The sequence below is a fragment of the Bufo bufo genome, chromosome 2 (assembly GCF_905171765.1).
Source record: "Bufo bufo chromosome 2, aBufBuf1.1, whole genome shotgun sequence".
NCBI lineage: Eukaryota > Metazoa > Chordata > Amphibia > Anura > Bufonidae > Bufo > Bufo bufo.
The window spans coordinates 413,605,156-413,677,244 of NC_053390.1; the positions used below are offsets into that span (position 1 = coordinate 413,605,156).

The 72,089-nt window shown below is 44.6% G+C and overlaps 1 protein-coding gene across 1 annotated transcript; it reads right to left on the reverse strand.

The window, feature by feature from the left end:
- Positions 1 to 8,692: 8,692 nt before the first annotated feature.
- TRMO (tRNA methyltransferase O) lies at positions 8,693 to 40,887 on the reverse strand. Its single transcript, XM_040420348.1, has 5 exons — positions 40,692 to 40,887; positions 32,882 to 33,056; positions 20,477 to 20,634; positions 15,875 to 16,453; positions 8,693 to 9,151 (listed from the first exon to the last, which is right to left on the reverse strand). Exons 1-5 carry the CDS (start codon positions 40,708 to 40,710, stop codon positions 8,934 to 8,936), a joined length of 1,149 nt encoding a protein of 382 aa, XP_040276282.1. The 5' UTR covers positions 40,711 to 40,887; the 3' UTR covers positions 8,693 to 8,933.
- Positions 40,888 to 72,089: the final 31,202 nt, after the last annotated feature.

The window sequence follows — 72,089 nt, forward strand, 5'->3', positions numbered from 1 at the left end:
GTCAGGTTGAATCTGTGCAGATCTGGGCAGAGATGAGTGTCCCACGACACCAGGGTCTGCTCTGGCGGGAGTCTCCAATATTGTCCCCGACTCATCTGAATGAGCTGGGTAAACCAGGATCTCCTGCGCCAAAATGGTATGATGGCTATTACCGAGGCCTGATCCTGACGGATTTTCATCAATACCCTCGGTATCATGGAAAAAGGAGGGAAGATGTAAGCCAGCCTGAACCTTCACGGTATCGTCAGAGCGTCTATCGCCAGGGGGTTGTCCTCCCTGTATAGGGAACAGAACCTCTGCACCTTGGCGTTGAACCTGGTTGCCATGAGATCCACCTCTGGCATGCCCCGTCTGTGGACTAGCTGCCTGAAGATCTTCGGATGCAGTGACCACTCCATGGTCGGTAAGCCACGACTTAGGCGATCCGCAATGATGTTGAGGGAGCCTCGGATGTGAGTGGCAGATAGATGGGATAGGTTCAGCTCTGCCCACCGCAGAATTACCCCGATCTCTGAAAGAAGGGGTAAGGATCTTGTGCCTCCCTGCTTGTTTATATAAAGCACTGCAGTCATGTTGTCTGACTGGACCTTCACTGACTGCCCCGGATCTGAGGGGCGAAGTGGAGGAGGGCTAGCCGGATAGCCCGCATCTCGCAGAGATTCGAAGAAAGATGCCGCTCCTGAGGAGACCAAGATCCCCGAACTGGGGATCCGTCTAAATGGGCGCCCCAGCCTACAAGGGACGCGTCTGTTGTCAATATGAGCCAATCCGGTTGGATCATAGACTTTCCCGCTGGCAGATGGAACCACCATCTGAGGGAATTCCGGGTTTGATTGGATAGGGAGCACAGGGAATCTAGACCCGCAGGGCTGCCGTTCCATTTGTCTAAGACCTCCGATTGAAGAGGACGGAGGTGCCATAAAGCCCAAGGGACTGCATCCGCAGCCGCTGACATGAGCCCCAGCATCTTCATGAGAGTCCGGATGGAGACTCGCCGTGGGACAGAAAGGAACCTCGCCAGGTCCTGAATCCGCGCTCCTCTTTCTGGCGTCAACTGGAGGGACATCTCCAGAGAGTCAACCACGAATCCTAAATAATGGATTGAAGTCTATGGGCTCACATTCGACTTCTGCCAGTTGATGATGCAGCCTAGGCAGAGCAGAAAGGAAATTGCGACATGAAGATGATGAGTAAGTATTGGGACTGAAGAGGCTAGAAGAAACCAATCGTCCAAGTAGGGAACAATGGTCAGTCCCTGAAGTCTCAGAGCTGCCACCACCGACACTACCACCTTGGTGAAGATAAGAGGGGCAGATGAGATTCCGAAAGGGAGGGCGGCAAATTGAAAATGCCTGCGCACTCCTGAAATCTGGACCGCGATCCTGAGAAATTTCTGAGAGGAGGGGTGGATCGGGATGTGGAGGTAAGCATCCTTGAGGTCCAGAGTAGCCATCACATCTCCAGGGCTGAGGATGTGGCTGACTGACCTTATGGTTTCCATCCGGAACCTGGTTCTCCTTACGAATCGATTGAGAAATCTCAAATCTATGATCATCCGGAGATCTCCTGTTTTCTTGGGCACCAGGAATACTGGAGAATAGATCCCTAGACCCCTTCTCCCCTGCCGGTACTCCCTCCAGGGCTCCCTTGGAAATGTAGTCCTGAATATAGGACTCTAAGATCCTCTGTTTGGCCGGCAGAAAACTTCAAGTGGCGATGAATCTTTCTGGGGGGAGAGAAACGAGATCTATTAGATAACCAGCAGAAACTATGCTTTGAACCCAGGAATCTGAAATTTCCTGGGCCCATACATGTTTGAAGTGGGAAAGACGACCCCCCACGGGAAGTTGGGGGAGGGGTACGGGAAAATCCAGAGGTGTAACGACAGGGGCAGCAGGGTTTAATCAAGAGCCTCTGAGAGGCCCATAGTCAGGAGGGTTTTGCCTCCTTGGTGGGTTTGCGGGAGCGTCTCGAAAATCTTCGAGACTGCCCCCCCCCAATCTCTACGCCTGGCCTGCTGTCCGGATCTGCCTCCGCGATCTTGCCTGCCACGAGCCCGAAAGGGCTGTTGGGGGAGACTCTTCCCCTTCTTATCGGAGAGTCCCTCCATGATGTTATCTAATTCCGAGCCGAACAAGCGGTCCGGCTCGAAGGGGAGACCACACAAATTGTACTTAGAAGCGTTATCCGCATTCCAGGGTTTCAGCCATAGAGGTCTTCTGGCAGCCGACACTAGTGCCATTGTTTTGGCTGCCAACTTCAGTTGTAACTGGGACGTGTCACATAGGAAGTCCATGGCCAAATTAACTGATTTAAATGCGGCCAGGATATCGTCCCGGGAGACACTCTGGTCGACATCTGTTTGAATCTGGTTCAACCTGGCACGCAAAAAGTGACCTCGGTGGCCGCAATAGACGTCGAGGCCGAGTAGCTCCTTCTCAGGGTGCACTCTGCCCTCCTATCGAGAGGGTCCTGCAGACTAGACCCATCGTCCGCAGGGACCAGAGTGCGCCTGGACAACTTGGCTATAGCCATGTCCACCTTGGGAATGGAACCCCATGATTCCACCAAGGGTTTGGCCATCGGGAACATCAGTTTAAACTTTCTGGTGAGGACTGGACCTTTTTCCGGTTTCTTCCATTCTGTGCGCATCACAGAAAGAAGGGTCTCATCCGCCTTAAAGACTCGCTGCGTCCGACCAGCGGGATCGGAGGACTCCCCTGTGTCAACATCATGGTCCCCCGACCTGATGGACTTCAATAACTTCTGCGTCTTTTCGGGTGGGAAAAAGCACGAAGTTGATTCTTCCTCATCCGAGGAAGATGACCCCACTGAGAGGGGCGTGGGTCTGTCAGTAGGGGCGGCAACTTCCATCGGAGTCTGGGAGGGAACCGGTAGCCTCTCATTCAGTAACCGCACTACCCCCTTGATGGAGTCGTCTACATACGTCTTCGCCCACTGGTACATGTCTTGCATAGTGGGTTCCGTGGTGGTACCGGAACGGCAACTTTCACACCTGGAGTAGGGGCAACTGTCGTCTAAAGGCGTGTTGCAGTCATAACAGGCCATGGTTTCCTCTTGGCCGACGTCTTCCGCTGCTGATCTGACTCTCTAGGAGAAGCCATCACTGTAACAAAAGAAAAGATTAAAACATCCCTAAAGCCCGAGGACAGGGAGTTTATAAAACAAAAATTAACCTAACGGTATGCCCACCAACATTTGGAAAAACTAGTGTCTGAAGAAATCAGTCAGAAAAGACAGAGAAACTCTCAGTCAAGCACAAAGGGACTCTGGAGCTAGCTTGTTAAAGCAGCGCAACCAGAGACAGAATGATGGGATCAGGGAGCTTAAAAAGGAAAAGCTCCGCCTAGGGGAGGGATTTCCTATTGCAATCCATCCCCCTGAAGAGTCACTCCCACAGTTTATGTGAATCCAGACTTAATCTAATATAAACCTTATATTTGTAATAATAAAAGGAATACCTCCCCCGCCCTGTGAAAAATGATCTGGCCGGCAGCAGGTTTTTTAGAAAGCGCCGCCGGCCGGAACAGAGAAACCGGAAGTGACGTCGCTGCCGGCCGCGCGTCACTTCTGGTCATGGCGGCGCCCATGCCCCGCCGGCATCGGAGCGCCGGGAAGAGCGCGGCACAGGAGGGGTGCACACCACCAAGCAATGGTACCGCACTACCCCCAGGTAAACCGCAGGGCCAAAAGGTCCAATGGGGGGAAAAATAAAAAGCGCAACAATAAGCGCAGCCGACTCTAGAAAAAAAGAAGACAAATGGGGGATTCAGAAAAAAAACCCTATTAAAAATACGGCCTCCTGTTCCCAAAAGAAAGGGGAGAGAAATTCGCCAGTCCACCTGTCCAAAGGACAGAAAAAAACACGGTGGGCTAGGGGGTGATCCCCTCCCTTTAGGGGAGCTGGAGTTTGTTCATTGGTTCTTTGGGCTCATTAAAATTCCGCCGGTCCTACCAGTCCACGGGGGGCAGTTAACCCCATCTGTGCTGCTGGTAGGACGTAAGGGAATAGACCATTCTTCCATATTTTCTATTCTGACCTCTGGTGGAGTTGCTGTTGGAACAGTTGAAACTGGTGCTGTCGGATCTCCGATTCTGTTTGTTGTCTCCCGTTGGGGATTGTTTGTGGTGTTAGTGTTGTTTGTCCTTTCCCTGTTGTTACCCTAGGTGTCAGGGGTGAGGACTAGTGCTCCCATCGCCCTACTCACTACCTAGGGCTTATTTTAGGGTAAGCCAGGGACGAGGCACGTGATCGTCGTACAGGTGAGCAGCCCGTCTAGTGACGTCAGGGCAGCCAGGTGCCAGTGCTAGGTGAGTTAGGGGGTCACCACTCCTCCCTCTCCATAGTGAACGGGTACCCTCCTTTCCTCCTCTCTGCGGAGCACGTCTGTTACCTGCCATATCAGACGTGGTAGTCTGTGTACATGAGCGTTGTTTTTTACGCATAATCTTTGTGTTCAGGAAAAATCACAGCATGTTCTATATGGTGCATTTTTCACACAGCTCTGGTCCCATAGAAATGAATGGGACTTGCGTGAAAAACGTAAGACATCCGAATGCAATGTGTTTTTCACTGATGGTTGCTAAGAGATGTTGAGTGTTATTCTTCAGTTTTTGCATGAAAAACGTATCAAAAACTGATTACATGTGTGGGGGGAAAAATGCAAGAACTGATTTTCAGAAAACACTGAAGCAAACTGAAGGAAAACTCATGGAAAAAAAAAAACATTACTTTTTCACCGACAGCACCTGCATACTCATTTAAAAGAGGCCTAAGTATTAAAATGCCATGCAGCACCACAACAGGAGAAGTAAAACATTACATTGTCCTCTTTGAAATCAATAGTCCTTCTGCACAATGCAATGTCCAGCCAGGTCCGCCAGAGAGAAATACACGGTTTGTAGCTGCTCTCCATTAAACCAGACAACCTGTTATTCAATGTCAAATATATACAGTACATTCAACAATTTTTTTTCTATTTGTTGCCTTGCGTTTTTCCTTTCTCTAACTAACATTGACGTGCTGCAGTGATGTGATGAAAAGCCAAGTCAGGAGCTGCAATCTTTCCCTTGCACAGCAAGATTATAATTGGAAAAGCAGTGCGACTTCAATCAACTACTCTTATATCACCATCTAGTGGCCATTCTTATACATTACAAATAAATCACACAAGTCTGAAATGTATGTATACCATATACAGTACATTACTGAAGCTTTCTCATAATAGCTACAGCGCCTATAAAATTAACTTTTTACTGTATTATTGTGTTGCTACACAATCACAGTAGATGTAGGTTTGTCTTTTTAAATTTTTCCCACTAAGGCCTCTTTCAGAGGAGCAGTATGGAACTCTTCTGCGTGATTTCCTCTATATAGACTGATAGTACCTATGGAAAATCACCCAAGTGAATATGCCAGTTGTTGATGCGAGTTCTACCAGTTCTAAACTTGGACAGTGCCCAATAATATTACCCATTAAAAAAAGGGCCTAAAACACAAAAAAGACTCTTAACCCTTCTTATCCCACAGTTTTTTTGTTTGTTTGTTTTTCACTCCCTGCCTTTACTGGGCCACTAACTTTTTTTAATTTTCTGTTCACATATCCGTATGAGGGCTTGTTATTTGCTGGACAAGTTGCACTTTCTAATTCCCCCATTTAATACTGTATACAATGTAGTGGGTAGCTGGAAAAAAATTCCAAATGAGATGAAATTGGATAAAAAATGCAATTTCGCCGGCTGTTTTATGGGGTTTGTTTTTACAGGAAAACTGACGTGCTACTTCTTTCTCCAGGTCAGTACGATTACGATAATACCACACTTGTATAGTTTTTCTTACTTTTGAAGTGTATGGGGATTTTACTATATAGGAACTAATGTGCGGCAACCTTGTATTATTCAGGAATAAAGAGGCTGCTGCACACACACTCCAGCTCCCTCCATCTTCGTCAGGGGGAGCCTGAAAATACCCGTGTCATTGATCACATACATTAGTCCCTGGGTGTACGGCTTTGGACGGGAAGGTGTTTGTTTTTATGACATTGGAGGCAAATCGTTAGGAGAATGTGGGGGAAATTTATGAAAACTTGTGTAAGTTTGTATTAGTTGTCCATAGCAACCAGATAAGATTCAAAGGAGCTCTGAAAAATGCCTGTTTTCCATTACAACAGTTTTAATAAATATCCCCCTGTATGTCATCCATATGTGATCTGTGGAAGTCTTAAAGGGGTTTTCTGATATTTTTTTTTTACTGATGACCTATCCTCTGATCTGACACCTGGGACCCCCACCGATTAGCTGTTTGAGAAGGCAGATGTGCTCCTGTTAGCATTGTGGCCTTCTCTCTGCTTTTCCTAGGCCGAGTGACATGTGTCACGTGGCCTAGGAACAGCTCAGCCTCATTCAAGTTAAAGGGAGTCTTTTTACGCAGATTCACCCTATTAACCTAATAACAGTGTTATGTCCACGGCATTCCCCCTATTAAAATGGTGCTTACCGTTTGATCCTTGCTAGCATTGTTGTGGAGAAAAACACTTTTAATCAGCATGCAAATGAGTCTGTGAAGGTGCCCAGGGGCGGCGTTACAACGGCTGGTGCCCAGGCCCCTGGGTCATTTTCATACGAAGGCACTCTCCCTCCGCCGCATCTGCCTGCCCTTAGGCTGAGTTCACACGGGCGAGATTTCCGCGCGGGTGCAATGCGGGAGGTAAAAGAATTGCACCCGCACTGAATCCGGATCTATTCATTTCTATGGGGCTGTGCACATAAGCTGTGATTTTCACGCATCACTTGTGCGTTGCGTGAAAAATCGCAGAATGCTCTATATTGTGCGTTTATCACGCAACTCAGGCCCCATAGAAGTGAATGGGGCGGCGTGAAAATCGCAAGCAAGTGCGGATGTGGTGCAATTTTCACGTACGGTTGCTAGGAGACGATCAGGATGGAGACCCGATCATTATTTTTTTCCCTTATAACATGGTTATAAGGGAAAATAATAGCATTCTTAATACAGAATGCATAGTACAATAGCGCTGGAGGGGTTAAAATTTTTTTTTTTAACTCACCTTAGTCCACTTGCTCGCGCAGCCGGCATCTCTTCTGTCTTCTTCTTCTTTGCTGTGTACAGGAAAAGGACCTGTGGTGACGTCACTCCGGTCATCACATGATCTTTTACCATGGTGATGGATCATGTGATGGACCATGTGATGACCAGAGTGACGTCACCACAGGTCCTTTTCCTGTACACAGCAAAGAAGACAGAAAAGATGCCGGCTGCGCGAGCAAGTGGATTAAGGCGAGTTAAATATTTTATTTTTTATTTTTAACCCCTCCAGCGCTATTGTACTATGCATTCTGTATTTAAGAATGCTATTATTTTCCCTTATAACCATGTTATAAGGGAAAATAATACAATCTACACAAACCGATCCCAAACCCAAACTTCTGTGAAGAAGTTCGGGTTTGTGTACCAAACATGCCGATTTTTCTCACGCGCGTGCAAAACACATTACAATATTTTGCACTCGCGCGGAAAAATCGTGCATGTTCCCGCAACACACCGGCACCTTTTCCTGCAACGCCCAGTGTGAACCCAGCCTTAGTCTCTGTTCTAACCTCCCTCCTCCCGTCCATAATCCCGTGCATGCGCCGATGAACGCGATATCGGCGCGTGTGCGCATTGAATGAGCACTGTCGGGCCGGGGCATCGCAGTTTAGCTTGCGCATGCGCGGGATTACGGCCTGGAGGAGGGAGGTTAGAACAGAGGCTAAGGGCAGGCAGACGCGGCGGAGGGGGGAGTGCCTTCGTATGAAAATTACCCAGGGGCCTGGGCACCGGCCGTTGTAACGCCTGGGCACCTTGACAGACTCATTTGCATGCAGATTAAAAGTGTTTTTCTCCACAACGATGCTAGCAAGGAACAAACTGTAAGCACTATTTTAATAGGGGGGATGCCGTGGACATAACACTGTTATTAGGTTAATCGGGTAAATCTGCGTGAAAGACTCCCTCTAATTGCGGCACAGCGCAATACCAAGCACAACCACTATACAATGTATGGCACTATGCTTGGTAAGCTGCGAGAAGCCAGCAGCACTCACAGGAGCGCCGATGCCTTCTCAAACAGTTGATCGGCAGGGGACCCTGGTGTCTAATCCCCACCGATCAGATACTGATGACCTATCCAGAGGGTAGGACTTCTTATAAACCAGGTTCTTGATTTTCATGATACAAGCAAGTAAAATCTTGGACGCATTTCGAGCTATACTTTCCCTTTGTCAAAAAAAAATACCTTTCGGACAAAGGGCAAGTGCAGCCCAAAACACGTCAAAAGTTTTACTCTGGAGGCTTCATCCTAGCCAGAATATTGCAATTAAAGAGACATACCACAGGAGGATATTCAGCATCTGTATTTCCATTACCATGCCCGAGCGTCAGCCTGTATCGCGGTGAGAAGAGATGCCACAACATGTGCAGAATCCAAAATAAAGGGTACACCACTAGCAGTTCATATTCTGTCATATTCTGTTAGTTTTCCATTTTATGCTAGTGTATTTAAAAACAGATGTGAAAATTTACAATCATATAAAATGTTTTTATTTAAGACCTAATATAAATTTGTGCAAAGCATTTTTTTTTTTATTAAAATATAATTTAAACCATTGCTACTCATCAATTCCCCCCCCCCCCCCCCAGATTTTACATTAAAATTTATAAAATTCACGGAAGAAAAATATACAGTATATATACACACACACACAAAAATCCACAGGACAGGTGACAAATTGGGAAATCACAGGGGGACTGCTGAGACAAATTCTGGGCACAAAAACAGACCTCAATGATTTTGAAAACCATGATGAATGTGAAGGTAAAAACAGGTTTATGCTTTTTTTCTAAATAACCCTGTGAATCAGGTCTTAACCTGCTCTGAAACTGGTTGTATTTTAAGTACTTCTGCAAATCCATCTCCAAACCAGCAGGTGATGTGAATGGTATCAAGACTAAAGTAAAAAAGACGATCCAGACACTGGTTTCTTCTGTAGACTGATCGAGGGTCAGCAGAGAGAATTTTAGTTATTGCATACTTTGCTTCCTCAACAGACTGAAAGAAGCGAAATGACGGTTCTCCTAAGGTGAAAAAAAAATAAAAAAAAATAAAAGAGGATTAATACAATGATTTTGCTTAGATCGATGCACTTTACATTCATTTTAGAATTGCTCAAAAACAAAATGGCACCTGCTAAATGGGTAACTACTGGATGGGTAAATCCCTCAGAGTATTAAGCCTTAGGCCTCATGCACACAACCGTTTTTTTTAAGGTCCGCAAAAACGGGGTCCGTAGGTCCGTGATCCGTGTCCGTTTTTTCTTTCGTGGGTCTTCCTTGATTTTTGGAGGATTCACGGACATGAAGAAAAAGTCGTTTTGGTGTCCGCCTGGCCGTGCGGAGCCAAACGGATCCGTCCTGACTTACAATGCAAGTCAAGGGGACGGATCCGTTTGACATTGACACAATATGGTGCAATTGCAAACGGATCCGTCCCCCATTGACTTTCAATGTAAAGTCAGGAGTTAATATACCATAGGATCTGAGTTTTCTCCAATCCGATGATATATTTTAACTTGAAGTGTCCCCATCACCATGGGAACGCCTCTATGTTAGAATATACCATCGGATTTGAGTTAGATCGTCAAAAAACTCAGATCCGACAGTATATTCTAACACAGAGGTGTTCCCATAGTGATGGGGACACTTCAAGTTAGAATATACTAACAACTGTGTACATGACTGCCCCCTGCTGCCTGGCAGCACCCGATCTCTTACAGGGGGCTGTGATCAGCACAATTAACCACTCAGGCGCCGCACCTGAGGGGTTAATTGTGCGTATCATAGCCCCCTGTAAGAGATCAGGTGCTGCCAGGCAGGAGGGGGCAGACCCCCCTCCCCTGTATTTAACTCATTGGTGGCCAGTGCGGCCTACCCTCCCCCCCCCACCTAATTAAAATCACCTTCCCCCATCATTGGTGGCCAGTGCGGCCTCCCCTCTCCCCCCCCCTCCCTAATTAAAATCACCCCCCCATCATTGGTGGCCAGTTCGGCCTCCCCTCTCCCCCCCCCCTAATTAAAATCACCTTCCCCCATCATTGGTGGCAGCGGAGAGTTCCGATCGGAGTCCCAGTTTAATCGCTGGGGCTCCGATCGGTAACCATGGCAACCAGGACGCTACTGCAGTCCTGGTTGCCATGGTTACTTAGCAATTTTAGAAGCATTATACTTACCTTTGCTGTCTGTGACCGGTCGGGCGCTCCTCCTACTGGTAAGTGAAAGGTCTGTGCGGCGCATTGCCTATAGCACAGACCTGTCACTTACCAGTAGGAGGAGCGCCCGGCCGGTCACAGACATCGCAGGTAAGTATAATGCTTCTAAAAATTGCTAAGTAGTTACCGATCGGAGCCCCAGCGATTAAACTGGTACTTTGATCGGAACTCTCCGCTGCCACCAATGATGAGGGAAGGTGATTTTAATTGGGGGGGGGGGGGGGGGAGAGGGGACGCCGCACTGGCCACCAATGATGGGGGGGGGGATTTTAATTAGGGGGGGGGGGGAGAGGGGAGGCCGCACTGGCCACCAATGATGGGGGAAGGTGATTTTAATTAGGTGGGGGGGAGGGTAGGCCACCAATGAATATAATACTGGGGAGGAAGGGAGGGGGGCCGCACTGGCCACCAATGAGTTAAATACAGGGGAGGGAGGGGGGCCGCACTGGCCACCAATAAGTTAAATACAGGGGAGGGAGGGAGGGGGGCCGCACTGGCCACCAATGAGTTAAATACAGGGGAGGGGGGGTCTGCCCCCTCCTGCCTGGAAGCACCTGATCTCTTACAGGGGGCTATGATACGCACAATTAACCTCTCAGGTGCGGCACCTGAGGGGTTAATTGTGCGGATCACAGCCCCCTGTGAGGCTGCGTTTACACGGGCGAGTATTCCGCGCGGGTGCAATGCGGTAGGTGAACGTATTGCACCCGCACTGAATCCTGACCCATTCATTTCTATGGGGCTGTTCAGATGAGCGGTGATTTTCACGCGTCACTTGTGCGTTGCGTGAAAATCGCAGCATGCTCTATATTCTGCGTTTTTCACGCAACGCAGGCCCCATAGAAGTGAATGGGGTTGCGTGAAAATCGCAAGCATCCGCAAGCAAGTGCGGATGCTGTGCGATTTTCACGCATGGTTGCTAGGTGACAGTCTATTCACTGTATTATTTTCCCTTATAACATGGTTATAAGGGAAAATAATAGCATTCTGAAAACGGAATGCATAGTAAGTGATCAGTTGAGGGTTAAAAAAAATAAAAAAAATTAACTCACCTTCTCCGTTTGTTCGCGTAAGTCCCGGTCTCTTCTTTACTTCTCAAAAGATGAACTATGGGCTAAAGGACCTTTGGTGACGTAAGATCACATGCTCCAATCACATGGTCCATCACCGCGGTGATGGACCATGTGATTGGAGCATGTGATCTGACGTCACCAAAGGTCCTTTAGCCCATAGTTCATCTTTTGAGAAGTAAAGAAGAGACCGGGACTTACGCGAACAAACGGAGAAGGCGAGTTAATTTTTTTTATTTTTTTTAACCCTCAACTGATGACCTACTAAGCATTCTGTTTTCAGAATGCTATTATTTTCCCTTATAACCATGTTATAAGGGAAAATAATAATATCTACACAACACCGAACCCAAACCTGAACTTCTGTGAAGAAGTTCGGGTCTGGGTACCACAGTCGGTTTTTTATCACGCGCGTGCAAAACACATTGCACACGCACGATAAAAACTGAACATCGGAACGCAATCGCAGTCAAAACTGACTGCAATTGCATTCCTACTCGCGCGGGTTTGCCGCAACACACCGGGACGCATCCGGAACTAATCCGGACACGCTCGTGTGAACGCAGCCTAAGAGATCGGGTGCTGCCAGGCAGCAGGGGGCAGTCATGTACAAAGCTCTTAGTATATTCTAACTTGAAGCGTCCCCATCACCATGGGAACGCCTCTGTGTTAGAATATACTGTCGGATTTGAGTTTTCACAAAGTGAAAACTCAGCTCTGAAAAAGCTTATATGCAGACGGATCTGCGATCCGTCTGTGTTAAAGTAGCCAACGGCCACGGATCACGGACGCGGATACCAATCTTGTGTGCATCCGTGTTTTTTCACGGACCCATTGACTTGAATGGGTTCGTGAATTGTTGTCCGTAAAAAAAATAGGACAGGTCCTATTTTTTTGACGGACAGGAAACACGGATCACGGCCGCGGATGAACAACGGTGCATTTTCCGAGTTTTCAACGAACCCATTGAAAGTCAATGGGTCCGCAGAAAATCACGGAAAACGGAACAACGGCCACGGATGCACACAACGGTCGTGTGCATGAGGCCTTATTCACATGTCAGTGTTTTGGTCAGTGATTTCCATCAGTGATTGTGAGCCAAAACCAGGATTGGAGCCTCCACAGACATAAGGTATGAGGGAAAGATCTGCTACTGTTCTGTGTTTAGAGCCACACCTGGTTTTAGCTCACAATCACTGATGGAAATCACTGACCAAAACGCTCATGTGTGAATGAGGCATAATGCTGTAGCCCAGGGATCAGCAACCTTCGGCACTCCAGCTGCTGTGCAACTACAACTCCCAGCATGCTCTTTCCACCTGTGTGGGAGTTTAGAGAGCAGCCAAGCAAGTGTGCATGCTGGGAGATATAGTTTCACCCCAGCTGGAGTCCGGAGGATGCTGACCCTGCTGTAGCCCCTTCATTCTAGCAACTGAAAGGGATTATAGGGCACATACTGCTATTAATGACACGTTAGAAAATGATTAAAGAGGACTCTTCCCTTAAAATGGAGCTCTGACCCATACAGACAACTTGAGTTTAGTGTTATAAAGTTAAAATAAAAAAAAGATATGTAAACAATAGGGTATGTCCAGACAAGACGTAATGCTCAACAAGATATCCATTGCAAACTATGCATTACAAAGAGTAAAATCGATTCTGTGAAAATTTGCAACTTAAAATCAGCAAGCTGCCGACATAAAATCCCCATCACGGCTCAATTTCTGCATTGATTTTTTTTCAGCAGCATGTGGATGCGATTTCCATTTTGCTGCTACTGTAAACACCATGGATTTTCTACATTCCTGTCCCATGTGTCGCTTGAAGGGGTTGTCCAGCTTCGAGGACTCCTGCACTGTGTTGCACATCTGGAAAAACTCACTCACCTGCTCCTTGATACTCTATTCCAGCTCCGTTCAGTGATCTTCCAGTCCCTGTCTTGTAAACTTCCGGATGGATGGATCGGGTTACATGCACCACTGCAGCCAATGACTAGCCTAAGCGGTGTCATGTGTTCAAGCAACATGCTATTTCGGGAAACATCACTGCCGAGGCAAGTAATTGGCTGCAGCAGTGCAATGACCCTATCCATCCAAAAGTTTACAGCACAGGGATTGGAAAACCTCTAAAGGAACATAGGGATCTATTGAGCCAGAATGGCGCAGCAGGTGCATGTGAGCAGGATTTTTTTCCAATAGGTACAACTTGGTGCAGTAATCAGTTAACAAAGTCCCTGCGGCTGGACAACCACTAAGTGGGGCTAAGTTCACAGGCAGAGTCACAACATGTAAACCAGGGATCAGTAACCTTCAGCACTCCAACTGCTTTGAAACTACAACTCCCACCAGGATCCATTCACTTCTACAGGAGTTAGGGTATTTTCACATTAGAGTTAGCAGGGTCCAGCAGGCTGTTTCGGCAGGGAAACAGCCTGCCGGATCCGTACTAACCCTAGCCCATGTGTGCCGCCGAAAGTCCGCTACTAACCCATTCACTATAATGGGGACGGGACGGAGGTCCAGCCGCAGCACAGCAAACATGCCAAGAGGCGGCCGGACATGTTTGCCGTGCTGCGGCTGCATCTCCAGCCCAGCCCCATTATAGTGAATGGGGCCAGAGCAGACTTCCGGCGGCACGCATGGGCTAACGTTAGTACAGATCCGGCAGGCTGTTCCCCTGCCGAAACAGCCTGCTGGACCCTGCTAAAGCTAGTGTGAAAGTAGCCTTACAAGAAAAACCAAACAAGTGTGCATGCTGAGAGTTGTAGTTTCACAGCAGCTAACCCTTGATCTAAACTGAAAATCCTTGGCAGCAGAATCTTGCTGCAGATTCTGCAGCCTTGGATTTTTCTGACATGAATTTCCCAGAATGTAAAGGTACCCTTAAAGTGGACCTCCAATTATGCATAGAAAAGATTGTTTCCTAATACACTTATCAAAACTGTTCCACCTCTTACCTGTAGTAATACATCAAGGCTTGCTCTTTGCAGCAGCTAGTCTGGTCCCTGTAACCAGGCGACTACGCTCTGCTTCACATGGTATTGGGTAGTACACGATGCATTACTACAAAGAGGCCGAACAAGTTTCTGGAGTATATCAAGAAAGAGCATCTTTGGGTAAGACCTACACACTGATTTTTACACATAACTAGGTGTTCTCAACGGCAAATATTTTTTTCTCTTTAACTGTATTTAGAACAATTAGAAAAACACTCACTGACAAAAATACTGCACCAAGAGTTGTTGGAATTGAATGAAACTACATATGTGAATGCAATGATGATATAGAAGTGATTACAATATTAAGGCAAAAGGTTAAGCTTATTGAGGAAAACTGTCAAACTGTACTGCAGATGAGATAAGATTGGGCATGGAGGAATAGAGGTTCCGTATGGTATCTGGTGACACATTTGCTCACAGATGTTGTTGGGCCTGTAGATCCTGCACACTTATAAGATGCCGCAACTGGAATCCCAGCTGGTCAAATAAATGCTCTATTGGCTAAATGTGGCAATCGGACAGGTCAAAGAAGTGTGCAGACTGTGTGAGCAAGCATTTACTGATGAAAACTGCCACTTGAAAGCCCTTCCATGACATTTCTACCATGACGCATTATTTTTTGTCATTGAGTGTATATTAACACCTATTAAGTGTTTTTTATCATGGAAAAATTGTAGCAGTAGGCTTTACAAGTTTGCCCAAATACCCAAAGGTCTTTACTTCGTGATCCTGTCAGCAGAGACGCAGTCAGCAATGGGATGGAAGCGGTGAGGCTTGAGCATCAGTTCTTTCATTTTTCAACCCACTCTGATCCTAATGCCAACATTTTTACCCTCTGAAAAATGCAGATGTCGCCCACTGAGAAAACACCAGCCGGCAGTGTCCGTGAACCAAGTAAGCTCAGATCATGGGCATTTAAAGAAAACCTGTCACGTTGAACACTGTGAGCTGAAGGCACCATGTTCTAGAGCAGGAGGAGCTGCTGAGCAGATTGATATGTAGTTTTGTGGGAGAAGATTCAGTCAAACTTGTAATTTATTCATTTAAATATCTGCTCTTTCAGGACTTTGAAGTCAAGCAGACAGTCCTATCAGTGATTGACAACTAAGTCCCGAAAGAGCAGATATTTAAATGAATAAATTACAAGTTTGACTGAATCTTCTCCCACAAAACTAAATATCAATCTGCTCAGCTCCTCCTGCTCTATAACATACTGCCTACAGAATTTAAATGTGACAGGTTTGCTTTAACCCCTCAGATACCATGGTCAATTGCAACCATGGCATCTAAGGGGTCATTTACGTGGAGTGGGCTGCTCCTGGTAAACAAACAGCCATCCCATGACTAGATTGGGAGAGCAGTCACTACGGCAGGAAAATTTTATTAAAAAATGAAAATAGTTGATGATGGGAAGGGGTTAATATTATGGCAGTATAACAGTGAACTAAAATCTTTGCATCCGTACCCTGTTCACATGATGATTTGAACTGTTGCAATTCTTTTTCTGAGTGAGGTGTAAATCTAACTGTTAATCTGGGCACGGGTGACTCTGTTACCCATTTTGCAACAAAACTGTCACAGGTGCCAGGTTTGTCTTGGCTTTCACTGAAGCTTCCATTTCTTTGACCAGGTAAGTCTGGACTTTGTTTCAGGTTCTTGATGTTCTCCTCTACAAGCAGTTTGGAAGAAAACTCCGGCAAGGAGCAAGTGTCTTCAACAAAAGACTGTTCATTATCAGTTTCCAACACTACTTTCACATTGTCTAAAATTTGGCCAGATAGGTCACATTTTTCTACAGATTGGTCATCTATGTCCAAGAAAGTGTTATTGTCATCTTGCTCAGATCTTTTTTTGTGTTTAGAATTTTTTCTCTGGAACACAGGACTGGACACATCTCCACCTTCCGCCTGTGAAGTTACTTCTTCAAGACACTCCTTTAGAGAACCTTTAGGTCGTGGCGAATCATACTCAGCAATGTAAGGCTTGATGTCAATAACTGGTGTTCCCTGTATCATGTCAATTCCAGACAAATATACAGTGTCACCTGAGGAAAAGAACATACATTACAAATATCCTGATGCAGTATAAGTTCACCAAGGCTTGAGAGGTTCACCATGTACAATCCCCAGACATGGGATCATGTTTTGCAATAGAAATATATTTTGAGTAAAAATACATATCCTCCATTTTCATACAAATTAAATAGATAGTACAGCTTATTTCCTAAACACTCTTGCTTAAAGGGAGTCTGTCACCTCCATATGGCCATAGACAGTGCTTACATTGTCCTATCGCACACCTATACATGAATGTAATGGTACCTTTGTCTTTACACTTGCAGAAGCTGGAAAAACGAACTTTGATATGCAAATGAGCACTCGCAAGTGAACGCCGCCCTTAGGCACTTGCGAGTGCTCATTTGCATATCAATCAAAGTTCGTTTTTCCAGCTTCTGCAAGTGTAAAGACAAAGACAAAGGTATCATTACATTCATGTATAGGTGTGCTATAGGACAATGTAAGCACTGTCCTATGGCCATATGGAGGTGACAGACTCCCTTTAAAGAGGTTGTCTCATTAGAGGCAACCCCTTTCAAAAGGCCACTCCTGGGGCCATCAGTTGATTGCCCCAGATTCCACTCTCAGCAGCCCTGATTTTGCAGTGGAAAGCCCTTTACTCTGCATGTATGACAAGAATCTGCAATGGATAGGAGGGCAAACTGCAGATTTGTATATCCAGACATTTACAATCCATATAGTTAGAATTTGTTATAGATTTTTTATGCCATTTTGAATGAGTTTGTTAATGAAATTGAACACAATAAAGATTTCCTATATGCGATGGATGCAGCTACATGTGAATATTCTCTATCAATTAAAAAAAAAAATTATATATATATATATATATATATATATATATATATATTTATTCACCTAAAGAATTATTAGGAACACCATACTAATACGGTGTTGGACCCCCTTTTGCCTTCAGAACTGCCTTAATTCTACGTGGCATTGATTCAACAAGGTGCTGATAGCATTCTTTAGAAATGTTGGCCCATATTGATAGGATAGCATCTTGCAGTTGATGGAGATTTGAGGGATGCACATCCAGGGCACGAAGCTCCCGTTCCACCACATCCCAAAGATGCTCTATTGGGTTGGGATCTGGTGACTGTGGGGGCCATTTTGGTACAGTGAACTCATTGTCATGTTCAATAAACCAATTTGAAATGATTCGAGTTGTGTGACATGGTGCATTATCCTGCTGGACGTAGCCATCAGAGGATGGATACATGTTTTCATTCTGTTTACACCAAATTCGGACTCTACCATTTGAATGTCTCAACAGAAATCGAGACTCATCAGACCAGGCAACATTTTTCCAGTCCAATTTTGGTGAGCTCGTGCAAATTGTAGCCTCTTTTTCCTATTTGTAGTGGAGATGAGTGGTACCCGGTGGGGTCTTCTGCTGTTGTAGCCCATCCGCCTCAAGGTTGTGCGTGTTGTGGCTTCACAAATGCTTTGCTGCATACCTCGGTTGTAACGAGTGGTTATTTCAGTCAACGTTGCTCTTCTATCAGCTTGAATCAGTCGGCCCATTCTCCTCTGACCTCTAGCATCCACAAGGCATTTTTGCCCACAGGACTGCCGCATACTGGATGTTTTTCCCTTTTCACACCATTCTTTGTAAACCCTAGAAATGGTTGTGCGTGAAAATCCCAGTAACTGAGCAGATTGTGAAATACTCAGACCGGCCCGTCTGGCACCAACAACCATGCCACGCTCAAAATTGCTTAAATCACCTTTCTTTCCCATTCTGACATTCAGTTTGGAGTTCAGGAGATTGTCTTGACCAGGAGCACACCCCTAAATGCATTGAAGCAACTGCCATGTGATTGAAATAGAACAGGTGTTCCTAATAATTCTTTAGGTGAGTGCAATATATATATTAGTATATGAATTCAGGCAGCACTCACTTTCAGGGCTTGTCCGGTGCACGCGTCTCGCCCCTTGACAACGGGTATGTATATTCAGGAAAAATTAACGCAGCACTCTTATTCACACATGTGATACAAAACAGGCAACATTTCAATCCTCTTCCGGGATCCTTCTCAAGCCAAGTGCACAGACCAACATCCTGCTGGTATCTATATACATATCCAGCTTTCCAATACATGTGTACAACATCGCTTAATCAAGTGATTACAATTAGTGACAGCTGATACAAAATCAAGTGTTCTTAAAAAAATCAGTCCATTCAAAATAAGTAAAGTGTCTTTTCATATTGTGAACATGGTATATATCCCCATACATTTCTTTATAGAAAGTGCTTTGTGTCAACAAAGTGCATCTCATCATAAAGATCTATATAATTCATCACATCTTATAAAACAGTGCAAGTGCATTTTAAGACCACAATAAAATCACTTGGCTATAATAGATTCATCTGTTCATCGGGGTAGAGAGGCGTACTGCAATAGCATGCAATTCCTCCAGCTTGCTGTCTTTCTGAAAAAAACGCATGGTGTGAACACCATCCATCTGCAGAATACATAAAAATATGTTGTTTTCTTTATATCCATCTATTATAGCCAAGTGATTTTATTGTGGTCTTAAAATGCACTTGCACTGTTTTTAAGATGTGATGAATTATATAGATCTTTATGATGAGATGCACTTTGTTGGCACGAAGCACTTTATATAAAGAAATGTATGGGGATATATACCATGTTCACAATATGAAAAGACACTTTACTTATTTTGAATGGACTGATTTTTTTAAGAACACTTGATTTTGTATCAGCTGTCACTAATTGTAATCACTTGATTAAGCGATGTTGTACACATGTATTGGAAAGCTGGATATGTATATAGATACCAGCAGGATGTTGGTCTGTGCACTTGGCTTGAGAAGGATCCCGGAAGGGGATTTAAACGTTGCCTGTTATGTATCACGTGTGAATAAAGTCACTGCGTTTTTTACAAGAAGAGAAGAGTGCTGCGTTGATTTTTCCTGAATATATATATATATATATATATATATATATATATATATATATACATACATATACATATACATATATACACACATATACATATATACACACACACAGTACAGACCAAAAGTTTGGACACACCTTCTCATTCAAAGAGTTTTCTTTATTTTCATGACTATGAAAATTGTAGATTCACACTGAAAGGCATCAAAACTATGAATTAACACATGTGGAATTATATACATAACAAACAAGTGTGAAACAACTGAAAATATGTCATATTCTAGGTTCTTAAAAGTAGCCACCTTTTGCTTTGATTACTGCTTTGCACACTCTTGGCATTCTCTTGATGAGCTTCAAGAGGTAGTCCCCTAAAATGGTTTTCACTTCACAGGTGTGCCCTGTCAGGTTTAATAAGTGGGATTTCTTGCCTTCTAAATGGGGTTGGGACCATCAGTTGCGTTGAGGAGAAGTCAGGTGGATACACAGCTGATAGTCCTACTGAATAGACTGTTAGAATTTGTATTATGGCAAGAAAAAAGCAGCTAAGTAAAGAAAAACAAGTGGCCATCATTACTTTAAGAAATTAAGGTCAGTCAGTCAGCCGAAAAATTGGGAAAACTTTGAAAGTAAGGGCTATTTGACCATGAAGGAGAGTGATGGGGTGCTGCGCCAGATGACCTGGCCTCCACAGTCACCGGACCTGAACCCAATCAAGATGGTTTGGGGTGAGCTGGACCGCAGAGTGAAGGCAAAAGGGCCAACAAGTGCTAAGCATCTCTGGGAACTCCTTCAAGACTGTTGGAAGACCATTTCAGGGGACTACCTCTTGAAGCTCATCAAGAGAATGCCAAGAGTGTGCAAAGCAGTAATCAAAGCAAAAAGGTGGCTACTTTGAAGAACCTAGAATATGACATATTTTTAGTTGTTTCACACTTGTTTGTTATGTATATAATTCCACATGTGTTAATTCATAGTTTTGATGCCTTCATAGTCATGAAAATAAAGAAAACACACACACACACACTGTCAAGTGAAAAAAGATTCTAACACATAACGTAACATTACCTTCTACTTTATCCAGTTTAGCCAATGTAAGGCCAATTGCATTGGGTCGATGAGGACTTCTTGTAGAGAAAACTCCAGTCTTTTCACCGTTAAGTCTTGGTGGCCGGACTTTCGCCTTCCAACTTAAATGTCCATTCTTATGAAAAATGAACAAAATCCTAAGATATGAAAAATTATGCTACATTATTATCAGAAAACAAAATTTCACTATAAAATGCTTCACAAAAGAGCAGGGTATTAAAGGGGTTTTCCAGGAGAAAAATACTGATGACCTATCCTCCGGCAAGGTCATCAATCCAAATCCCGACCCTTCACAGATCAGCTGTTTGAAGAGGCAGTAGCAATAAGCGTTGCTGCCACTTCCTAGGCCAGTAACATCATGTTCATCAGTCGCATGGCTTATGAGCAGCTCACACCCATTCAAGTGAATGCGCCTGGGGTGCAATATCAAGCACAGCCGCTATACAACAAACAGAACTGTGGTCATTAAGATGCGGCCTCTTCTCAAAGCTAAAATCAACAGAAGTGCTGGGAGTTGGACCTCCACCAATCTATTAACGATGACCTAACCTGAGGATAGGTTGTGAATACTGTACTCCTAAAAAACCCATTTAAAATTACGCTTTGGCTTGATTTTTAAATCAAATATAAGAGCTACTGTATTCATGAGAACGCCCCCTTTGTCCCATTAAGGCCCCCTTCAGACAAGCGGGTTTTCCTCGTGGGTGCAATGTGAAGGCATTGCGCCCGCACTGAATCTGGACCCATTCATTTCAATAGGCTGTGTACATGAGCGTTGTTTTTCCACGCATCACTTCTGCCTTGCAGCATGTTCTATATTCTGCGTTTTTCTGGCCCCATAGAAGTGAATGGGGCTGCGTGAAAATCGCATCGCATCTGCAAGCAAGTGCGGATGCGATGTGTTTTTCACAGATGGTTGCTAAGGGATGTTGTTTGTATACCTTCAGTTTTTTATCACGCGCATGCAAAACGCATTAAATCGCACTGCACCCGCGCGATAAAAACTGAACGCGATCGCATACAAGACTGAATGAACTTGCTTGCGAAATTGCGCATTTTTCACTGAACGCATCCGCAATGCATCCAGACCTAATCCGCTCACGCTCGTCTGAAGGGGCCTAACCGATGGCACTTTGTATACAGGCAGATACACAGGACCTGTGGACCATTGATGAGGAAGTGTGGGATGGTGAATGGAATGCCCTCCTAATGAATGGTATTCTTTGGCACAATACTTTTTCTTGCTGTGAATATAAAATACATAGGAGAGCATCTTATGGTGACAGGTCCACTTTAATGTTATAGGTGACTGATCAGCTTTAAAATAGGGCTACATACTACATGGTTGAGATTTTACATTAGTTATTTTCACCAAAGTGTTAAAGAAGATCTTTCATCTGGCAAAAAATTCTGAACTAAGTATCATGACATATACAGCGGCGCCCAGGCATCTCACTGCACTTACTATTATCCCTGGGCGCCGCTCCGTTCTCCCGCTATGCCCTCCGGTATCTTCGGGGACTTGGTTATAGTAGGCGGAGACTTTGGGGACTTGGTTATACTGGGTGGAGACTGCCCTTGTTCTCCAGGGTGTCTCCTTCTCCCAGGCTGTAGCACTGGCTAATCGCAGCGCTACAGCCTGGGAGAAGGAGACACCCAGCAGAACAAGGGCAGTCTCCACCCAGTATAACCAAGTCCCCGAAGATACCGGAGGACATAGCGGGAGAACGGAGTGGCGCCCAGGGATAATAGTAAGTGCAGTGAGATCCCTGGGCGCCGCTGTACATATTATGATACTTAGTTCAGAATTTTTGGCCAGATGAAAAGGTCCTCTTTGCTAAACACTGGCATTTTAGTATTACAACCCCCAATTTAAAAAAAAAGTTGGGACGCTGTGGAAAATGTAAATAAATTTTAAATAAAACCAGAATGCAATGATTTGCAAATCTCATAGACCCATATCTTATTCACAATAGATCATAGTACACATACCAGATAGTTAAAGGCTATGTGCATCTTTGGAGTCAATTTTTTAAAATGATTGCATGTTTTTTTTTTTGTTTGTTTTTTGCCAAAATATAGAAAGCATTTTTTCAACTGGCCTTTATTAAAATATTGAGCTGTTTTGTCAAGGAGGGTTCACTGTTTTTCTAGCTATGTGACTGGCACTTTTACTTTGTGCAGGTCATCTAATAGGCATTCTCTCTAAATTAATAAGAGGTAATAAACACTTATTTAAGGCCACGTCCTTATCAGTAAGATAAGAAATGAGCTATAATGAGTGTTTATAATGTCATAGAGCAGAGATAAGGAGGAGTCAGTCAGCTCCTGGTCTGACGGAAAAGACAGAAGAACCAAAGGGTGCTACTAGAGCATGTCAGCTCTCTACAGAAAAAAGGACGCCATATTTTTTAATAAAGACTAATTTAAAAATAATTTTCAGCTCAAAATGAGAAAATGCAATAATAAAAATAATTGCCCCCAAAGGTGTGCATAGCCTTTAACGGGGTTGTCCACTTTTTACCATTAATGAGGATTCATGATCTATCCTCAGGATAAGTCATTAGTATCAAATCGGCGGGGGTCAGCTGATCAGCTGTCTGAAGAGAAAGCAACACTGCCTTCTCTGCTCTGTTTACCGGCTCTCCGCAGCAATTGCAGTGGTGAACAGATGTAATTACAAGTGTTATGTCCCCAATCACTTCTATGGGACAGTTCTGTAGTATTCATTTGAACAGACAGAGCCGTCCCATAGAAGTGAATGGGGATGCCATATTTGTAATTACACTGCTCACCACTGCAATTGCTGCAGCGAGCAGGTAAACGGAGCAGAGAAGGCAGCGCTGCCTTCTCTTCAAACAGCTGATCAGGATAGGTCATCAATAGTAAAAAGTGGACAATTCCTTTAACCACTTCACATCCGCCCATAGGATATAAATGTATAAAAAATTAAGTGTTTAAAAAAAAAAAAAAAAAAAGGTTTCACATGTAAAAAAATAAAATTCCCCAATTAATAAGAAAGAAAAAAGTAAAAAATAGAACAAAATAAATAAAATAGACATATCTGGTATTGCCGCGTCCGTAACGTCCGGCTCTATAAATATATCACATGATCCACCCCATAAAAAATAAAAACTGTGTCAAAAGACATTTTTGTCACCTCACATCACAAAAAGTGCAACTCCAATGCCTCTTTCAGACGGGCGTTGCGGGAAAAGGTGCGGGTGCGTTGCGGGAACACGCGCGATTTTTCCGCGCGAGTGCAAAACATTGTAATGCGTTTTGCACTCGCGTGAGAAAAATCGTGCATGTTTGGTACCCAAACCCAAACTTCTTCACAGAAGTTCGGGCTTGGGATAGGGGTTGTGTAGATTGTATTATTTTCCCTTATAACCTGGTTATAAGGGAAAATAATAGCATTCTGAATACAGAACAGAATGCATAGTAAAATAGCGCTGGAGGGGTTAAAAAAATAAATAAAAATTAACTCACCTTAGTCCACTTGATCGCGCTGCCGGCTTCTTGTCTGTCTCCTTCTTTGCTGAACAGGACCTGTGGTGAGCATTCATTGCAGGAACAGGACCTGTGGTGACATCACTCCGGTCATCACAGGTCCTGTTCCTGCAATGAATGCTCACCACAGGTCATGTTCAGCAAAGGAGACAGACAAGAAGCCGGCAGCGCGATCAAGTGGACTAAGGTGAGTCAAATATTTATTTATTTATTTTAACCCCTCCAGCTCTATTTTACTATGCATTCTGTATTCAGAATGCTATTTTCCCTTATAACCAGCTTATAATGGAAAATAATAATGATCAGGTCTCCATCCCGATCGTCTCCTAGCAACCGTGCGTGAAAATCGCACCGCATCCGCACTTGCTTGCGCATGCTGCGATTTTCACGCAACGCACAAGTGATGCGTGAAAATCACCGCTCATGTGAACAGCCCCATAGAAATGAATGGGTCGGGATTCAGTGCGGGTGCAATGCTCGCCCGTGTGAAAGGGGCCCAAGTGATCCCAAATAGTACCAATCAAACCATCACCTCATCCTGCAACAAATGAGATCCCAACTAAGACAATCGGTCAAAAAATAAAAAAAAAGCTATGGCTCTCACACTGTGGATACACTAAAACATCATTTATTTGGTTTCAAAAATGCTATTTGTGTAAAACTTAAATAAGAAAAAGTATACATATTAGGTATTTCAACGTCCGTAACGATCTGATCTATAAAACTGTTATATGACCCAACCCCTCAGGTGAACGCTGTAAAAAATAAAAACTGTGCTAAAACAACCAATTTTTTGGTCACCTTGCCCCATAAAGTGTAATAATGAATGATCAAAAAATCATATGTACTTAAAGAGGACCTTTCACCGATCCTGACATTGTGAACTAAGTATACAGACATGGAGAGCGGCACCCGGGGATCTCACTGCACTTACTATTATCCCTGGGTGCCGCTCTCCATGTCTGTATACTTAGTTCACAATGTCAGGATCGGTGAAAGGTCCTCTTTAAAAATGGTACCAAAAAAACATCAACTCTTTCTGAAAACTCTTTCTGCGATCGGCAGAAAAATTAAAAAAAATATGGCATTCAGAAAATGGAGACAAACATTTTTTTTTTCAAAAATGCTTTATTATGTAGAACTGAAACAAAGAAAGCAGACATATTTGATATTATTGCCTCCGTAACAACCTGCTCTATAAAAAATAGCACATGATCTACCCGGTCAGATAAATGTTGTAAAAAAAAAAAAAAAAAAAACAGTGCCAAAACAGCCATTTTTTGGTTACCTCACAAAAAAACGTAATATAGAGCAATTAAAAATCATATGTACCCCAAAATAGTACCAATAAAACTGGAACCTTATCCCCTAGTTTCCAAAATGGGGGTCACTTTTTGGGAGTTTCTACTGTAAGGGTGCATCAAATGGGACATGGCATCTAAAAACCAGTTCAGCAAAATCTGCCTTCCAAAAACCATACGGCGCTCCTTTTCTTCTGCGCCCTGCCATGTGCCCTTACATCAGTTTACGACCACATGTGGGGTGTTTCTGTAAACCGCAGAATCAGGGTAATAAATATTGAGTTTTGTTTGGCTGTTAACCCTCGACGTGTTAAAGAAAAAAAAATGGATGAAAATGGAAAATCTGCCAAAAAAGTGAAATTTAGAAAGGTCATCTCCATTTTCCTTTAATTCTTGTGGAACACCTAAAGGGTTAACAAAGTTTGTAAAATCAGCTTTGAGTAACTTTAGGGGTGTAGTTTCTACAATGGGTCATTTATGGGGGGTTTCAACTATGTAAGCCCCACAAAGTGACTTCAGACCTAAACTGATCCTTAAAAAGTGGGTTTTGGAAAAGTTCTTAAAAATGTTAAGAATTAGAGCACTGGGGGGGGGGGGGGGGGGGGGCGTGGCTTCAGCATGGCGGAGTCAGTCAGTGGCCCCTCCTGAACATTCAAATCAGCAGATACCTGATACCGCCGGCACACCCATAAACCTCAACAACAGCGGCACCAGCGGCACCTCTGCGCTCCTCAGCCGCCCTTTACACCAGCGGTCGCATGCCAAGGAGCCACTCAGCAAGGAACAGAGACTCGCTTGCCTCTACCACCAGTCTCTGCCCCTCTACCAGGAGGAGACCACCTGAACACACATGGGGGCAGCGAGCTTGCTCCAGCTCACAAGGCACCTAGCACCAGTAGAGATCTACACGTCAGGGACGTCAGTGCGGTAGCTCAAACCGCTGAACAGGTACCGACCACCTTCATGGCGGTGGCTGAGACACCTTCACTTAGTCAAGGCATGCCAGCAATTTTTGTTACACCCTCACAGCCACCTGACAGAATACATGGGGGCTCTACCCCCCCAACTTTCCTGGATCGCACATTGGCAGAGCTTTGGGAGATGGTGAGGGCACTTCCCACCAGATCAGACCTAGAAACACAAGCGACACTCATAGAGGCTAAACAGGCACAGGCCCTACAGGCAGTCCGTATAATCCCTGAATGATAGGGTTACTTCATTGGAACAGCAATACTCGGCCTCAGCTTCTGCAATATCCTCTTTATCTACCACCATAGAGACTCATACTACTCAACTGAAGGATTTTTCTCTTCACCCTGACGATGTGGAAAACAGGGGACGCTGTAATAACCTTAAAATCCAAAATAATTCAGAAACAGTCACCGGTGACTTATTGTACGACAAAGATGGTAGTAACCATCTTTAACTAGGTGTTAGACAGAACACCGGGAACAGAGATCGAACTAGACAGAGTACATAAAACAGTGGGTCCAAGGTACCGGGACTCAGACAAACCCAGTGATGTAATCTGCCGGGTACACTTCTACAAGGTGAAGGAGGATATCCTACATGGGGCTTGGGAGAAATGAGAGATTCTCTATGAAGACACGCAAATCATCATTCTGCCGGACGTCTCCCGCCTGACACTCTATATGCGCAGGCTAGTTCTTCCATTGCTGGAAGCCATAAAGGAAGTGGGGGCATCATATCGCTGGGGCAACCTATTCCACATTATCCTATGCAAACAAGGAGGACTGTCTAGGACTACTCACTCCCCAGCAAACCTTCCTGAAGCCTTCCATTTCCTTAACATCCCACCAGTTCCAATACCAGACTGGACACCACCACCGCTACTTCAGGCCCTGAACCCGAGAGGCGAACAGACTTGGAGAAACCGACCACCTATTCCCCAATCGTTCCACTTTCCCCCACTAGGGCACTGTGTTTCTTAGCCCCTTGTGGCTGTAGTTACGGTCGGAGTGGGTGAACCACAGTTAAATAAAGTTATAACTAACCTTTATGCCTCTTAGGCTCCGGATGCGTTCAGTGAAACTCGCGCCATTTTGAAAGCAAGTTCAGTCAGTTTTGCGATTGCGTTCAGTTTTTTCTGCGCTGGTGCAATGCGTTTCGATGAGTTTTTCATGTGCGTGATAAAAAAAAAAAACCTGAAGGTTTACAAACAACATCTTTTAGCAACCATCAGTGAAAAAAGCTTGAGAATGCAATGCGATTTTCACGCAGCCCCATTCACTTCTATGGTGCCAGCGTTGCGTAAAAAACGCAGAATATAGTTCATGTCACGCATTGCACCAGTGCGGAAAACTCGCTCGTGTGAAAGGGGCCTTAGGTTTACTGTAGAGATTTTGTCTCACCCCTCTACCCTCCTTCCAGACACCCCCCCCACTCATACCTTCCCCCCCCCCCCTTTTTTTTTTTTTTTTCTCTTCCTATTATTATAACATGTCAGATATACTAATAGATTCTCTCAAGGTCCAGGGCTTGAACATTCCAGAGAAAAGATCCTCCCTTCTCAGACTACTGTGGAAGAAAAGAGCACATGTTGCATTTATACAGGAGACGCACTTTCAGTCGGACGGCATCCAGTCTCTTACCAATGCTAGGTTTCCTCATGTCTATCACTGCACCTCCCCAGAGCCCAAGATCAAAGGTGTGTCCGTTCTCATTTCCAACACCGTTTCCTGGAAACCGTTCGACCTCTGCATTGATGGAGCGGGCAGATACATCTCCTTGAAAGGTAGGCTGGCTGGTACGGTGACTACCTTAGCAACAATATATGCCCCTAATACAGGTCATGTCCGGTTTCTAGACAAAACACTGACGGGCCTTGGAGGGGTTCATGGAAGGCGTCCTGATACTAGGGGGAGATTTTAACCTCACCATGGATCCGACCATTGACTCCTCCAAAAGGTCAATCATACTTACCTCTTTCCACACAGTCCAGACTAAAAGGAAATTCTTCATGCCCACCAATTAGTAGATACATGGCGCCTTTTACATCCAACAGACAGAGACTATCCATTTTACTCTAATCCCCACAACTCATATTCTAGACTGGACTATTTCCTCATACAACACACCAGACTAGAACAACTGACGGGAGTACAGATCGAGTGACACTTACACTACCGACCTCTCACGCTAGAGTGTGGCACTGGCACTTGAACGACTCTCTGTTGCAAGACCTACAGGTTACAACAGAGGTTCGGAAAGACTCGACTGACTTCTCCCTCAACGCCACCTCAGGCAGAAATTCCCTTACAGTTTGAGAGGCACACAAATGTTATATCAGGGGTACATTTATTAAACTGAGAACTCCAATTTAAAAAAGAAAGGGCGGCAGTACTAACTGACCTCATATCTAAAATACACAATCTGGAACAACATATGTCCACACAGGACAAACAATTGGGAGTCGAATTGACACAACTGAGAGAGCAGGAAATGCCGTAGACACTATTATGAACATGGGAACAAACCCGAAAGGACCCTAGCAAGGGCACTACGCAAGACTAGAATACACTCCTATTTGCCATTTCTTGTGGATAGTTCTGGTCAACGTGTGACTTTGCCCTAAAAGATAGCTGAAGCCTTTAGATTGTACTACCAATCCTTGTATAATTTACAATCCCCTGCAGCCCAGAATTCTGAAATCCATATCCAATCTATTCACACGTTTCTGTCTTCTTCGGGCTTAGGCCGTCTATCCGCGGAAGCAATTGCGGCCCTAGAGGCCCCCTATCCACGGCTGAACTAACACTAGCCATCAAGGATTCCCAAACAGTCAAAGCCCCCGGCCCGGATGGCCTGCCCTTAACATATTATAAAACTTTCATCGACATCCTGTCCCCATAATTTCTGACCGCTTTCAACTCTTTTGACTCAACCCGCTCTTCACCCTCCAACACACTCTGGGCTCTGTGGGGGATTAGCTCTTATCCGGGGGTCATTCACACAATGATCTTCATCCACTGCAGGATTAGGGGCCAAACATTGCTTTATTTGACAGCTCAGCAAAACAAACATAAATGATACAAAATAAACACCTGCCCGGCTGGGCTCTAACTAAACATAACATAACCTGACTCACCTCTAAGCCCAGTTCACACAGGTGAAGTACCTGTGGCTTTTCCCACCTTGTAGTCCTCCAGCCCCCAGGCTGTGCAAATAAAAAGTCCCTTGGGGAAGTTGGGCTCTCTAGTCCGCCTGACTAGGGCCCTGCAACCCATTCCCAGGAGTTGCTCTGTGCTCCCCAAGTCCTCCAGGCCCTAGGCTGTGCAACAACACCTTTCCAGGATCTCACCCTTTTTTGACCGACAGTCTGGGCTGTGATGTTATCCCCAGACTGATTGTACACCTGGCGGAATAGGGGTATGGACCGCACTATCCTTGCCAGTCACCTCTGTGAGATCTGTCACTATCTCACAGCTCATTGAGGGTCCTTCCCAAGTAAGGGAAGGACCCATCTCAATGTCAAAGTTACCGACCCATTTCCATCATAAATGTGGATTTAAAACTATTCTCCAAGATTCTAGCTACTCACCTTATTCCACACATGCATCAACTCATTCACTTAGATCAGACTGGCTTCATGCACTTGAGGGAAGCCCGGGATAATACCACTAGGGCTATAAATATGATATACCATGCGATCACATCTAAAACCCCCATGTTTCTTCTCTCAACCGACGCCAACAATGCGTTTGACAGTGTTGACTGGACCTTAATGTTTGAAACATTTGAGCATGTGGGGTTGGGGGAGGCAATGATGGCTCGCATTCACAACTTATATTCAAATCCCACAGCATCAGTCAAGGTGAACGGCCAGTTCTCAGCACCCTTCTCAATAAGAAATGGTATGAGACAGGGGTGTCCCCTATCTCCCTTGATATTTATCCTCTGCCTAGAACCACTACTAGGTCGCATAAGAGCTAGACACAACATAACTGGGATACAGATCCGGGGAATGTTGCATAAAGTAGCCGCATAGGCAGATGATCTCCTCTTCTTTCTCATTAACCCTCGCATATTGCTACCACACCTTTTGAAAGAACTGAAACACTATTCGTAATTATCAAATTTCAAGGTAAACTTCCAAAAATCGGAAGCCCTGAACATCACGCTCCCACCAAAGCTAGACGCGAAAATGGCAGATTAACTTTCCATTTAAATGGACTAGATCCTCACTTAAATATTTGGGTATACATTTAACCTCAAACTTATCCGTCCTTTATCCAGTGAACTACCCCCCCCCCCTGCTGGAACAAAAGGTACCTTTACCTGGTTTGGACGGATCTCTATTTTTAAAATGAATATTCTACCAAGAATACTATATTTCTTACAAGCTATGCCCATACACATTCCTAGATTATTTTTCCATACTTTATTAGCTACCCTTACATGCTTTATATGGGCAGGGAAAACCCCACAAATAGCCCGCTCAGTGCTATTCCGTCCCAAACTTCGAGGAGGCCTAGGTTTGCCAGACTTCATTTCATATCACCGAGCCACACACCTTGTTCCTCAATGTAAAATTGTGAAGACTTTGAATATCCCACCATCTAGAGTACATAATATCTACAAAAGATTCATAGAACCTGGAGAAATCTATGTGAGCCAGGGACAAGGCTAATGGTCAATATTGGATGCTTATGATCTACAGGCCTCAGGCAGCACTGCATTAGGGCTCATGCACACAACCGTATGCCCTCCGAGACATACGGTCGGTGAGCGGGCCATATGTCCCGGGGCAGCATACATCGTGTGCACGGGAGCGCACAGCATCATAGGTTACTATGATGCTGTGCGCATCGGGCCGCCCGCAGGGCTATTGTCCCGCATTCATAATATCATATGAGTGCGGGACAATAGTCCCGTGGGCGGCCCGATGCGCAGAGTATCCTAGTAACCTATGATGCTGTGCGCTCCCGTGCGCACAATGTATGCCGCTCCGGGACATATGGTCCGCTCATGGACCGTATGTCTCGGAGGGAATACGGTCATGTGCATGACCCCATAAAAACAGGCATTATTCTGTTCTTTACTGGAAATCACTGCACGGGCTTAAGAACACTTCCAGAAATCACTGTCTATGAACACAGTTCACCATGCAAGCCACAAATATGAGTTGCATGATGCAAGTTAAACCTGTATCATGCAAAAGCCATATGTCAACACGATCCAAGAATACTGCTGTCTTCTCTGGACCAAATCTCATTTAAAACAGACTAAGGCTACTTTCAAATTGGGTTTTCAATTTCCGTTTCTGAGATCCATTCAGGGCTCTCACAAGCGGTCCAAAACTAATCAGTTTTGCCCTAATGCATTCTGAATGGAAGAGGATCCGCTCAGAATGCATCAGTTTGCCTCCGTTCTGTCTCCATTCCGCTTTAGAGACGGACACCAAAACGTTTTGGTGTCCGTCTGACAAAACTGAGCCAAACGGATCCGTCCTGGCACACAATGTAAGTCAACGGGGACGGATCCGTTTTCTATGACACAATAGAAAACGGATCCATCCTCCATTGACTTTCAATGGTGTTCAAGATGGATCCATCTTGGCTATCTTAAAGATAATACAAACGGATCCGTTCTGAATGGATGCATGCGGTAGTATTATCTGAACGGATAAATCTGTGCAGATCAATGACGGATCCGCACCAAAGTAGCCTAAGGCAAAATGGAAAAATGTTCTGTGGTTAGATGATTCAAAATTTGAAATTAATTTTGGAAACAACCGACACCATGTTCTGAAGACTCAAGAGGGGAGGGAACATACAGTTCAAAAGCCTGCATTTCTGATGGTATGGGGTGCATTGGTGCCTATGGTGTGGGCAGTTCACAGATCTGTAAAGGCACTATCAATGCTGGAGGGTATATAAAGGTTGTAGGACAACATATTCTCCTATCCAGACATCTCTTTCAGGAAAGGCCTTGGGTGCATACGTTAGATATAAGACAGATAAGATAGATATCCAGCAAAGAAGACCTAGGACTGTTGAGCAGCTTGAATCCTACATCAGACAAGAATGGGACATTTTTCTCCCAAAACTCCAGCAATTGGTCTCCTCATGTTCCAGACGTTCACAGACTGTTGGTAAAATAAGAGGGGATGCTACACAATGGCTTTGTCCCAACTTTTTTTTTTTTGATGTGTTGCATCAAGTAATAAATGATTATTTTTTTATTTTTATGAAATTGGAAAAATATGTCTCAATTTCAACATCTGTGTTCTTCTATGATCTATTTTGAATAAAATATGGGTCTATGAGATTTGCAAATCATCCCATTCTGCTTTTATTTACATTTTACACAGCGGCACAATTTTTTTGAAGTTAGGAATGTACAAAACACCACAGCCAGAAGCTACTGCTTCTAGTACTTCACCAATCCAATACTACAAAGGGCGCCTGGTGGCCATAGGGATCGGCAACTCCATCCAAATATGCTCATAGTATCTGTATAGCTCTGCCAGGTGACACGTTCAGCTAAATACAAGTAGGAGCTGCTGGAACACTTTCCAGTGCTAGTTCAGGACTCCTTTAAAACTCACCAAACATGGGAAAATTGTTGCAGACCCATAAGCGAATGCTCAGGATTATTAAATATCTTTTTGCTGATTTTTAAACAGCCACGAGACAAACTGCAAATGGAAGGCTGCCTGGGAGTACCATTTTTCCCAGTAAAACAGGATTCAATGTATCCAATTGGTTGGGTTAACACTTGGCCTGTCAAAAAGAAAAAAAATTATGTATGAATTGTCTCATAACTAGAAATCAATTTGACTGTCAAGAGAGCAAATTATAGAAGACGCAGGTTTACAGATGTTCTACATAGGAGGTACGTAGAGACAGGGAGCTGACTTGTGAACTGCAGAAGTGATCTTTATGTATCGGCCCCCCTAGAAAACAATGCTAAATCCATTACCAATATACTCTTCCTGAGGAGCAGAAGTTCTAGGAAACAGGAGAAACATCAAAGTGTGGAGGACACAGATGAACTGAAAAGTTGGGCAGCTCCAAAATTCCAGTTAACCCTTTCATGACCAGGCCAAAAAAAAGGCCTGAATGTCCAGGCAACTTTTTGTGATTTTGTGCACGTGGTTTAATGACCCTAGCTTGTTTGTTTGTTTGACTACCAAAATATAATTTATTTATTTTTACTTGACACTTGGGACTTTTTATTAGAATATTTTTTTTCCTTTTTTAGGTTTAAATTTGGAGGAAACCCGCTAATTATTAAAAAGCAATTTTTTTAATTATAGCTTTTTATTTCTTAAATATTAAAACTGACAAAAATTATTTATTGCAATGGGTTCCCTATTTTGTGACAATCAATTTCATATATAACATGTATAGGTTTGAGAGAATGGGGTGACTATGGTGATGGTTTCTGTTAGCGACTGCATTTTTTATTTTATTTTAATTTATATATTTTTTTTAACTTCTGTTTTAATTTCTTTTTGGCACATAATACAGTCCTGATCAAAAGTTTAAGACCACTTGAAAAATTGTAAAAAATCATATTTCGCATGGCTGGATCTTGACAAGGTTCCAAGTAGAGCTTCAACATGCAACAAGAAGAAATGGGAGTGAGACAAAACATTTTTTGAGCATTCAATTTAATGAAAACAACGAATAAACTGAAACAGGCTGTTTTTCAGCTGATCAAAAGTTTAGGACCACACCTCCAAAACAAAAACTAAACCCCCCCAAAACAGAAATCCAACTTCCAAACATGAACTCAGTAATGAGTAGCTCCGCCGTTATTTTTTATCACTTCAAAAATTTGTTTCGGCATGCTTGATGCAAGCGTTTCCATGTGGTGAGTGGAAACATTTCTCCAAGTGGTGAAGACGGCCGCACGAAGGCCATCTACTGTCTGGAACTGTTGTCCATTTTTGTAAACTTCCCTTGCCATCCATCCCCAAAGGTTCTCAATTGGATTTAGATCAGGGGAACACGCAGGATGGGCCAAAAGAGTGATGTTATTCTCCTGGAAGAAGTCCCTTGTCCTGCGGGCATTGTGTACTGTAGCGTTGTCCTGTTGAAAAACCCAGTCGTTACCACACAGACGAGGGCCCTCAGTCATGAGGAATGCTCTCTGCAACATCTGGACATAGCCAGCGGCCGTTTGACGCCCCTGCACTTCCTGAAGCTCCATTGTTCTACTGAAGGAAAAAGCACCCCAGACCATTATGGCTCCCCCTCTACTCCGTTTGACGCCCCTGCACTTCCTGAAGCTCCATTGTTCTACTGAAGGAAAAAGCACCCCAGACCATTATGGCTCCCCCTCTACTGTGGCGTGTAGAAAACATCTCAGGTGGGATCTGCTTGTCATGCCAGTAACATTGGAAACCATCAGGACCATCAAGGTTAAATTTTTTCTCATCAGAGAATAAAACTTTCTTCCACCTTTGAATGTCCCATGTTTGGTGCTCTCTTGCAAAGTCTAAACGAGCAGTTCTGTGGCGTTCAAGGAGACGAGGTCTTTGAAGACGTTTTTTGTTCTTGAAGGCCTTCAGTCTCAGATGCCGTCTGATGGTTATGGGGCTGCAGTCAGCACCAGTAAGGGCCTTAATTTGGGTCGAGGATCGTCCAGTGTCTTGACGGACAGCCAATTGGATCCTCCGGCTCAGTGCTGATGAAATTTTTTTGTGTCTTCCACTTGACTTTTTTGTTCCATAACCCTCAGGATCATTTAAGAAATTTCAAATGACTGTCTTACTGCGTCCCACCTCAGCAGTGATGGCACGCTGTGAGAGAGGGGGAGAGTTTTTTTGCATTTCCCATCACGTGTGACTATCTGACAGAAAATGACAATGAATCCACATCTTTGCACAGATTTGGCCTTTTAGGCTGGGTTCACACGAGCGGATGCCGTGCGTGACATCCGCTCCGTGAATGACAGCCAAGACCCGATGCAGACTGCAGAGGCACGGAGCATTAACATGACTGATAATGCTCCGTGCCTCTCTGTGACCTCTTTACTACGAAATCATAATTGTCACTGTGATTTCGTAGTAAAGAGGTCACAGAGAGGCACGGAGCATTATCAGTCATGTTAATGCTCCGTGCCTCTGCAGTCTGCATCGGGTCTTGGCACTCTTTCACGGAGCGGATGCCACGCACGGCATCCGCTCGTGTGAACCCAGCCTTAAAGGCATGTGGTCCTAAAATTTGGATCAGCTGAAAAACAGCCTGTTTCAGTTTAATCGTTATTTTCAATTAATTGAATGCTCAAAAAAATGTTTTGTCTCACTCTCATTTCTTCTTGTTGCATGTTGAAGCTCTTACTTGGAACCTTGTTAAGATCCAACAATGTAAAATATGATTTTTTGCCATTTTTCAAGTGGTCTTAAACTTTTGATCAGGACTGTATGTCCCCCAGGAGGTCATTAAAAGACCTCTGGAGGACACTGACTTTTTTCCACAGGAGCCCCAGTTCCAGGGGAAAACATCCCTCTGTGGGGGGGAATTACACACAGGCAGAGCTGATCAGGGTCTCCTTAGACCCTGCAGCTCTGCTCCTGCCCCTGCTCCAAACACCCCTAGAGGTCACGTGACCGTCGGGACTAACAGAGGAATCAGCCCTGCCGCTTCCTGCTCCCTCCACCATGATCTGATTCAGTGTTCTCCTGCCGGCACAGGAGAAGGCAGAAGCGGTTATAAACCGCTCCTGTCTTCTCCTCAGGGTCCCCCCCCCCCCCCCGGTTAAAAATAGTTCCTAAGATATAGTTTGGCTTTGTATTTCCCCTCATTCTGGTACTGTTACAGTGGGGAGTATTTAGATGTAACATTTTTTCAATAGAAATAATAGATGCTATATGGACATATATATGAGACAATCTACATTTGTACCATTCAGAATATATTTGGGAAAAGTGGATCAGGTTTTAAGACAAGGTACCTACCACCTTTCGTCTCAGCAGGAAACATCGCATCAATTGAGGTAAGCTTACCAACTTGACCACCGCGTGGGACGCCACGAATAGATGCGGACCTCACAACAGTGAGTATATTAGACATTACCAAACAGAGCATGAGATTCTAACCTAACTAATGAACTTTACCTGACTAACAAACACTAGAGAAAAGCTTGGAGAGCATTGAAGGACATATTTTTTGGAGCACAATATATGGATTGCATGTTATTTTTATATATTATTCACAAGGATTGATGGATATGGAATGACTAACACATAATTACTGGCAACAATCGGACACGATTATTGTTAACCCTTTGAGAACAGTGTTATTGTTTTTTGTTCTCAAGGTGTCCCTTTACCTATTGTGTACTACATTTATTCTACTAACCCATTGATTCTGCGCGCAGACCCACTAGCGCAATACCATCAGCGCAATTTACCATCTGGAGCCGCCCAACCCTAGGGCATACCAGAAAATTCAGGGGCAACATACACTGTGTATTTATTGTTAATTATTTAACAACTAGAGAAGATACGATCAACTTGTGTACATACATGATTCATTTTTATATTCTCTATTATCCATTGTACATCATTTTTTGAGTTTTTTTATTGACTTTTTATAGATAAAATAAAATCAATTTCCCAAAAAATTGTCTTTTATCAATCCTATGTAATTCCCAATATATGAGTGCCCATTCATATATTTTATTCTATTATCTAAACCTCTATTTTCACCCAGACAGCCCCCCTGACTTGAGCATTGGAGCAGGGGCAAAGGCTCTTTTGTTAACAATAACACACTGCCCAGCAGTGTGTTCGATTACGTCACCGGCTCTGATGGGCGGGCTTTAGTGCTGCCCTAGTCGTTTTACTGGCTAGAGCAGCGCTGTAGCCCGCCCATCAGTGCCGGTGACGTCACCGGGCTCCCTGAGCAGCCGGAAGAAGAGGCTTCAGCTCTCCTGCAAGGGACTCGGTAAGTCTAAGAAAACGTCACTTCCGGCTAAGAATTTCCTATAAGAAAACAGGGCTTCAGAAACGTTGAAATAAGTAGAGATGAGCGAATTTCATATTTTGAAATTCGTTCACGCTTCGTTTGGTGGTAAAAGCAGAATTGTGTTATGGATTCCGTTACCACGGACCATAACGCAATTCTATGATGGAATGCATTCCGTTATTCATAATAGAAGTCTATGGGCTGCAAAACTGATCCGTTCCGTTTTGCAGGGGAGTCCTCTTCTGCATAACGGAAACCAGACAAATCCGTTTTGCAGCCCATAGACTTCTATTATGACGGAATGAATAACGGAATGCCTATAAAGACATTCCGTCATAGAATTGCATTATGGTCTGTGGTAACAGAATCCATAATGCAATTCTGCTTTTACCACCAAACGAAGCGTAAATGAATTTCATAACATGAAAGTCACTCATCTCTAGTCATAAGCATTGGAATTTCTGTGGAGCACGGCAGATCCTTGAAAAGGTCTGTTGTCAGCAACAACAACGAACGGGCAGACAGGCTTTTTCGTCTCCTCGGCTAAATGAAAAATGTCACATCCAAGTGGTTAGGCATCATAGGTATGCAAGGTCAGAGCACTGGGGCAAATGCACCAGTGTGGTGCAGTCATGGCACTATTGGGGTGGGGGGGGGGGTTCCAGGGGTTATTAAGCTTTCTGTGGCAGAAAAGTAGAATATTTTTCTGTGTCTTGCACGCAGACCTCCTGGGAGGCACCAAAAGAGGCATGCCTGTTAAAACAGTTTGCACGTCTCATCAGTGGCGTGCCTAGGGTGTTTCTCTGCCAACCCCCCCAATACTTGACCACACACCTCTTGACCACCAGGGACATCTCCTGTCATGTAGACCTTCTCTTTCTTCTTCTCCTCCGTTAGACTGCCATGACAAATTCTTTCATCCACATCTCATCTCTAAAGAGTTTGTAAAACAGACACGTTAGATTTCTCAGTTTTTCCATCAACCTCCCCATCCTGGTGTCCCCACAGTGTCATCCTGCTGCCACCCCCAATACCTGTGCCCATTGTGCCCCCCAATGCCCCAGTTACTATGCTGCTGAAAAAAATAGTGACCCCAGTAGACATAATTGCGGTAATTTATCAAACTGGTAAAGTAGAACTGGATTTCCAAAAGAGCTGTCAAAAATGAAAGGTAGAATCTGATTGGCTGCTATGGGCAACTAAGCCAGTTCTGCTTTACACCAGTTTGATTAATTACCCCAAATGTTCCTATAGTGTCTACAGCAGCTATAATGTCCCCTACAGTGCCCCCAGTAATAATAACACCCTATATTGTGCTCCGGGTAATAATCCCTGTACAGCGTTCCCAGAAATAATAGAATTGCCCCTACAGTGCCTCCCCAATAGCAACGCCCCCCACACTGCCCCCTATCGTAATCCAACCCCCCACACAGTAATTTCCCCCACACTGCCCACATACAGTAGCTACCCCCACACTGCCCCCCACAGTAATTTCCCCCCACACAGCAATTTGCCCCACAGTAGTTTTCCCCACACTGCCCCCATACAGTAGCTTCCCCCACACAGTAATTTGCCCCACACTGCCCCCATATATAATAATTTGCCCCACACAGTACTTTCCCCCACACTGCCCCCATACAGTAGCTTCCCCCACACTGCCCCCCACAGTAATTTCACCCCACACAGCAATTTGCCCCACAGTACTTTCCCCCACACTGCCCCCATACAGTAGCTTCCCCCACACTGCCCCATATATAATAATTTGCCCCACAAAGTACTTTCCCCCACACTGCCCCCATACAGTAGCTTCCCCCACACTGCCCCATATATAATAATTTGCCCCACACAGTACTTTCCCCCACACTGCCCCCATACAGTAGCTTCCCCCACACAGTAATTTGCCCCACACTGCCCCCACATATAATAATTTGCCCCACACAGTACTTTCCCCCACACTGCCCCCATACAGTAGCTTCCCCCACACTGCCCCCATACAGTAGCTTCCCCCACAGTAATTTCCCCCCACACAGCAATTTGCCCCACAGTAGTTTCCCCCACACTGCCCCCATACAGTAGCTTCCTCCACACAGTAATTTGCCCCACACTGCCCCCATATATAATAATTTGCCCCACACAGTACTTTCCCCCACACTGCCCCCATACAGTAGCTTCCCCCACACAGTAATTTCCCCAACACTGCCCCCCACACGGTAATTTCCCCCACATTGCGCCATATAGTAATTTTCCCCCCACATAGTAATCCCTCCCATAAATATTGCCCACACACAGTATCCCACCATAATATTTTTCCCCCAAAGTTGGCACATAAAAAAAAAAAAAAAAGCTAAATACTCACCTATGTCCAGACACTTGCTCGCAGAGGGAGGCGCGCACACTTTACTGTGCTGCTGTCTCTGGCCGGCACAGGCGCGCACGATGACGTCATCACACACGCCTGCGCCGAGATTTCACTACTGCATAGGCCTCAGGCCTACTAGGCCTGAAGCCTATGGCGGTGATCGGCGGCGGGGCAGGGAACTATGCTCTCCCGTGCCCTGCCGCAGTATGTATCTGTATTGATTGAAGCGCTCATTGCTTCTGGCACCCCCCTGAGGGCCGGCCACACCCCCCCCTAGGCACGCCAGTGTGTCTCATGCTGGCAGAAACTAGATCAAGGTAAATATAAAATGCCAGTCTTGATAAATTCTCCCCTATGTCTCTAGACCACATGGATGCAAGCTCATTAGGAAAGAATGTCGCCGCAGCTGCAATTTACAATTTCACTTTGAAAAGGGTCTATCGCTTTGCGTTATTCTTTTATCCAGGTTCTGTACAGCTGCACGTCACAGGGACATGAAGGTGTACGGAACGTCACCGCTGCAACCAATCACTGTCCTCAGGGTTAGACTACTGGGGACAGTCACTGGCTGCAGAGGTCACTTGCTGTATCATGGCCCATCCTGCTGCAGGTTGTACAAAAAGCAGGACCGGATCAGCACCACAGAGAACCCCGCTGAGGAAAGGGCTAAATATAATAGCATTTGTTATTTTAAGCAATTGTAGGGCTTGTCCGAGTTTTATTTTTATTTTTTTGGACAACTCCTTTTAGTCTGGGGACAAACATAGCATGCGAATGATTGCAGTACGGTGCTGCTTGTATTCTGACTAAGGCAGTATATACTGATGCCCTATCCTCATCAATATATAATATCTGATATTAGGGAACAGAAAGTGAAAAAAACTGAGTATACTGACAGAAATCAGTGCTAAATAAGTGGATGATATCAATGGACTAATCATAGCACTGTATGGGGGGGGGGGGGACTATTATTTCACACATAAGCCTATTTACATACATGAACTTCAGCAGAGCCCACACTAAAAATGGCTGCGGCTGGACGCGGATCACGTCAGGGAAGCCGGTCACTGATTGGTTACCTGTCTCAAGCGAGCACATGACGGACTCTGTAAGCTTCCTTCGCGTACTTTTGGCGTATACACTAGTGTCCGTTTTCTGCCCGCTGCCCTGTAGGTGACAGGTGAGGATAGTGTTTCTCTATTATCTCAGTGCTGGGACTCTACTTCCTGGAGAGTGTGTGGTGCAACCCAACGCAGCGCGCGCCTCATGCCCAGTCACGTGACGAGGCGGAAGTGTCACTCCTTCGCCCCGCCCTGACAGAGTGACTAGGTGGTTTGGTGTGCGCTTCTGCACCACGCAGATGTTCTCATAATACTGGGTGGGATCCCCAACAAGGTGCTAGCCACATATATCCTTGTATTCACACGGTATATTATTTTTTTTTTTTTGCTGTGTCTATATGCTAGCTTACAGGTTACTTATACCCCAAAGCCTCCCTCACCTAATGAAACCGCCATACTTACCTGCTCCCCAACACTCTGATCCCATCCATCCATCTTAGGCCTCATGCACACTGTGGTAGCTGTCTGCTAGTTGTGCATCCGCATGGACACTGCGTATTCTTGTCTGAAAAATGGAGAAGAATAGGACATGTTCTATCTTTTTTGTGGGGCCGCGAAACGGATGTGCAGATGCGAACTCTTTTGCGGCCACTTTGAAATGAGTGGGTCCGCATTTGACGCGCAAAATGCGGCCCAAAACCACGGTTGTGTGCATGAGGCCTTATGGTCCCCCCAGCTTATTTTTCTTCCAGGCAGGTATGGGCATGGTCACATGTGCTGCTGCAGCCAGTGACTGCCTTCAGCAGTAATATGTCCCCAAGTGGTACATCACTGCTCTAGCCAGTCGGCTGCAGTGGTGCACTTGATATCCGACTGAAAAATGGACAAGCGGGAGCCAGCTCAAAGTACTGTGATGTAGGGGTGCAGGTAAGTATGACTCCTTCATTCTTCCCTTAAAGGAAATGTGTCACCAAAAAGGTTATCTGCCAGCTAAAACCAGATAGTAACATCTCCTTTTTATCTAATCTGTTTTTATTTTTTGATTGTATATTTTTTTTAATTCTATATTCTGAACATTATTATGGGGGCGGCCATCTTGCCTGAGCTGTTCTCAACAGCATTTAGAAAGCATAAAAAAAATTGCTTTATGGCAGCCACATCGGCCGTACACACAATGGTCAGGATGGGACCCTATTGACGTCTATGGGAGAGTGTTGTAGGCTCTCTGTGACCTGTGCAGAGGTCAGTGTACAAGGGAAGAATAGATAAGCTCTGACAATCACCTATTGTGAATGGTGGATCCTGTCTTATCTATACACAGAGGTGATATCGTTATAGACAGCAGGGGTGTGGAAATTTTTAAAAAAACTACTTGTCGATGGACTAAAGTGGGGGCTCAATCTACTTGTCCCTCATGACCATCTACTTGTCCTGAACTTATACTAACGTTATACTGTATGGGGGCAGGGCCACAAGGAGATGTCATGCTGTATGGGGCGGGGGCCACAAGGAGACGTTATGGTGTATGGGGGCGGGGGCCACAGGGAGATGTTATACTATATGGGGGTGGGGGCCACAGGGAGACGTTATATTGTATGGGGGTGGGGGCCACAGGGAGACGTTATATTGTATGGGGGCTGGGGCCACGTTATAGTGTATGGGGGCTGGGGCCACGTTATACTGTATGGGGGCAGGGGCCACAGGGTGACTTTATACTGTGCGGGGGCAGCCACTTGGTGACGTTATACTGTATGGGGCACTAGGGCAGCCCCAAGGTGACGTTATACTGTATGGGGGCAAGAGGGAGACGTTATACTGTATGGGGGCAACAGGGAGACATTATAGTTTATCAAGTGCCACGTGCAGTGCAGATTGCAGGCAGGGCCAGAGCCTCAGAAGACAGACAGCACAACCTTTATTTCTGACACCCCTGCAGATGAGCGTTCCTCCCGGAGCCTGTCCACATCGCAGCTCCCGGCCTGACCTGCAAGCGCTGACTGGGGTCACATAGCATTATTCTGATTTATGATGCTATGTTATCCAACACATTCCAGAACTGTAAGGGTTACATAGCATCATAAATCAGTATAATGCTATGTGACCCCAGTCAGCGCTTGCAGGTCAGGCCGGGAGCTGCGATGTGGACAGGCTCCGGGAGGAACGCTCATCTGCAGGGGGCCGTGGGGTCTCTCACTCACTCCTCTTCTCCCATCTTGGCCTGCAATTACTCAGTCTCTGGAGACGGTGTGCTGACTTACTGTGCGTGCGCTCCTGTGCTGGCAGGTGGGCGGAGACTTCGATACAGGAGCCGGGAGGAGCGGGGGCCACCTGCAGGAAGTGATATGTATGGTACTCATAATCACGTTGCAGGGGCAGGCTGACATAGATGTAGGAGCGGTCAGCTCGCGGCTAGCATATGACCACTCCTATTACTGCCCAACCGACATGTCCCTGCTACTTGCCCGCACAGGGCTAAACAACTGTTCAAACTACTTGCCCGGCGCCCGGAACTGCATGTCCCGGGCGTCGGGCGATAGGAATTCCACACCCCTGAGACAGGATTAGAATGAGTTAACTGCAGTAAAGTGATCTGTATAAGGCCTCATGCACACCACCGTATGTATTATGTAATAGAACAGTCATATCCTTGTCCGTAATGCGGACAATAATAGGACATGTACTATTTTTTTGCGGAATGAAATATACGGAAAATGAAAAATTTCCAAAACCCACTTTTTAAAGGACCAGTTCAGGTCTGAAGTCACTTTTTGAGGCTTACATAGTATAATACCACCCATAAATGACCCCATTTTAAAAACTACACCCCTCAACTTATTTAAAACTGATTTTACAAACTTTGTTAACCCTTTAGGTATTCCACAAGACTTAAAAGAAAATGGAGATGACAATTTTTTGGCAGATTTTCCATGTTACTTCATTTTTTTCTGTAACACATCAAGTGTTAACAGCCAAACAAATATCTATATCTAACAAACTCAATATCTATTACCCTGATTCTGCAGTTTACAGAAACACCCTATATGTGATGGTAAACTGATGTAACGGCACACAGCAGGGTGCAGAAGGAAAGGGGCGCCATATGGTTTTTGGAAGACAGATTTTGCTGGACTGGTTTTTAGACACCATGTCCCATTTGAAGCCCCCCTGATGCACCCTACAGTAGAAACTCCCAAAAAGTGACCCCATTTTGGATACTACTGGATAAGTTGACCGTTTTATTGATACTATTTTGGGATACATATGATTTCTGATCGCTTTATATTACGCTATTTTTGAGGAACGGTAACCAAAAAATGGCTGTTCTGACAGTTTTAATTTTAAGTTTTTTTTACAGTGTTCGTGTGACAGGTTAGATCATGTGCTATTTTGCGGACGCGACAATATCAAATATGTCTACTTTTTTCGTTTGTTTCAGTTTCACATAATAAAGCATTTTTGAAAACAAATTATGTTTTTATGTCTCCGTTTTCTGAAAGCCATATATATATTTTTTTTTCTGCCGATCGTCTTGTTCGGGGGCTCGTTTTTTATGCAGGAAGAGTTGATGTTTTTATTGGTGCAAGGTGACCAAAAAAATTGGTTGTTTTGGCACAGTTTCTATTTTATTTTTTTACGGCGTTCATCTGAGGGGGTAGGTCATGTGATATTTTTATAGAGCAGATCGTTATTGATGTGGCAATACCTAATATGTCTACTTTTTTTATTTTATTTCACTTTAACACAATAAAAGTATTTTTCAAACAAAAAAATCATGTTTTAGTGTCTCCATATTCTGAGAGCCATATTTTTTATTATAAAATTAGGGGAAAGGGGTGTTTGTTTGTTTTTTTAACTTTAAACATCTGTATTGTAATGCATTGCCTGTTAGTGTATTACACTAACAGTTGTCAAGGAGACCCAGCCAAGAGCTGCATCTCCTAGGCTTCCGTAGAAGGCAGGTCTCTATACCTCTTCAAGGCATCGGGCTGTCTTCTCACCCATCGGGTCCCTGTCACCACAGCACAGGGACCCGATGGGATCCCTCATCCGCCGCAAACACCTTCTATCCATCAGCTCTGACCGCGGCATAGAAAGGGTTAAACTGCCACCATGCCGCCCAATCTCCATGACATAATAGTACTTCATATTGCGGTAAGTCACTTCACGCTATGACGTACTATTACGCCATATGTAGGGAAGGGGTTAAGGCCCCTACACACACATTTTGCCAGTTTTTTCTGTTAAACCACACTATACAAACCATTTTCCACAATACATGTGGTTTGTGTGAACACCATTATTCCCTATAGAGAAGATGTCAAAACACCATAGTTTCAGCATGCTGGGAAAGATTTACCAAGCCTGTATATGGTGCACACTTAGACCGGCTGTCTAGACCCGCACTAGATTTATCAAAGGGGCTCTTCACTTGAATGGGTCCGCAATCTGGAAGGTGCGGTGCGGAACGGATGCAGACGTAGTGCTTCCATGGAGTTTCTCTCTGTGGCTCCACGCCGCAAAAAATAGAACATATAAAAAAAAATTGCGGTGCTCATGGATCACAGACCCATTCAAGTTGAATGGGTCTGCATCTGTCTGCAGAATCCGCACGGATGTGGCCTGTGCATTGGGGACCACAAATTGCGGCCGTGTGCATGAGGCCTTAAAGAAACTCCTCATGAACAGCCCCAGACATCCTGATAGGAGATGAAAAACCAGCTGTTCCACTCAATCCATAAACAGCATCAAGGCGGGTGTACTAGTATATCATTTTACAATAAAAAAATTGCTAAATAAATGCTGTAAAAAACAGTTGTGTGGATGCTGTTTTATTGCTGTTATTTTTCCTTGTTACTATTCCTAGAGAACATAGAAAATGCATGGAAAAAACACCATATTTTCAACATTCTGTATTTTGTTTTAAAAACACCAGAGAAACAAAAAGAAATCCCCCACTAGGCAAAAAACTTTTACCATGGACTTTCAACTAACATATAGAGCTGGAACTTTTCTCTGAAAAAAAACACAAAAAAATTCAAGTGCAAAAATGCCACCAAAAACACAAAAGTGATGAAAAACACCACAAAATTCCCTTTGCGTGGATCCACCCTCAAGGGTTTTTTCTGGAAGTAGAATAATGAGTGCATGTCCACACGCTGTGGCAAAAAATATTGAGACAGTTTTCATATAACGTGACCTGCAGTGCAAATTTCTGCTTCAGATTTCACCCTTTGCAATGCATTTTCAGTTTTACAAAGTGATTTCTGCATCAAAATCTGCGACACCTGTCCTGTGAGGAAGTACCCTTCGAGGGTTGGAAATGGCCTTAACCCTCTTATAACAAAGCCAATAACTGCATTCAGAAGTTCTTATTTAAAGGGCTTATCCCACGAAAGTAAAAGTGTTTTTTACTCAAATATCTGGAGGCCTTTTTCTCTTTTTGTAGGTGAGCAGTAGCTCATCAAGCATCTGTATTTCTCAGAATGGATTGCAATTGCCAATTCCACCCCTGCATAGAAAATATTCCCTCACATATAGTCTCAGAGATACACATGGTCAGTTTCAGACTGGCTCATCGGAGAATCATTTGGTGGGCCCTTCCCTCCTAATACTAATTGGCCCTGTCTATGCTGTCTAAGCTTCTAAGCAGAAAGAAGCTGCTTCATCCCCTCAGACTAGAAGCCTGCACCCCAGCCTGGGGCACTCTAGTGTTGGTTAAGCGCTCATGCACATGAACATATATTCTTTCTGTGTCTGTGTGGTTTTTTTTGCCACTACCAAGAACTGGATGTCTGGGAGGCTACCAAGAGGCCTACAGCAACATTAAAGGAGCTCCAGGAATATCTGGCAAGTACTGGCTGTGTGGTATATGTGACAATAATCTCCCATATTCTTAATATGTCTGAGCTATTGGGTAGAGAGGCAAGACGAAAGCCTTTTCTTACGAAGAAAAACATCCAAGCCAGGCTACATTTTGCAAAAACACATCTGAAGTCTCCCAAAAGCATATGGGAAAAGGTGTTATGGTCTGATGAAACCAAGGTTGAACTTTTTGGCCATAATTCCAAAAGATATGTTTGGCGCAAAAACAACACTGCACATCACCAAAAGAACACCATACCCACAGTGAAGCATGGTGGTGGCAGCATCATGCTTTGGGGCTGTTTTTCTTCAGCTGGAACTGGGGCCTTAGTTAAGCTAGAGGGAATTATGAACAGTTCCAAATACCAGTCAATATTGGCACAAAACCTTCAGGCTTCTGCTAGAAAGCTGACCATGAAGAGGAACTTCATCTTTCAGCATGACAACGACCCAAAGCATACATCCAAATCAACAAAGGAATGGCTTCACCAGAAGAAGAATAAAGTTTTGGAATGGCCCAGCCAGAGCCCATACCTGAATCTGGTTGAAAATCTGTGGGGTGATCTGAAGAGGGCTGTGCACAGGAGATGCCCTCGCAATCTGACAGATTTGGGGTGTTTTTGCAAAGAAGAGTGGGCAAATCTTGCCAAGTCAAAATGTGCCATGCTGATAGACTCCTACCCAAAAAGACTGAATGCTGTAATAAAATCAAAAGGTGCCTCAACAAAGTATTAGTTTAAGGGTGTGCACACTTATGCAACCATATTATTTTATTTTTATATTTTTTCTTCCCTCTACCTAAAAGATTTCAGTTTGTTTTTCAATTAAGTCGTACAGTTTATAGGTAACATTAAAGGTGGAAAAAGTTCTGAAATGATTTATCTTTGTCTTATTTTTTTACATCACAGAAACCTGACATTTTAACAGGGGTGTGTAGACTTTTTATATCCACTGTGTATGTGTAATAGCTGGAATCATACGGAAATGTTGAATGAGCACCACAAGTCTGTTTTACTGCAATATTTCGAATTTTAAAAAGATAAACAGAATTTTGTTTGCTTTAACTAATTGCACTGTACAGTTGTGGCCAAAAGTTTTGAGAATTACATAAATATTGTAAATTGGAAAAGTTGCTGCTTAAGATTTTATAATAGCAATTTGCATATACTCCAGAATGTTATGAAGAGTGATCAGATGAATTGCATAGTCCTTCTTTGCCATGAAAATTAACTTAATCCCAAAAAAACTTTCCACTGCATTTCATTGCTGTCATTAAAGGACCTGCTGAGATCATTTCAGTAATCGTCTTGTTAACTCAGGGGAGAATGTTGACGAGCACAAGGCTGGAGATCATTATGTCAGGCTGATTGGGTTAAAATGGCAGACTTGACATGTTAAAAGGAGGGTGATGCTTGAAATCATTGTTCTTCCATTGTTAACCATGGTGACCTGCAAAGAAATGCGTGCAGCCATCATTGCGTTGCATAAAAATGGCTTCACAGGCAAGGATATTGTGGCTACTAAGATTGCACCTCAATCAACAATTTATAGGCTCATCAAGAACTTCAAGGAAAGAGGTTCAATTCTTGTTAAGAAGGCTTCAGGGCGTCCAAGAAAGTCCAGCAAGCGCCAGGATAGTCTCCTAAAGAGGATTCAGCTGCGGGATCCGAGTGCCACCAGTGCAGAGCTTGCTCAGGAATGACAGCAGGCAGGTGTGAGCGCATCTGCACGCACAGTGAGGTGAAGACTTTTGGAAGATGGCCTGGTGTCAAGAAGGGCAGCAAAGAAGCCACTTCTCTCCAAAAAAAACACCAGGGACAGATTGATCTTCTGCAGAAAGTATGGTGAATGGACTGCTGAGGACTGGGGCAAAGTCATATTCTCCGATGAAGCCTCTTTCCGATTGTTTGGGGCATCTGGAAAAAGGCTTGTCCGGAGAAGAAAAGGTGAGTGCTACCATCAGTCCTGTGTCATGCCAACAGTAAAGCATCCTGAGACCATTCATGTGTGGGGTTGCTTCTCATCCAAGGGAGTGGGCTCACTCACAATTTTGCCCAAAAACACAGCCATGAATAAAGAATGGTACCAAAAAACCCTCCAACAGCAACTTCTTCCAACAATCCAACAACAGTTTGGTGAAGAACAATGCATTTTCCAGCACGATGGAGCACCGTGCCATAAGGCAAAAGTGATAACTAAGTGGCTCGGGGACCAAAACGTTGACATTTTGGGTCCATGGCCTGGAAACTCCCCAGATCTTAATCCCATTGAGAACTTGTGGTCAATTCTCAAGAGGCGGGTGGACAAACAAAAACCCACTAATTCTGACAAACTCCAAGAAGTGATTATGAAAGAATGGGTTGCTATCAGTCAGGAATTGGCCCAGAAGTTGATTGAGAGCATGCCCAGTCGAATTGCAGAGGTCCTGGAAAAGAAGGGCCAACACTGCAAATACTGACTCTTTGCATAAATGTCATGTAATTGTCGATAAAAGCCTTTGAAACGTATGAAGTGCGTGTAATTATATTTCACAGAAACAACTGAAACAAAGATCTAAAAGCAGTTTAGCAGCAAACTTTGTGAAAACTAATATTTGTGTCATTCTAAAAACTTTTGGCCACGACTGTATACTACTACAGAGGGATCTGGATAGATTGGATGCTTGGGCAGATAAGTGGCAGATGAGGTTTAACACTGACAAATGTAAAGTTATGCACATGGGAAGGAATAATGCAAGTCACCCATACATACTAAATGATAAAACACTCGGTAACACTGACATGGAAAAGGATCTAGGAAGTTTAATAAACAGCAAACTAAGCTGCAAAAACCAGTGTCAGGCAGCTGCTGCCAAGGCCAATAAGATAATGGGTTGCATCAGAAGGGGCATAGATGCCCGTGATAAGAACATAGTCCTACCACTTTACAAATCGCTAGTCAGACTACACATGGAGTACTGTGTACAGTTCTGGGCTCCTGTAAACAAAGCAGACATAGCAGGGCTGGAGAAGGTCCAGAGGAAGGCAACTAAAGTAATAACTGGAATGGGGCAACTACAGTACCCTGAAAGATTATCAAAATTAGGGTTATTCACTTTAGAAAAAAGATGACTGAGGGGAGATCTAATTAATATGTATAAATATATCAGGGGTCAGTACAGAGATCTATCCCATCAGCTATTTATCCCCAGGACTGTGACTGTGACGAGGGGACATCCTCTGCGTCTGGAGAAAAGAAGGTTTGTACACAAACATAGAAAAGGATTCTTTACGGTAAGAGCAGTGAGACTATAGAACTCTCTGCCTGAGGAGGTGGTGATGGGGAGTACAATAAAGGAATTCAAGAGGGGCCTGGATGTATTTCTGGGGCGTAATAATATTACAGGCTATAGCTACTAGAGAGGGGTTGTTGATCCAGGGAGTTATTCTGATTGGAGTCGGGATAGAATTTTTTATTCTCCTAAAGTGCGGAAAATTGGCTTCTACCTCACAGGGTTTTTTTTTTGCCTTCCTCTGAATCAACTTGCAGGATAACAGGCCGAACTGGATGGACAAATGTCTTTTTTCGGCCTTATGTACTATGTTACACTACACTACATTCTATACAATCACAAATTGTCTTACAAAATGATTTTTTATTTGGATTAAAAACAACTACATACGGCTATGTTAAATTGAAAATTTAACAAAAAAAAGGCACCTGAAAGTAATTTTTTTTTATTTAGCCTCTCCTCCAGATTTCAAAACACAATTTAATGTGGGGCATTTGTACATGTTCTTCATGTATAATCAGCTAATACTCCTTTTACATCATAACTCATGTCCATGTATGTTACTGCTTGTACAGCAATTAACTGATCAAGAACTGATGCAAAACACTAACCATGTGAAAGAGGCCTAATACGGATGTCAAAAGTGCCTAACTGATCCCACAGTATCCTGTATTTGGCCTGTTTTACACTGCAGCAGTATTGGTCTGGCAGCTGAATCTCCATTAAACCCAATTATAGTGAAGTAGTTACGGATCTGGTAGGCTGTTCCCCTGCCAGAACCATTAACGCCAGTGTGAAACCGGCCTTAAACATGTAGTTCCCGTCTACGCTTTTTATTGTGAAAATTTAGGCTCAACAGATGGATCACACAAACAGAGACTAAAATATTAATGGTGAAAATTCAAAAACGCTCCGTCTGGCCGTACCCTAAGTGATAAGCAGGGCCGTTGCAAGGATTTTTGCCAACACAAGCGAAGCTACATTTTGACGCCCCCCCCCACACTCACCTGGTCCTGGTCCCGTCTGCATGGCTTCTCCTCTGTGTGGTCCTGGTATCTTCTCTCTGCTTCAGACAATCGCTGGTTTGAGGACCGTATTTTTCGCCCTATAAGACGCATCGGCCCATAAGACGCACCTAGGTTTTAGAGGAGGATAATAAGAAAAAAATATATTCCATTACACCTCAGGTCAGACCAGCAATCAGACCCCCAATATTAATCAGATCAGAGCCCCAATGCCTCAGATCAGCCCCCCATGTCAGCCATCATGCCCCCATGTCAGCCATCAGCTCACCATGTCACATTTCTCCCCCTCAAGGCCTCCATGTCACATTTCTCCCCCTCCATGTCAAAACACCTATGTCACGTCAGCCCTCCATGTCACATTTCTCCCCCTCCATGTCACATTTCTCTTCCTCCATGTCACATTTCTCCCCCCCATGTCACATCACCCCCTCCTTTTTAGTTTACATCACCCCCTTCATGTTACTTCATGATCACATCATTACCCCTATTGTGTCACATTTCCCCCCCCCCCCCCTTCCCCCTTGGCACATCATCCCACCCGGCCGATCCTTCCTGGCGGCCTGGCCGGCCCCATTCCCATGTCACATACTCAGAGTACAACTCTGTACAGACATTTACATTGTCCACCCTCCCTCCATGTCACTGTCACACCGCCCCGCCCCCGCCAATATTAATGATTGTAGTTGAGTAATTACTTTTTTAAAAAACATCATTGAATCAAATGCCGTGCGCTCAGGCTCAGCCTCTGCTCTGGCGCTAGTCAGTGCGCTAGCCTAGCGCTCATCTCATAATTTTTATCATCAGACATCACCATATTACCAATGAATCACGGTTCACCTACCCTAAGTTAACACCTGAGTGGGGCTGTGACTGTCTGACTCCTGCTGCTGGCTGCGTCTTCAGTCTGGCTGACGGCTGTGTCTGTTAGTCAGACGAGACACAAGTTATGGTACGTTCACTCTTGCCACTCAGCTTTCCCAGGAACAGATATGCCTAGGGAAGAATAAAATAGAATGAGAATAGAAGCAGAATAAAACAAATCAAGGAATCGTTGTCATCTTCCTATCTATTCTGAATCTTGAGAAGATGGCCGAGATGAGTTTCTCTGGGGTTGTATAGACCTTTAGCTGCCATCATAGATGCTCAGTATGATGATGTTTACTGATGACACTTATAAATGGACATTAGTGATCTCACCTTGCTCCCCCGTAAGTATTATCATTCATCCCACACCTCTGAACGCTTCCATATCTGCCTCTCCACACGGAGCGTGACTCAGACGGTCGAACCTTTCCCCTTACTTTAATTCCATTGATAAAGTACTAACCACACCATGGGGCTGATGCAACAGATCATGAATATTCTCATCCCTGTTACAGGAAGATGAAATATTACATATTAATTTACAGCAATGAACCCAGAAAGCAACATTGCAACCGTTATATCTCCTTCGGTGTATAAAATAAGGGGCCACAAGGGACGTAACACGTGGCTTACTGTATAGCGTTCTCACATGCGGACCCCTCACAGTCACTAATTATCTGACGGGACCTCAAATGCATTACTGGGATTCTCCCCTGCAGGTGATGACTTACTGCAGTACTCAGCTCAGCTGCTCTCTTAATGAACCCAGGTGAGCGCAAACACAACGCAGACACAGTCAGCTCGCCACACCTCTAGTCCCTGCTCCCGCGGCGCCGCTCACTGTCACCAGTCACGCCCCCGTGGCCTGAGCCCATGTGACCGTGTTGCCGTGAGTAAGGGCTGGGGGCGGCCGGCACACGCAGGCTAGGGGCGGGCGGACGGCGGCGCTGCGGCACAAATTCAATCACTGCAAGTAGTAAGTGATTAAAAAAAAAAGGTTATTCATTCTTCCGCCCGATTGGTCTGCCTTATGGTAGCGCCGGCCCTGGTGATAAGTACATCTGTACCTAATTTGTGATCTGTCTTTTAACATGCATTATGCATTAAGCAACATGGATTAAGGGCAGCATGGTGGCTCAGTGGTTAGCACTGGTGCCTTGCAGAGCTGGGGTCCTAGGTTCGAATCCGACCAAGGACAACATCTGCATGGAGTTTGTGTGGGTTTCCTCCTACACTCCAAAGACATACTGATAGGGACCTTAGATTGTGAGCCCCATTGGGAACAGTTGGATGCTAATGTATGTAAAGCGCTGCTGAATATAAAGTGTATAAAATAATAATAATTAAAATTCACCCTTGGTGGGCACATTGTGTTAGCCTACTATCATGGTAGTTGTTTGCACCACATGCTTGAAAGTGTTGGATTTCACTCCCTGCGGTGCACACAACCACAGTTAATTGCACCACCTTTCCTCTTTGCAGACGTGACACCATAATGAGTTTATGTTAGCTTTGCAACAGTGCTTGGTAGATTTATCAACACTGGTATAAAGGAAAACTGGCTTAGTTGCCCATAGTATCCAATCAGATTCCACCTTTCATTTTTCAGAGTTCCTTTGGGAAATGAAAGATGGAATCTCATCGTTTGCTATGGGCAACTAAGTGATGGTCAACCTGTGAAGCTTTAGTGAACTTCATGCCCAAAAGAGTTGCTGGAAAATAGTGGTGGCCACACAAAATATTGACTCTTTGGGCACAAGTTGGCTATTTTCACTTAGGGGTGTACTTACTTTTGTTGCCAGCGGTTTAGACATTAATGGCTGTGTGTTGAGTTATTTTTAGGGCACAAATTTACAAAGTCAATCAACTGGGCCTGGGCGTGCCAAAGGGTGCGTAGACCGAGCCTCTAGGTGCTGAAGCAATAGACCTATAGGCTTATTAGCATATTTTAAAAGTCTTTATTTTGGGAGAACGGCGGCAGGCAGGGAGTTATAAAGCACACTGTTATGTAGTGCTGACATTAGCACATCGCCAATGTCAGTCAGCTACATAACGTTATTTCTCATGACAGCAACACTCCATATGTACTTGAAAATTGCTGTTTGGGCACACAGCAAGGATCAGAAGTGAAATAGCTCCACATGGTTTTTGGAGGGCAGACTTTGGTAGAATGCTTTAGGGCGCCATGTTGCTATTGATCAGCCTCTGGACACCAGTATAGCCATTTTCTGACAACCATTTTCTCTCAATAGAGCTTTATGATTGGTTCTATTTTGAAGTACATATAACTTTTTGATCACTTTTTATTTAGCTTTTTGAGAAGCAGGATAAAGAAAAGGCGGCAGCTTTGCCATTGCTTTTGGGGATTTGTTATTGCGGTGAACACCATGCAGGAAAAATTACATGTTATCTTTATTCTGCTCGTCAGTACGATTACAGATACTAATTTTATATCGTTTTTTTTTTTCGTTTTACCACTTTTGTTTGTTTGTTTTGACACAGTTTTTAAATTGTATTTTTTTTACAGCATTCGTCTGAAGGGGTAAACCATTAGATATTTTTATAGAGCAGGACATACCATGCGCAGCAATACCTAATACATCTATTTTTTCATTTTAGCTTGCAATCCTATACAATAAAAGCAGTTTTGAAAAAATGCAGTTTTTTTTGTTGCCATATTCTGAGAGCCATATTTTTTTGTGTCAATCGTCTTGTGTAGGAGCTAATTTTTTGGGGGATGATGTGTCGTTTTCAGTGGTAGTATTGTGGGTTACATTGTACTTTTTGCTCTCTCTCGCTACTACACTTTTTGTAAGGCAAAGTGACCAAAAAATTGCTGTTTTGGCACGATTTTGATTAACTTATCATGTGATATTTTTATAGAGCTGGTAATTTCAGATGCGGCAGTGCCTAATATATCTATTTTTATTTTATTTTTTTATTGTATATGGCTTGAAGAGGAGAAAGGACACTTTTTTTTTTTACTTGAAACTTAAATTTTTTTATTTTTAAAATACGCTTTTTCTTTTTTTTAAACTTTTGTTTATTTTTTTTGTTGTCTGTGGGACATTAACTTTTGGGGGTCTGAACCCCTATACAATGCATTACAATACATGTGTATTGTAATGCATTGGCTGTCAGTGTATTACCAGTGTAGAAGGGAAGCTCCAATCCTTGTCGAAGGCATCGGGCTGCCTTCCCAACCATCGGGTCCCCGTCAGCTCAGTGCAGGGACCCGATGGTGAAGGGGAGGGAGCTCCCTCCCTCCACACAGCCTGTACATGCTGATTTCCGGATACAAAGGGTTAAAGCATCAGCATCGGTGTATTCACCGATACCGGCATATACAGCAGGGGCTCAGCTGTCAGGAACAGCCAGGCCCCTGCCTCTGATCTGGCGGGCGCAGCTCCTGCACCGTCCGATCAGCGCAGCGTACATCTATGGCGGCTGTCTGGAAGTCGCTTCCCACTGTGCCGTACATGTACGATGTTGGGAAGGGGTTGATACGTAATTTGTTCATACTAGTCCATGGTTCTAACTCCACGCAAAACACCCAGCCGCCTAAATGCCCCCACATAGTAATTATTCCCTCTTTGTGCCAAAACACAGTAGTAATGCACACACTGTAACCTCTTCACAGTAGTAATGTCCACATTGAGCCCCCTTCACAATAGTTATTCCCACATGTTCTCCCCTTCACGGTAGTTATGCCCACATTGTGCCCCTCATAGTAGTTATGCCCACATGTCCCCCCTTTCACAGTAGTTATACCCACATTGTTCCCCCTTCACAGTAGTTATGCCCCTCACTGTAGTTATGCCCAGATATGCACCCTTCACAGTAGTTTTGCCCAAATATGTGCTTCCTCACAGTAGATATGGCCATGGTGGATGGCTCCCTGCTTCACAATTACAATCAGCTGAGAGTGGGACATACCTCGGGACAGCCACTGAAATCCAGGACTATCCCGCTGAATATGGAACGGTTGGGAGGTATTTATATATGAGGCTATGTATGTGCCTATGTGTGTATATGAGGCTGTATATGTTTGCCTATGCTGAAAGTTATGGATCATCCCTGCGACTGTTTTCCTGGGATGGGACAGGTGGGAGTAATGGTCCTTACTGCCTGCAAAACCTTTGTCCACCTATCTTCAGGAGAGATGTGTGTTTGCAATGTGTGTAAATATATAGATGTGTAATGGGTAAGCGTGAGAAATTTGTAATGTGTATATATATATATATTGTGGGGTTTTGCTCTGGTAGACAGGCTAGCGGACGCAGTATAGAGGCAATTACAAAGTTTTTAACCTAAACAGTTTGGTGTTTATTCACACATAAGGAAACACAAAATGACCGTTCACAGTCTTGGTGTTTGTTCACACCATGCAATGTCCATAGAACAAACTTTTCACCTGGTTAGCAGTCTTTCCCCCAGCCGTCCACAGCAGGCTTTAGATGCCTGTTTTCCAGCACGCGGCTTTCAAGCCTTTATCGCGGCACCAACTCAGAGATCCCAAAACAGAGTCTCCACAGCTTCCCTGTCAGATGGAGGATCATCCACACCCAGCTGAGACTGCTGGCTGGGTTTTATATAGGCCAATAAAAACCCGTCCTGGAGCGTGGGGAGAAGCCACCCACCCAGCACTTTGGCTACTCCCAGTAAGAGCCGGCCCGGATCAGCTTTACAGCCATACTAACAGCAGCCAGTGTCAATCAGCACTATCTGCCGCTGACACTTAAAACTACCGGCTCTTACCTCACCGAGGCCAGGAAGCTCAGTAACATACCTTCCATCAAAGACGGCCCCTTGTGCCTTCCTACAATATATATATATATATATATATATATATATGCAGGTGAAACTCGAAAAATTATAATATTGTGCAAAAGTCCATTTATTTCAGTAGTTCAAATGAAAAGGAATTGCATTAATGCAGCTTAAAATTAGAATTTTGTGAAAAGGTTCAATATTCTAGGCTCAAAGTCTCACACTCTAGTCAGCTAATGAATCCATACCCCCTAAGCAAAGGGTACCTCACAATTGTGACTTTGGGGTCTCATAAGCTGTAAGCCATAATCATCCAAATTATAACAAATAAAGGCTTGAAATATCTCGCTGTGCATGTAATGAGTCTATCTCATATATTAGTTTCACCTTTTAAGTTGCATTACTGAAATAAATGAACTTTACACAATATTAAAATTTTTCGAGTTTCACCTGTATATACACTGCTCAAAAAAAATAAAGGAACACAAAAATAACACATCCTAGATCTGAGTTAATTAAAAATTCTTCTGAAATACTTTGCTCTTTACATAGTTGAATGTGCTGACAACAAAATCACACAAAAATTTAAAAATGGAAATCAAATTTTTAACCCATGGAGGTCTGGATTTGGAGTCACACTCAAAATTAAAGTGGAAAAACACACTACAGGCTGATCCAACTTTGATGTAATGTCCTTAAAACAAGTCAAAATGAGGCTCAGTAGTGTGTGTGGCCTCCACGTGCCTGTATGACCTCCCTACAACGCCTGTGCATGCTCCTGATGAGGTGGCGGACGGTCTCCTGAGGGATCTCCTCCCAGACCTGGACTAAAGCATCTGCCAACTCCTGGACAGTCTGTGGTGCAACGTGACGTTGGTGGATAGAGCGAGACATGATGTCCCAGATGTGCTCAATTGGATTCAGGTCTGGGGAACGGGCGGGCCAGTCCATAGCATCAATGCCTTCGTCTTGCAGGAACTGCTGACACACTCCAGCCACATGAGGTCTAGCATTGCCTTGCATTAGGAGGAACCCAGGGCCAACCGCACCAGCATATGGTCTCACAAGGGGTCTGAGGATCTCATCTCGGTACCTAATGGCAGTCAGGCTACCTCTGGCGAGCTCATGGAGGGCTGTGCGGCCCTCCAAAGAAATGCCACCCCACACCATTACTGACCCAATGCCAAACCGGTCATGCTGGAGGATGTTGCAGGCAGCAGAACGTTCTCCACAGCGTCTCCAGACTCTGTCACATGTGCTCAGTGTGAACCTGCTTTCATCTGTGAAGAGCACAGGGCGCCAGTGGCGAATTTGCCAATCTTGGTGTTCTCTGGCAAATGCCAAACGTCCTGCACGGTGTTGGGCTGTAAGCACAACCCCCACCTGTGGACGTCGGGCCCTCATATCACCCTCATGGAGTCTGTTTCTGACCGTTTGAGCAGACACATGCACATTTGTGGCCTGCTGGAGGTCATTTTGCAGGGCTCTGGCAGTGCTTCTCCTGTTCCTCCTTGCACAAAGGTGGAGGTAGCGGTCCTGCTGCTGGGTTGTTGCCCTCCTACGGCCTCCTCCACGTGTCCTGATGTACTGGCCTGTCTCCTGGTAGCGCCTCCATGCTCTCGACACTACGCTGACAGACACAGCAAACCTTCTTGCCACAGCTCGCATTGATGTGCCATCCTGGATAAGCTGCACTACCTGAGCCACTTGTGTGGGTTGTAGACTCCGTCTCATGCTACCACTAGAGTGAAAGCACCGCCAGCATTCAAAAGTGACCAAAACATCAGCCAGGAAGCATAGGAACTGAGAAGTGGTCTGTGGTTACCACTCCAGAACCACTCCTTTATTGGGGGTGTCTTGCTAATTGCCTATAATTTCCACCTGTTGTCTATCCTATTTGCACAACAGCATGTGAAATTGATTGTCACTCAGTGTTGCTTCCTAAGTGGACAGTTTTATTTCACAGAAGTGTGATTGACTTGGAGTTACATTGTGTTGTTTAAGTGTTCCCTTTATTTTTTTGAGCAGTGTATATATATCTCTGACAAAAATAACAAGGCATGAGGTAATGCACCAAGAAGGAGTTGAGGAGTTGTTGGAATTTAATGAAACTTTATATGTGTGAATTTAATTTTGATACATGTAAGTGATTACAATATTAGAACGAAAGGATGCTTTTATTGGGGAAAACTGTACAATTTAAAGGAGCCTCTAGCCCCCTGTGGGCAGCCACTAGCCTGGATACAAGATTAGATACGGTTGGGCACGGAAACATACAGGTTCCACACAGTGGCGTAGGGATCGCCATAGCAGCCATAGCAATGGCTATGGGGCCCTACGCCACTGGGGGCCCGCTGCCGAATGAGGATTTAAAAAAAAAATAATTCATGTGGCGAGTGGGCCGGGGGTGTGGCGCTGTGATAGGGGGCGGTCGGAGCCTGAGGCAGAGAGGCAGTCTGGGCGGCGGTTCATCTAACTAGTCCTGGCCGGAAGTGGAGGAGGCGGAGTTGCAGACTCGGAGCGGCACGTACAACGAAGGCGAAGCTGCAAGGCGAGCTGCTGGAGTCGGTCGGTTCAAGTGGCTGAGGTGAGGGCTCAGGGCTGGCTCTGGTCTGGCAGGGGAGTGGGACTGAGTCTTTCACTGTAGTCTGTAGTGGTGTGTGTCCGACCGAAGCGTCAGTCAGTGGAGTACTGGAGACTAGTGTAGTGAACAAGTGGAGACTGGAGTAAAAGTTATTTCATCTGTGTGTGTGAGGTACAGCATCTTCCCTAATCCCTATTCACACATATACCTGCTCAAGCCTGGCAGGCGCAGCTGCATTATTTAATAGTGTGGTGTGGTAATGGTTAATGGCATTTGGGCGAAGACACAGACACCTAATCCTATCTGAGGGGTCTGTATTACAAGTTGCCTTTGTGTAACTCATTCAAGTGAGTGGAGCTTAGTTTTAATACCAAGCACAGTCACCATACAATGTATACACGATAGATGGCTGGCCCTCCACAATTCAGAGAATTTTGTTTTCTCTCTTGGTGCTCTGTAATGATATCCCAGTATTTATAGGAATAAATTCATGGCACTCATAAGTAATTTGCAAGGTGAAATTTGAGTGTTTATTCAAGGCACCAATGGTTTTCAGTTTTATTGGGCCAAAGTTTTGGTCCCTCCCGGACCTTGTTCACGGCCTCGAGTATAGTGCTGACCGTAAGAGAGATGGCGTTGCACAACACCACCTCTCTGCCGGTCAGCACTATACTCGAGGCCGCGATCAAGGTCGGGAGGGACCGAAACGTTGGCGCAATAAAACTGAAAACTTTCGGTGGCTTGAATAAACACTACTATACAATGTATGGCACTGTGCTTGGTATACTATGAAGAGGTCGGAGCATCCGTCTAAGCACTGCAGCCCCTTAAAACAGCTGATCGGTGTGGGTCCTGGGAGTTTGATAGGTCATTAATATGTAAGGCTGAATTCACATTGCATTTTAGCCCTCCGCAGGGCTTTCCATCGAGGTTATACATCTGAATACTCAAAAACAGTATTTAGACATATACTGCAATTGATACATTAATTTTTATGGATTAAAGGGAGTTTGAAGTATTTATCTTTGAACTCCGTTTGACCTGTTTTCCTTTTCTTTCCATAATTTTTGCCGGACAGAATAGCGTGGTAGACTGCGCTATTCTGTATGGGGAAAATGGTGAGAGTATGGAAAAACAAAGGTCAAACAGAGTCCAGAAATGAATCTTTTGAACTCTGTTTAACCTATTAAAGCCAATGTTCCGTCTCAGTATACAGGTGAAACTCGAAAATTAGAATATCGTGCAAAAATTCTTTTATTTCAGTAATGCAACTTAGGCTACTTTCACACCTGCGTTTAGGTCGGATCCGTCTGGTATGTGCCCAGACGGATCCGCACCTATAATGCAAACGCTTAGATCCGTTCAGAACGGATCCGTTTGCATTACCATGATAATGATAATGCAAACGGATCCGTTTTGAATTTACATTGAAAGTCAATGGGAGACGGATCCGTTTGAAAATTGAGCCATACTGTGTCAACTTCAAACGGATCCGTCCCCATTGACTTACATTGTAAGTCTGGACGGATCCGTTTGCCTCCGCACGGCCAGGCGGACACCTGAACGCTGCAAGCTGCGTTCAGGTGTCCGCCTGCTGAGCGGAGCGGAGGACAAACTGAGCCAGACTGATGCATTCTGAGCGGATCCGCGTCCACTCAGAATGCATTAGGGCTGGACGGATCCGTTCGGGGCTGCTTGTGAGAGCCTTCAAACGGAACTCACAAGCAGAGCCCCGAACGCTAATGTGAAAGTAGCCTTAGAAGGAGTTGCATTAATGCAACTTAAAATTAGAATATTGTGAAATGGTTCAATATTTTAGGCTCAAAGTGTCACACTCTAGTCAGCTAATTAGTCCATATCTCCTGAGCAAAGGGTACCTGAGATCGTGACTTTGGGGTTTCATAAGCTGTAAGCCATAATCATCAAAATTATAACAAATATAGGCTCAAAATATCTCGCTTTGCATGTAATGAGTCTATCTAATATATTAGTTTCACCTTTTAAGTTGCATTACTGAAATAAATGAACTTGGCACCATATTCAAATTTTTCGAGTTTCACCTGTATTTCTGAATACCGTTTTTGAATATTCAGACATAAACCCCCTTGATGGAAATCCCTGAGCAGGGCTCAAACGCAATGTGAATACAGCCTAAGTCCCTGAAAATCCCTTTGATAAAATGTTTTTGGTTGTTTTTACTGGTACTCAAGTGGATGCCATCTGTAAGCAATTTAGTACACCTAGCAGGGTTTACTGAGATAATACTGATGGTAGCAACTAGAAGATCAGCGATCATTGGCTTTTATGTCCTGTATGTGTTCGTATTGCTTAGCAGCTTAGCCGCAAATTACATGTTGGGCATGTAGTACATACCTTCTTTGCTGAAGCACAACATAAACTAGCCGCTACCTGCTTCAGGTAAAATACACAAAGGAATGTATATGTATATCATATATATTGTGTTTATATACAGTATAGGCTGTAAATATAGGCAAATAATTATCAAATATATACATACATACTGCACTTTCTTTGTGTGTGTTTTTTACTTGCCTTGTGTGCTTGCTATACAGTTAGACATTAAGATTACAAAAGCAAAACAGTATATAGGCTTTAAGCATATTTACTGTATGTCTCACTAAGGCCTCATGCACATGATCGTAGTTTGGGTCCGCGTCAGGTACACATTTTTTTTGTGGATCTCATGTGGACCCATATGCTTTTATGGGTCTGCAAAAATGCAGACAGGGCACGGATTTCATCTGTGTGCTGTCCACCTCCATGTGGCTGTTCCGCAAAATATATACCACATGCTATTTTTGTCCATTTTGCGGACAAGTATAGGTAGTTTTAGTAGAAAAATGCGGAATGCACACAGCCATTATCCATAGACCGCAAACCGGATATGGTTGCGTGCATGAGACCTAAAGGGTAACTAACTCTTTAGACAATTTTGTTTAAACATATTATAAAGGCCCTAAAATTCATTTTTCTAATATACTTTTTTTTACAGTTTTACTAAACAAATATTGCACTTTGGAATCAGTACACTCATCCACTGCTGACGTCCCAATGGTGTACAGGTGTGTGTACAGGTGTACGGATTCAACTATGCTGTTGGAGTAGGGGCTGTACTAGGAGGAGCACACATCACTGCTCCTGCCTGTGCTACTCCGCTCAGCTAAAAGCTCTGCACAACACACCCTGCACCAGTGTGTGCTAAACAGAGTGTACGTATGCCACAGCGCTATAAACATCTGAACTTCAGGTGCCTATTTGTTTGGTAAATCAGTAAAAACCATAAATAAAATACACTGCTCAAAAAAATAAAGGGAACACAAAGATAACACATCCTAGATATGAGTTAATTAAATATTCTTCTGAAATACTTTGTTATTTACATAGTTGAATGTGCTGACAACAAAATCACACAAAAATAAAAAAATGGAAATCAAATTTTTCAACCCATGGAGGTCTGGATTTGGAGTCACACTCAAAATTTAAGTGGAAAAACACACTACAGGCTGATCCAACTTTGATGTAATGTCCTTAAAACAAGTCAAAATGAGGCTCAGTAGTGTGTGTGGCCTCCATGTGCCTGTATGACCTCCCTACAACGCCTGTGCATGCTCCTGATGAGGTGGCGGACAGTCTCCTGAGGGATCTCCTCCCAGACCTGGACTAAAGCATCTGCCAACTCCTGGACAGTCTGTGGTGCAACGTGACGTTGGTGGATAGAGCGAGACATGATGTCCCAGATGTGCTCAATTGGATTCAGGTCTGGGGAACGGGCGGGCCTGTCACTACCAGAGTTTTGAGACGTTCTCACAGCTCTGTTTCTCCACCCCTGTGATGATGTCACTACTAGAGCTTGGAGGTATCCTCCCAGCTGTTCCTCCTGCGTTTGATTTCCCTCCCTTTAAATCACCCCTCCTCCTTTCTAGGCTGTGGATTATAGTTCTCATTTGAGTTGTAGCTCTTGCTTGAGTATCTTCACTTGTTAGCTTTCATTTCACTGGACCTGTGTTCTGCTGCAGCAAGCACTCCGGATATTGCCAGCTGTCTTTGGATCCGTCTTCTCTGCGGCTGCAGCCCCTTCAGCTAAGTGTGCAGACATTGTTGTGTACCTGTTTATTTTCTGACTGGATCTGAGGCGGCCACGGTTCCCTCCATATACTGAGCAGGGCACCGGTGGCCGTGCCCCTTCCACTATTGTAGGGGTTACAGTGGTCATCAGTCTTAGGTACGTGGGCATGCCCCGTTCCACCATTTGGATCCGGGCATGTGCTTTAGCAGCATAGGGAGAGCTTTGAGGGTCTGACAGGGGTCACCCTTTATCCTCCCTAGTTTGGGTCCGGTCAGTAGCTCTATTAACTGTGTATGCTCTTGTTGCTCACATACAGCCGTGACATTATAATCCACCAAAACCGTCCTTTTTGACATGGATCCGCTTTCTGGCCTGGTTGACCGCATGCAGGGTCTTTCTTTGGAAGTAGTGGATCTCCGTCAATCTATGTCTCAGCTTCAAGCATTGGGCTCTGCTCCGGCTCATGGAGTCTGTTGCGAGCCAAAGGTCTCACTTCCGGAAACGTTCTCCGGGGGCAGTGAGAATTTTGTTCGCTTCAGAGAGGCATGCAAACTCCATTTTTGCTTGTGTCCCCACTCCTCTGGTAATGAAGAGCAGAGGGTGAGGATTGTCATCTCCCTGCTCAGGGGTAATGCTCAGACTTGGGCTTTTTCGCTGCCATCAGGGGATCCCTCCCTTCGATCCGTGGAAAGATTTTTGTGGCCCTGGGGCAGATATATGATGACCCGGATCGTGTTGCTCTGGCCGAATCTAACTTACGTTTTTTATGCCAGAACAAACTGTCTGCGGAGCTTTATTGTTCTGAATTTCGGAGATGGGCAGCTGATTCAGGTTGGAATGATGCTGCACTCCGGAGTCAGTTCTGTCATGGTCTCTCAGAGAGATTAAAAGATGCGTTTGCTTTCCATGAGAGACCAACGTCCTTAGAGTCTGCCATGTCATTGGCGGTACGCCTTGACAGGCGTCTAAGAGAAAGAAACGAGACCTCTCTGTCCAGCCATTGTCAGTCTAGGGGCAGTGGTGCGGACTCATTCAGTGTGCAGAGGCCTCATCCTGTCTCGGTCCCCTCTGAGGAGGAGCCCATGCAGCTAGGTCGGCTTGCCACTGATAAAAGAGGATTTAGTCCTCAGAGTATGGTATGTTTTTGTTGTGGGGGCATAGCTCATTTGGCAAATGTTTGTCCGTCTAGGAGATTCTTGAACTGTACTAAGAGCAATAATAAGAGAAATACCTCAAAAGGTAAATCATCAAATTCTGCTTCATCTGCTACTTTGGGCAAAGTTGATGTAGGAATTGATGCTTTTCCTCTGACCTGCAGTTCCCGTTTTCTCCTGTCTGCCAGGGTGGCGCTAGAGAGCAAAGTCATTTCTTGTGAGATTTTTGTCGATAGTGGAGCAGCCGTCAATCTTATTGACACTCAATTTGTAGCCATGCATGGTTTTCAGGTTTGCACATTAGAAAAGGATATACCTGTTTTTGCTATTGACTCTGCTCCACTCTCACAGAGATCCCTGAAGGGCATTGTTCACAATATCCGGCTAGCTGTAGGTGACACTCATGTGGAGGATATATCTTGTTTTGTCCTTAACGGATTACCTTTTCCTCTAGTATTGGGGTTACCCTGGCTCACTAGACATAACCCCACTATTGATTGGCAAGGAAGGCAAATAAATGAGTGGAGTGACTTTTGTAGAGAAAATTGTCTCACATTGACTTTTGCAGAGGTGTCTACTAAAACTGTGCCATCATTTCTCTCTGATTTCTCTGACGTGTTTTCCGAGAGCGGTGTTCAGGAGCTACCTCCTCACCGGGAGTTTGACTGTCCCATTAACCTCATTCCCGGCGCCAAGCTGCCAAAAGCACGCCTCTACAATCTCTCACAACCGGAAAGAATCGCAATGCGAACCTATATCTCCGAGAGTCTCGATAAGGGGCATATTCGTCTCTCAAAATCACCTGTTGCCGCGTGGTTTTTTTTTGTTAAAAAAAAAGATGGCTCTTTGAGACCTTGCCTAGATTTTAGGGAGCTGAACCGTATCACGATTCGCGATCCCTATCCCCTTCCTCTGATCCCGGACCTCTTTAACCAAATTGTTGGGGCCAAGGTTTTTTCCAAATTGGATTTGAGAGGCGCGTACAACCTGGTCAGGGTCAGAGAGGGGGATGAATGGAAAACGGCCTTTAATACCCCTAACGGGCATTTCGAGAATCTCGTTATGCCTTTCGGCCTGATGAATGCTCCGGCCGTCTTTCAGCATTTTGTTAATAGTATTTTCTACCATTTAATGGGGAAATTTGTATTGGTGTATCTTGATGATATTTTGATTTTTTCCCCTGATGTTCAGACCCATCAGGATCATCTTTTTCAGGTTCTGCAGATTCTGCGGGAAAATAAATTGGACGCCAAGCTGGAGAAATGTCTTTTTATGGTATCGGAGATTCAATTTCTGGGTTTTCTCCTCTCTGCTTCTGGTTTTCGCATGGATCCGGAGAAGGTCCGTGCTGTACTTGAGTGGGAGCTTCCTGAGAATCAGAAGGCATTGATGCGCTTTCTGGGTTTTGCGAACTATTACAGAAAGTTCATTTTGAATTATTCCTCTGTTGTCAAACCCCTTACTGACATGACAAAAAAGGGGGCGGATTTTTCCTCTTGGTCGGAGGAGGCGCTTGCAGCTTTTTCTAAGATTAAAGAGAGTTTTGCGTCTGCTCCCGTCTTGGTGCATCCCGATGTTTCCTTACCTTTTATTGTTGAGGTGGATGCTTCCGAGGTGGGTGTGGTTTTGTCCCAGGGCCCTTCTCCTGCCAAATGGCGACCCTGTGCCTTTTTCTCTAAAAAACTCTCCCCGGCAGAGAGAAACTATGATGTGGGAGATAGGGAGTTGTTGGCCATCAAGTTGGCTTTCGAGGAATGGCGCCATTGGTTGGAGGGGGCCAGGCACCCTATCACCGTTTTTACCGACCATAAGAATCTGGCATACTTGGAGTCGGCCAGGCGTATGAATCCGAGACAGGCCAGATGGTCTCTGTTCTTCTCCAGATTCAATTTTGTCGTTACATTCCGCCCTGGGATCAAAAATGTGAAGGCTGATGCTCTCTCTCGCTGTTTTCCGGGAGGAGGAAACTCCGAGGACCCGGGTCCCATTTTGGCGGAGGGGGTAGTTGTTTCTGCTCTATATTCCGATTTGGAGGCCGAGGTCCAGGCTGCCCAGACTGAGGCACCTGCCCGTTGTCCTTCTGGGAAGTTGTTTGTGCCTCCTGAGCTACGTCACAAACTCTTCAAGGAGCATCATGATACTGTTCTTGCTGGTCACCCCGGGAGTAGAGCCACGGTAGATCTCATTGCTCAGAGATTTTGGTGGCCGGCTCTTCGTAAGTCGGTGGAGGGTTTTGTGGCTGCTTGTGAGACGTGCGCTCGCGCTAAGGTCCCTCGTTCACGGCCTTCAGGATCCCTTCTCCCGTTACCCATACCTTCCCGTCCTTGGACACACCTGTCCATGGACTTTATCACGGATCTTCCTCGTTCCTCAGGGAAGTCGGTGATCCTGGTGGTGGTGGACCGTTTTAGCAAGATGGCTCATTTCATACCTTTCCCTGGATTAACCAATGCTAAAACGTTGGCGCAAGCTTTTGTCGACCATATTGTTAAATTGCACGGCATTCCCTCTGATATTGTTTCCGATAGAGGCACGCAGTTTGTGTCCAGGTTCTGGAAGGCTTTCTGTTCTCGCCTGGGGGTTCGGCTGTCCTTCTCTTCTGCTTTTCACCCGCAGTCGAATGGTCAGACTGAGCGCCTCAATCAGAATCTGGAGACATATTTGCGCTGTTTTGTGGCAGAGAACCAGGAGGATTGGTGTTCATTTCTCCCTCTTGCTGAGTTTGCTCTGAACAACCATCGTCAGGAATCTTCTGATAAGTCACCATTCTTTGGTGCATATGGGTTCCATCCGCAGTTTGGGACATTCTCGGGAGGGGCTCTTTCTGGTTTACCTGAGGAGGAGAGATTTTCCTCGTCTTTGTCTACCATTTGGCAAAAGATTCAGAGTAATCTTAGAAAGATGAGTGAGAAGTATAAGCGTGTGGCTGATAAGAGACGTGTGCCTGGTCCGGACCTGAATATGGGTGATCTGGTGTGGTTCTCTACAAGAAATATTAAACTGAAGGTTCCCTCCTGGAAATTGGGTCCCAAGTTTATTGGGCCTTATAAAATCTTGTCAGTCATCAATCCTGTTGCCTTCCGTCTTGATCTTCCACGGGTTTGGAAGATACATAATGTATTTCACAGATCTCTCTTAAAACCATATGTCCAGCCCACGGTACCCTCCTCTTTGCCTCCTCCTCCGATTTTGGTTGATGGCAATCTGGAGTTTGAGGTTTTCAGAATTGTGGACTCTCGCATTGTCCGCGGTTCTCTTCAGTACCTCGTTCATTGGAAGGGTTATGGTCCTGAGGAGAGGATGTGGGTTCCGGTGTCGGACATTAAAGCCACTCGCCTCATCAGGGCATTTCATAGGGCTCATCCTGAGAAGGTGGGTCCTGGGTGTCCGGAGTCCACCCGTAGAGGGGGGGGTACTGTCACTACCAGAGTTTTGAGACGTTCTCACAGCTCTGTTTCTCCACCCCTGTGATGATGTCACTACTAGAGCTTGGAGGAGTCCTCCCAGCTGTTCCTCCTGCGTTTGATTTCCCTCCCTTTAAATCACCCCTCCTCCTTTCTAGGCTGTGGATTATAGTTCTCATTTGAGTTGTAGCTCTTGCTTGAGTATCTTCATTTGTTAGCTTTCATTTCACTGGACCTGTGTTCTGCTGCAGCAAGCACTCCGGATATTGCCAGCTGTCTTTGGATCCGTCTTCTCTGCGGCTGCAGCCCATTCAGCTAAGTGTGCAGACATTGTTGTGTACCTGTTTATTTTCTGACTGGATCTGAGGCGGCCACGGTTCCCTCCATATACTGAGCAGGGCACCGGTGGCCGTGCCCCTTCCACTATTGTAGGGGTTACAGTGGTCATCAGTCTTAGGTACGTGGGCATGCCCCGTTCCACCATTTGGATCCGGGCATGTGCTTTAGCAGCATAGGGAGAGCTTTGAGGGTCTGACAGGGGTCACCCTTTATCCTCCCTAGTTTGGGTCCGGTCAGTAGCTCTATTAACTGTGTATGCTCTTGTTACTCACATACAGCCGTGACAGGGCCAGTCCATAGCATCAATGCCTTCGTCTTGCAGGAACTGCTGACACACTCCAGCCACATGAGGTCTAGCATTGTCTTGCATTAGGAGGAACCCAGGGCCAACCGCACCAGCATATGGTCTCACAAGGGGTCTGAGGATCTCATCTCGGTACCTAATGGCAGTCAGGCTACCTCTGGCGAGCACATGGAGGGCTGTGCAGCCCTCCAAAGAAATGCCACCCCACACCATTACTGACCCAATGCCAAACCGGTCATGCTGGAGGATGTTGCAAGCAGCAGAACGTTCTCCACGGCGTCTCCAGACTCTGTCACGTCTGTCACATGTGCTCAGTGTGAACCTGCTTTCATCTGTGAAGAGCACAGGGCGCCAGTGGTGAATTTTCCAATCTTGGTGTTCTCTGGCAAATGCCAAACATCCTGCACGGTGTTGGGCTGTAAGCACAACCCCCACCTGTGGATGTCGGGCCCTCATATCACCCTCATGGAGTCTGTTTCTGACCGTTTGAGCAGACACATGCACATTTGTGGCCTGCTGGAGGTCATTTTGCAGGGCTCTGGCAGTGCTCCTCCTGCACAAAGTCGGAGGTAGCGGTCCTGCTGCTGGGTTGTTGCCCTCCTACGGCCTCCTCCACGTCTCCTGATGTACTGGCCTGTCTCCTGGTAGCGCTTCCATGCTCTGGACACTACGCTGACAGACACAGCAAACCTTCTTGCCACAGCTCGCATTGATGTGCCATCCTGGATAAGCTGCACTACCTGAGCCACTTGTGTTGGTTGTAGACTCCGTCTCATGCTACCACTAGAGTGAAAGCACCGCCAGCATTCAAAAGTGACCAAAACATCAGCCAGGAAGCATAGGAACTGAGAAGTGGTCTGTGGTCACCACCTGCAGAACCACTCCTTTATTGGGGGTGTCTTGCTAATTGCCTATAATTTCCACCTGTTGTCTATCCCATTTGCACAACAGCATGTGAAATTGATTGTCACTCAGTGTTGCTTCCTAAGTGGACAGTTTGATTTCACAGAAGTGTGATTGACTTGGAGTTACATTGTGTTGTTTAAGTGTTCCCTTTATTTTTTTGAGCAGTGTATATTCGAAAAATTTATGTCAGGGCATTTAGAATATTTTTATATAAACCTGTCTACAGGGTTAGTTACCCTTTAATAAAGCACCACCCAAAGTAGAATCAATGCAATTCATACTGCTTGTTCTTTGAAGACCACTAATTTTAAATGAGGTTTCTAAGTGTTGTTTATTCTGCATTATGTTAGAGTATCATATTGAGATTATCTTCTGTTGAAGGAAATACCATAGAAGCCAAAACGATTTAGTGATTATTTATTGTTACATGTAGGAACAAGTTTTATTCAAACAAGAGATTGTTTCATTAGCTATACGTTGGGTTAGTTATTTGACAATAGATCTGTTGTAATGACTATGAGGTTCCACTTCTAATCTGACATGTAATAAGTCAATACTTTACTACTGAATACATATTTGTTTTTCTCTGGCACATAATAAGACATTTTCTTCTTGTCACCATCAAATAACCTAACATACAATGATTGCAGTGATGAACCTTAAAAGATACAACTATGACTCCAGCATGCTCCATTCACTTCTGTGGCACTTCTGAGAACAGCCAAGCAAGTGTGCATACTGGGAGTCATAGTTTCGCCACAGATGGAGTGCCAGAGGTTGAGCCAATGCTCAAAAGCTGTATCCACTTTACATGCTGTGTAAAATGTATTGCAGAAATATTGTTAATTTACTACCATCAAAAATGTAGTAAAAAAATTTTTTTCATCCTCCTCACCTGTGGGTTTCTTCCATGTTTTTTGTGATTTGATCAACTGAACTCTTTTTTGCAATATTTATGTCCAACTTTAGGCTGGTTTTCCACATTCCAGATTTTTGAGGTTGGATAGGTGACAAATATTTGTGGGCTGCCAGTAATCACATATTTACCACCTATCCTGTGGAAAGGTGATAAATGTCAATAGTGGGATAAGCCCTTTAACAACGTAATTCTGGTTTAAAAAAATAGGCCATTTTCTGATTACACATTCCTTTTAAGTTTAACACCTTAATGACTGCTGATACACCTTTTTACAGTGGTCATTAACGGGCCTTAATCTAGGCCGCCACCTTTATATGTTTAGTCCAAGTTTAGTCCTGTGCAGCAGAGAAAAGGAGCTCAGCTCTCATATGACAGTTGGACTCCTGCTCTAACAGCCCAGATCGGCAGAAGCAATCATTCTGTCTGTTTAACCCCTTAGATGTCGTGGTCAATAGTGACTGTGGTGTCTAAGGCCTCTTTCACACGGGCGTTGCGGAAAAATGTGCGGGTGCGTTGCGGGAACACCCGCGATTTTTCCGCGCGAGTGCAAAACATTGTAATGCGTTTTGCACTCGCGTGAGAAAAATCGTGCGTGTTTGGTACCCAAACCCGAACTTCTTCACAGAAGTTCGGGCTTGGGATCGGTGTTCTGTAAATAGTATTATTTTCCCTTATAACATGGTTATAAGGGAAAATAATAGCATTCTGAATACAGAATGCAAAGTAAAATAGCACTGGAGGGGTTAAAAAAAAATATAAAAAAATTTAACTCACCTTAATCCACTTGCTCGCGTAGCCCGGCATCTCCTTGTGTCTCCTTTGATGAAAGACCTGTGGTGAGCATTAACTATAGTTCAAGGACCTGGGATGACGTCACTCCGGTCATCACATGGTACGTCACATGATCTTTTACCATGGTGATTCACCATGGTAAAAGATCATGTGCCGTACCATGTGATGACCGGAGTGACGTCATCCCAGGTCCTTGAACTATAGTTAATGCTCACCACAGGTCTTTCATCAAAGGAGACACAAGGAGATGCCGGGCTACGCGAGCAAGTGGATTAAGGTGAGTTACATTTTTTTTTTTTTTTTTTTAACCCCTCCAGTGCTATTTTACTTTGCATTCTGTATTCAGAATGCTATTATTTTCCCTTATAACCATGTTATAAGGGAAAATAATAATGATCGGGTCTCCATCCCGATCGTCTCCTAGCAACCTTGCGTGAAAATCGCACCGCATCCGCACTTGCTTGCGGATGCTTGCGATTTTCACGCAACCCCATTCACTTCTATGGGGCCTGCGTTGCGTGAAAAACGCAGAATATAGAGCATGCTGCGATTTTCACGCAACGCATAAGTGATGCGTGAAAATCACCGCTCATGTGAACAGCCCCATAGAAATGAATGGGTCGGTATTCAGTGCGGGTGCAATGCGTTCACCTCCCGCATCGCATCCGCGCGGAATACTCGCTCGTGTGAAAGGGGCCTAAATGGTTTAGAGAGAGGGAACTCCCTCTCTTAGGTATCACATGAGTTTGCTGGATCCCTATGTCTTTGCATGCCAGCGAGGGGCCTAATGATGTCCCCCAGGTCTGCCTGCAGAATAACAATATAAGGCTGTGCCAGAGTGCTTGTCAGTTTTCTATGAATACACTGTAGTACATGAAGTAGCACAGTGTATTATAGAAGCGATAAAATAATTGCATGTCCAAGTCCCCTTGTGGGACTAATAAGGGGTAAAAACAAAAGAGCGTAAGTTTTATTTAAAAAAATCTCCAATACACCATTTCCATTGAAAAAATGCTTTTAAATCAAAAATTTAAATAATTAAATTCCCTCCACATATTTGGTATCACCGCATCTGTGCCGATCCACACTTTACAGGTATGCTAGAATTGCTGTTTTTGCTTATTCTCCACAAAAA

Coding starts and splice junctions, on each gene's coding strand:
- TRMO (XM_040420348.1), bottom strand. Junction 20,635..32,881: donor CAACAATTTTCCCATGTTTG/GTGAGTTTTAAA, acceptor TTCATATCTTAG/GATTTTGTTCATTTTTCATA. Junction 16,454..20,476: donor TAAACTGGATAAAGTAGAAG/GTAATGTTACGT, acceptor TCTTTTCCTCAG/GTGACACTGTATATTTGTCT.